At 42.6% G+C, this 55,816-nt stretch overlaps 2 protein-coding genes across 2 annotated transcripts in view; one reads left to right on the top strand and one right to left on the bottom strand.

Moving 5' to 3' along the window:
• Positions 1 to 1,099: 1,099 nt before the first annotated feature.
• Positions 1,100 to 39,943, bottom strand: LOC124274066 (ATP-binding cassette sub-family B member 6-like). Its single transcript, XM_046709394.1, is given in 21 exon segments — positions 1,100 to 1,738; positions 3,062 to 3,225; positions 4,455 to 4,567; positions 5,086 to 5,186; positions 11,690 to 11,724; positions 11,726 to 11,764; positions 13,326 to 13,430; positions 15,031 to 15,088; positions 16,136 to 16,221; positions 16,824 to 16,887; positions 18,321 to 18,535; positions 19,384 to 19,449; positions 20,655 to 20,764; positions 22,620 to 22,741; positions 23,588 to 23,677; positions 26,145 to 26,247; positions 26,559 to 26,687; positions 27,394 to 27,583; positions 28,841 to 28,967; positions 30,558 to 31,102; positions 39,804 to 39,943. Coding segments are annotated over 20 exon segments (2,583 nt in total). The 5' UTR covers positions 31,052 to 31,102; positions 39,804 to 39,943; the 3' UTR covers positions 1,100 to 1,566.
• Positions 39,944 to 53,523: 13,580 nt separating this feature from the next.
• The window catches only part of LOC124274050 (SH3 domain-binding protein 5-like), a 35,018-nt gene continuing 32,725 nt past the window's right edge, over positions 53,524 to 55,816 (top strand). Inside the window, exon 1 of the mRNA XM_046709380.1 lies at positions 53,524 to 53,908. Coding sequence (XP_046565336.1) covers positions 53,852 to 53,908 — 57 coding nt within the window. The 5' untranslated portion in view covers positions 53,524 to 53,851. The remainder of the gene's footprint in view (positions 53,909 to 55,816) is intronic.

Here is a 55,816-nt window from a genome sequence, read left to right as displayed (position 1 = left end):
GACAAAACCAGGTTGTACCTTGGTCCTATACATTTATCAAAGTTGAAACACAGATGAAAAACCTCTAATTGTATACACATTACTGTGTGATGCGTAATGAATTACCATGCTCAGTAATGTGTGATGTTGTATGGTAAATATAGCTTAGAGTTATTAAGTGTGCTCAACGATCGTTCTTGTGGAGACAGCTAAGAGTAATTCAGCCACAAATCTATTTTTTACATGAACTTGTAGATAGATATAAATGTTAGGTCGCAGTTTTCAATTACTTTTATGGTTGTAATGATGCACATTTTAGATGCATTCATCATCGAAACTTCAGGCCTGAAACAAACTATCACCTCAATGGCTATCAGATATCCTGTTATCCAAAAAACAAATTTCAGTATGGAAAATGTATGAACAAGGTATGAAAATTCTGCTTGATCAGATTTTTTTAAAACTTAAGCTTGAATAGCAGAAACACTGCACATTTTAAACATTGGCTACTAACACAGTTAGTAAACCTACGAATGTTTTCCATGAGATTATACATGTCGATTCTAACAGTACATTTATCAATGTTTCTGGTTTCACTGTATGCCGATGTCCACACCTATTTCTGTAACATTACCTGCCCTATTTATTGCTGTACAATCATCACAATTTGTTAAAAGTTGATAGTTATCACAGCTGTACCAAATGGCAAGAAGTCTTTCAACTACCCATGGTTTTAAATACAAAAAGATTATACATAATGCACATTCTGTGACACCTTGTTATTCATACAACATATCTTTGGAATGTACAATACAGGTGTGGAGCCTCAAGATGTACAACACTGTGATGAAACCTCAAGATTTTCAATACCACTGGTCATCTTCCAGATGTATAACAATGTGGATCTAAAAGATGTGTAATATTGTGGATCTTCAAGATGTACAACACTGTGGATCTTCAATATGTACAACACTGTGAATCTTCAAGATGTTCAACAATGCTGATCTTCATGATGTACAACATTGTGAATCTTCAAGATGTACAACATTGAGGATCTTCGAGATGTACAACATTGAGGATCTTCAAGATATACAACATTGTGGATCTTCAAGATGCACCAAGAGCTGAGGATCTTCGAGATGTACAACACTGAGGATCTTCAAGATATACAACGTTGCGGACTTCCAAGATTTACAACATTGTGGATCTTCGAGATGCACCTCAGAGCTGAGGATCTTCGAGATGTACAACACCACTGAGGATCTTCAAGATATACAACGTTGCGGACTTCCAAGATTTACAACATTGTGGATCTTCGAGATGCACCTCAGAGCTGAGGATCTTCGAGATGTACAACACCACTGAGGATCTTCAAGATATACAACGTTGCGGACTTCCAAGATTTACAACATTGTGGATCTTCGAGATGCACCTCAGAGCTGAGGATTTTCAAGATGTACAACACCACTGAGGATCTTCAAGATGTACAGCATTGAGGATCTTCACGATGTACAAAAGTGCTGAGGCGCTTCAAGATGCACCTAACTGCTGAGGATCTTCAAGATGTGCAGATCACTCAGTTTGTCTTCAGCTTTTGACATCACCATTGCCGTCACCACCATTGCTTGCACTGGCACCATTCTCATCGCCATTCTCATCACCATTCTCATCGCCATTCTCATCACCTTCCTCAGTCTTGGTGAGTTGTTGCTGCCACATATCGTAGTAATACCCTCCATGTTCCAGCAGTTCATCATGCCTGCAACACGTTTCACATGCAGCATGAAATATGTTGTCACATTACAAGTTATCAACAAATCACACGGGACATATTGTGTGGTACCTCGTGGTAACCACTGGATACATCATATAATGAGAAATATTCACCTTTCAAACATTCACTCATACACATCCAGAATATATATAACTTTGACTTGGCCATTTTAAATCTTGTAGATGATGCTAACAATTAGAGTTACCTCCCTTTACCCATGCTTTGGGATAAACATGAGTTCACTTCAGGCACTAATGAAAGGTAAGTGTTATATGCAAGATGTGCACTAATGAATTTCTCAGTGGGCCACGTGAAATTTTTATTCACCATATTAACAGGCTGCATATAATATAATTACATGTAAAGTAAGATAAAATATAATTTTATGTAGGATAATGTGTAACATATGTTATAAAGTCTACCATGTTTGCTGTTTAACCTCTCACTCAGCAAAACATTTCAGCAATGTGTTACTTGTAAATACTGAAATACTGTAAATACTGAAATACTGTAGGTACTGAAATACTGTAAATACTGAAATACTGTAAGTACTGAAATACTGTAAGTACTGAAATACTGTAAGTACTGAAATACTGTAAGTACTGAAATACTGTAAATACTGAAATACTGTAAATACCAGAAACCCCAGTGTTTGACACAATGAGCTCCTTCCTATACTGTTATTGCATGACTATGCCTTGCCACCCAATCTACCCCAGTACAATAAAGGGGTTGCCCGCTGCCTATTTTGATTTAAAACTTCACTGGGTGAGTTGGGCTTAAACACAATTTTGCTGCATGTCAGCTTAATACAATGGGAAAGAGCTGCAGGTCTCACACCTTTACCATGTTGGTGAAACCTAAGAGCAAAGATATAGTGCAGACAAACCTAAAACTATAATCGTAGACAACCACAATTTGAACCCACTGTCTAAGCTTTCCAGCATGCCTAATCTCTGAAAAACTAAAAGCTGTACCTTAGATAATAAAGTATAATGGATAACATATATTTTTCACAAGGTTCAGACTCTGAATCTGGAGTACTGTTCAAGCCTTGGTCCCTTTCAACAATGTGATGTGGGCCCGATCCACAAATTGTTCGTAATGTTACAACCTGTCGTAACTCTATAGCTTACTGTAGGCTTACGAATGCCTTAGCGCTACGAACATTTGGTGGATCGGGACCTTGATTGCTATCATGATTATTAATGTATTCTGCAACACACACATACAATAGTTGTAACACAAACAAGGTTCAGTGAAATGCGGACCTGCATGTTACTATAAGAATCAAAGTTTTCAACTCACGATCCACGCTCGACAATCTCCCCCTCTTCCAGTACGAGGATCTGGTTGGCGTTGATGACTGTGGAGAGTCGATGGGCTACCACCAGTGTGGTCTTGTTCTCACTCACTCGGGCCAGAGACGCCTGGATGTTCCGCTCTGTCTTAGTGTCCAGAGCTGATGTAGCCTGCAAACATGGAACGTAACATAATGAGCAGGCCTAATGTTGCACCGGAGTTGTAGCTACTCTTGCAAGTTTAAACTGTGTTGTAGCTATCGTCGAGGGGTTCACCGTTTTCTAGCTAATGTGTTGTAGCTAATATTGCTGGATTCACAGTGATGCAGGTAATGTCATGGGCATCAGTGTGTTGTATCTAATGTCATGGGGCTCAGTGTGTTGTAGCTAATGTCATGGGCCTCAGTGTGTTGTAGCTAATGTCATGGGGCTCAGTGTGGTGTAGCTAATGTCATGGGGCTCAGTGTGTTGTAGTTAATGTCATGGGGATCAGTGTGGTGTAGCTTAATGTCATGGGGCTCAGTGTGGTGTAGCTAATGTCATGGGGCTCAGTGTGGTGTAGTTAATGTCATGGGGCTCAGTGTGGTGTAGCTTATGTCATGGGGCTCAGTGTGGTGTAGTTAATGTCATGGGGCTCAGTGTGGTGTAGTTAATGTCATGGGGCTCAGTGTGGTGTAGCTTATGTCATGGGGCTCAGTGTGGTGTAGCTTATGTCATGGGGCTCAGTGTGGTGTAGCTTATGTCATGGTGATCAGTGTGGTGTAGCTTATGTCATGGGGCTCAGTGTGGTATATATAGCTAATGTCATGGGCATCAGTGTGGTGTAGCTTATGTCATGGGGCTCAGTGTGGTATAGCTAATGTCATGGGGCTCAGTGTGGTGTAGCTTATGTCATGGTGATCAGTGTGGTGTAGCTCATGTCATAGGCATCAGTGTGTTGTAGCTAATGTCATGGGGCTCAGTGTGGTGTAGCTAATGTCATGGGGCTCAGTGTGGTGTAGTTAATGTCATGGGCCTCAGTGTGTTGTAGCTAATGTCATGGGGCTCAGTGTGGTGTAGCTAATGTCATGGGGTTCAGTGTGGTGTAACTAATGTCATGGGGCTCAGTGTGTTGTAGCTAATGTCATGAGGCTCAGTGTGTTGTAGCTAATGTCATGGGGCTCAGTGTGGTGTAGCTAATGTCATGGGGTTCAGTGTGGTGTAACTAATGTCATGGGGCTCAGTGTGTTGTAGCTAATGTCATGAGGCTCAGTGTGGTGTAGCTAATTATAATGTCATGGGCATCAGTGTGTTGTAGCTAATGTCATGGGGCTCAGTGTGGTGTAGCTAATGTCAGTGTGTTTACTATGTTGTAGCTTATGTTATGGGGGAGATTATTGTGGTAGGAGCCTCGCTTGTACCTCATCCAGCAGCACGATAGCAGGAGCTTTCAGCATCGTCCTGGCAATGGCCACTCTCTGTTTCTCTCCCCCACTCAGCTTCAGACCTCGCTCTCCAACTACCGTCTCATAGGCTGCAAACATCAATAATGTCAGTGTACACACCTTAATATCAGTTCAGAAATTATCACACAACAGAATATTTTCATTTTTAACAGAAGTTCCCTTAGCTGTCAACTTTCATAACCAGTTTTGATGCCAACAGTACATCTTGTGATCACTATGTCACATGCATTTAACACCCCTAACACTGCCAGAGGTTTCTACTTCATAGCTTCAGAAACTTTCAAGAAAATGAAGACCAACAATAACTTTGACAATAGGTCTAAAACAGTGAAGCTGCTGCTGGAATGGCCATGTTGAAAATGAAATCTAAACTTTTTAAGATTTCCTCAGGCTGGATCATTGCTGCTTGTTGTGTAAAGCCGCACTCAGCAATATTCCAGCTATATGGCATCGGTCTGTAAATAATCGAATCAGGACCAGACAAGCCAGTGATCAACAAAACAAACATTGATCTATACAATGATGACAGTGTCAGTCATAACTGTTATATACGTTACAATCCTGCAATTCACCATGTCGTCCTCACCATTAGGAAAACCAAGGATTCTGTGATGGATGTCGGCAAAGGTAGCAGCTTCGTACACATCTTCGTCAGACGCTTCAACCTTGCCATACCGGATGTTGTACCTAAAAATGTAATTTTCTGACTAAAATTGATATTTTATACTTATCCTGACTCATGCTAATTATGCTTGTCTCCTTCCTCTTGCGAATGATAGTGGAACACTTGAAATCCCTTGAAGTTCCCTTTAAAAAAGCGGACATAAAATCACTCACCCAAGAGTAGCGTCCCTTTCCTCCCTTTGGCGCCCAAATGGTCACATGATCGGCCACATTTGTCACTCTCTCCGTATGTAAGCCCAACACCCGGATTTAAAGGGAAAGTCAGAGTGCCATAAGAGGGGAGGTTGGGAGGGCTGACCTCATGAGTCAGGATAAGTATATAATATCAATTTTAGTCAGACAATGACACATTTTTCCTTATCCTGACTCATGCTAATTATGGTTGCAGAATCCGTCGGAAACGGTGGTGGGTCAAGCCACGTTCTGGAAGCCACGTTCTGGATTCACTGGTTGTAGATTTACGCCCTGTATTACCCCCCATGGGAACTTATGACGGCACTGTTGAAGATTCTTTCAACTTCTCTCTGATGAGTCTGGGGGGACCACAACTTGTCAGATTTCTTCCGAAACTTCTCCAGACATTTTCATGTGGATTTTAGATGTACTAATATTCCATTAGTTATCTAATACAACTCCATCTCTTGATGCGCACATCAAGTGGAGATGCGACCCTTCTTCATGTACGAGTATGTCCTATACAAGTACAGGGTCTATCACTCAAGCTAGTCTGTCCTAGACGTGTGCATGGACTTATAGTCATTGCTCTCCAGAGCGTTGGTTTTCACAAGTCACATGATAAAAGAGGTGAGATTTACTCAGCGCCTTTGTGGGTCCGTTAGTTGTTGTGCTACAACAGGTGGCCCCAACTGGTGAATGCCTGAGACGTCTTCAGTGGCAATGTCTCTGAGGTAGTGGTTGGCAAACACTGTGTTCGATCTCCAAAAGCAGCCCTCCATTATAGTTGTAATCGAGCAGTTCCCATGCAGAGCAAGTGTTGATGCCAGGGCCCTGACTTCGTGGGGATTGGAGGCTCGTGGAGGCTCAAGTCCTACTGCTTTATAGGCCCTTAGTATAACGGCTCTCATCCAGATCGATATCGTTGTCCTAGAAACTTCCGTAGGCGTCTCAGTGGATAAGGGGATGAATAGGCGCTTGAATTTTCGTCTCCTTCTTTAGTTCTTTGTAAGTAGACTTTAGTGCTCTGACTAGGCATAAGGATAGATCCTGCATATCTTGTGTCCCAAGGACTGTAGATAGTGCTGGGATGTGGAACTGTCTGTCAGGCTGTCCAGGCAGTTGGTTCTAAGCGATAAAGTCCCATCTCAGTCCCAGATGTATGATGTCACGATGTCTTGATTCAAATCATGTTCGTTCAAAGTCCAGAGCATGTATTTCTGACATCCTTGCAGCTGTTGCTAGGGCGATGAGAAACAGCATTTTCTGAGTTAGTAGTTCAAAGGATGTCCGTTCTAGAGGCTCGTAGGAATCACTGGTGAGATGTTGTAGAACCATGTTGAGATCCCAGGCAGGAGCCTTGAATTTCTTTTGTTGGTCTTCCAACTTGAACGAGCGTAGTGGTGCCAGAATCTCTGGTACTTTGGTCAGCTTGATACCCGTTTTCATGGTGATAACTGTACTGAGGGCAGCTCAGTACGTTGAGAGTGTTGAACCTTTTAAGTATCTCGTCTGTCGTAGATGACATAAGTATTCCGCCACTTGAGGATGTGTTGCTTTCACCGCTGTAAAGCCTTTCCTCTTTGCATATTGTTCAAATCTCTGCCACTTGTCGTCGTACAAGTTGCAAGTTGATCTGCATAGAGCTAGTGTTACTTCTTTCGCTGCTCTGGCGGAGTACCCTCTAGTCTTCAGGCAGGCTTTAATACGCTCCACGCGTGTAGCTGGAACAGTGTCGGGTTCCCGTGAGCTTGCTTGGTGTGTGGATGGACGAGTAGGTTCAGGTTGGACTTCCGAGTTCTTGTATGAGGACGGGAAACCATACCCTCGCTGGCCAGTAGGGAGCGACCAAAATCAGTTGCAACGTAGTCGTCTGCTTGATTTTCTGTAGTACTTGTGGTAAAAGTGCAGGAGGCGGAAACGCGTAAGCGTTAAGTCCTTCCTATGAGATGCTTAGAGCATCTGTTGCCCATGCCTGAGGATCTGGAATCGGTGAGACGAACGTTGGTAGTTGTTTGTTGAACTTTGTTGCAAACAGGTCTATAAGTGGGGATCCTAAAGTCTGTCTGATGAACTGGAATGCTTCTGGCAACATCCATTCCGTCGGGGATGGTTGTAGTGGACGAGATAGGGCGTCTGCTATGACATTCTTTGCTCCCGGAATGTGGCATGCCTTCATGTAGATGTTCAGGTCGTCGACGATGCTGAACAGGAGAAAGCTGAGTTGTAGCAGACTTGTTGATCTTGTTGACCATTGTTTGTTGATGTAAAACGCCATGTGGAGTTGTCCGTGTGTACCATGAGTCGTGCGTTCTTTAGTACGCTGGACCAATGTTGTAAAGCGTTGATTACTGCTTTCATCTCCAACAGATTGATGTGCGACTTCTGATCCTGACTCGACCACTTCCCTGCTGCCACTTCATTGTTGAAGTGCGCACCCCATCCTTGAAGGGAGGCATCCACATAAAGATGATTGTTGCAAACCGGCTCTGACAAAAAGGTCCCTCCGCAAACGTTCGACTTCCGAGTCCACCATAGGAGATATGGTTTCAGGCTGTCCGGTAGTATTAACGGATCTAGGCTGTCTAGGTGGGCTATAATCTCCCTCTGGGAGTCATGTCTTGAGCTGAGGTGGGTAGACCGAGCATGCTTTGCCAAGCACGTAGTGTCAACGGAGAGAGCAATGCTTGAGATCTCATCTGTTGTATTTTGACCCAACGATCCTCTGGAACGACTATACGATTCACTGGTGTGATGAGTCGAATTCCTAAGAATTGTAGATCATGTTTCGGCTCCAGTTCCGACTTGGAGATTCACTAGCCATCCTAGTTGAGTGAGCCGCCTGATGGTGAAGTCTAGTTGCAGTCTGATTGACTGGGATCTTGATGAGCTTGAATCCCGTCGTCCAGGTAGAAAGCACTGCGTAGACCTCTACGATGTAGATATGTGATGATGGGCTTGGTCACTAGAGTAAACAACCAGGGGGCCGACGAATATTCCAAACGGTAGAACCTTCCACTGGAAGTGCTGTCTGTTGAAAAGGAAACGTAGGTATTTCCTTGAGTCTGGATGTATCGGGATGTGTAGGTACGCATCTTGCAGATCTATGCTGGCGAGGTAGTCTGATGGACGAACGAGATGTCGGAGCTGAGGAAGATGTATCATCTTGAATTTTGCTGGTCTGCGTAGATACTCCCGGTTGTTGAACTTCCTCATGTTGTAGATGAGCCAAAATTTCTCCTTGGAATTCTTCTTCGGTACCAGGAAAATTGGGGAGTAGAACCCGGGCGTGATGGGATCTTGATCTATCTCTTCTACTGCCTCTTTGTCGAGTAGGGTCTTGATAGCGTCATCCAGTTCCTCTATCTGGTCAGCTGCGTAGTTGAAAGCCCTCAGGTTGCTTGTGAGCGGTGGAGTGGCTTCCAACTGTGTCATGTACCCTCTGCGCAGTATCTGGGATACATAGTCGTCCTGTTGTATCCTCCAATTCTCCCAGTACCGTTGAAGACGTCAACCCACTGTCGAAGGTTGCACAGGAACGGATTGGGGTGGAAGACTCCAGTCGTTCCGGAACTTGGCCCCTTCCGGGGTTACCTCTAGGAGCTCCGGTTGGGCGACGAAAGGAGCCTCTTCCTCCTATCATACTGGAATACTTCATTTCTCTGGCTCTCTAGACTCCTGCAAACTTAGATTTGTTGGAGTAGCGTTGGGACGTCTGCCAAATCATGTTAGCCAAAGTGTCGATGGATTTAATCATCATAACTTCCCTAGAGTCGTGAGAGACTTCTCTGGTGACTTCTTTAATTCCTCCTACGAAGATGTAAAATGATGACCATGGGGCTCTGTATAAAGACTTGGTGAAGCGTTCACTCCAAGTGCATGCTGACAATAACCCTTGTCTTCTCAGGAGAGTCAAGCCCACTGAGGTGGATGCTAGGTGATCCGACATAAATTGATGGTCTCTCTTCTGCATAAGTAGAGCGGACTATATCATTCTTGAACTTTGAGATGAGTGTTTCGTTGATGTCTTTGGGCATCTTGTAGGTAAAGGGCCTCATCTGTGTCCTTAGAAGGTGATGATAAGTCCAAGCCAATGGCGATCCAGGAGTTAATTTCCCCTATCTGAGAAGACGCCTTTACCTTCATCCTCTGATTTAGAAATTTCTCGCTCTAAGGATGCACAACGACTTGAGTCTCTATAGGATGATCTATAAGATAGCTTCGCGCAGGCGATCGATCCCGATGTGATCTTGAATCTTTCCTGGAGATTTGAGATATTTCTCTTGATCTTCGCGAAGGTGGATTCCTGGACGTAGTTTCCCCTCTGTAGGAGTGTCTTCGCGCAGGCTCTTGATGGGCGTCAGAGTCCGATGGAGATGAGGACTCATATCTGCGAAGTCTGTAGGGTTCGGATGAGTGCCTTGATTCCTTCCTGCGTGGAGACTTCTTAGCAACACTCTCTGGGGCGTCTACTTCAGAAGGGGCAGATCGTCGTGTCCAAGAGCCTTTGCGCAGGCTTCTCTCTTCATCCAGATGTGGTGGGGAGACTGTAGAGCCTTCAAGCAGGCTAGGAGACGTTGTAGCGGTCTTCATAGCAGCCTTCTCTTGAGCGAAGCGACGTTCCATCATCAACATCATCTGGTCTGTAAACTGTTGCATGAACAGTCCCAGGTTGAAGTTCTGCGTTGTATGAAGAGATTGCTGCAGGGATGATGCATCTGATACTGAAGAGACGTCATCTAAGGCTCGCTGCACTCGTGAAGAGTTGACGCTGCTGCTATCTCTGGTACCCGATGTCTGCGTTGATACCAGTGCCGATGTAGCTGTAGAAGCAGGCTTCGTCTTCTTACTGACGATGGTGACTTCAGGTATGAGGATGGGTGGATCATCATAAACATCTGCTTCTTCCGGAGGAACAATCTCGGCTGAGAAAGACCTCGTCTTCTGAGTAGAGCTGATCTTAGACTTCGCTGAAGTCTTCATAGTAGTAGCCTTCTTCTTCTGCGAAGATGAAGATTTGGCCTTCTTTATCTGCGATGAGGTCAGCTCAGTAGACGATGATCTCTTATGGCCTCCGGCGTTCACCCCTGGTACATCGACCTGCTCCTGAGAAACGTTCAGCAATTCACTAGAATTATGAATATCTGCAGCAGTGGTTAACACACGGTTATCAGCGCAATCACTGGATTTAGACATGACTTGTGAATACCTACGTACCCAGTCCCTAGCACGTCTATGGATGGAAAAAAGGTAATAAGTAAATTCAACCGAATTTAAATTTACACAAAACACACAGCAAGAGCTGAAAGAACATGAAACAGTGCAATTAGGACATAATAAATGCGGGTCAGCCGCAGACACTCGGTACCTACAACGAATACAAGTTTTCATCAATTGTAAACATGAAGAAAACACATGTCAAACAACGAAAAATTTAGAACAAATTTCAAACCGTGATGTAACAATAATTTTGTAAGGTCCGAAAATATAAAAGGATATGTGCCGTAAAGGGACCCAGGTGCTCTCACAACCGTCCTCAAGGGCGAGAGTCACAAATATGGCCAATCATGTGACCATTTGGGCGCCAAAGGGAGTATAGGGACTCTTGGGTGAGTGATTTTATGTCCACTTTTTTAAAGGGAACTTCAAGGGATTTCAAGTGTTCCACTATCATTCGCAAGAGGAAGGAGACAAGCATAATTAGCATGAGTCAGGATAAGGAAAAATCAAGAAATTTTGTTAAATGCTTTGGAAATGAAGTAGATAATGAAACTAAAATATCACGAAATTAACGCCAATCAAAACAGTGTTCAAGTTAATTGCACTTACAAAGCCATTCATGTACATGTGCACACATCTGTATGTGACTGTTCCTACTAGTCTGGACAAGCTCAAGTAGTATCATGCATATATTCTGAAAGGTTTTAATTCTGTGTGTGTGTGTCCAGATACAAGTTTGCTTGGTTCTTGGTTTGTTGTTTAACGCCACACTCAGCAATATTCCAGCTATGTGGAGGGGGTCTGTAAATAATCGAGTCTGGACCAGACAATCCAGTGATCAACATCATGAGCATCAATCTACGCAATTGAGATACAATGATATGTGTCAACCAAGTCAGCGAGCCTGACCACCTGAACCCGTTAGTCTTCTCTTACAACAAACATGGGTTATTGAAGACCAGTTCTAACCCAGATCTTCACGGGCCCCAGATGCAAGTAATATAGGATTTACTGAATCAAAAGTAAAACATGTTAAATAATCATGCAACATTTTCAATAAATGTCTCCCTTTCATCCAGTTTCACCTGCAGCAGCTATGTGCAAATACGTACTTGATGTCATTGTTAAACAGCACGGTGTCCTGGGGGGACCACGCCTATTTGCTTCCTCAATGACCCCTGGGTCACCTGCAAGATGTAAACAATCTCTGTATCACTGAGGGATTCTGGTATTCATCTTCAATCCGTACCCTGTGTACCTGTGACATATTCTGGCCATCTATAAACACATGTGAGTCTACCTGTGATATATCCTGGTCATCTATAAACACGTGAGTCTACCTGTGATATATCCTGGCCATCTATAAACACATGTCAGTCTACCTGTGATATATCCTGGCCATCTATAAACACATGTCAGTCTACCTGTGATATATCCTGGCCATCTATAAACACATGTCAGTCTACCTGTGATATATCCTGGCCATCTATAAACACATGTCAGTCTACCTGTGATATATCCTGGCCATCTATAAACACATGAGTCTACCTGTGATACATCCTGGCCATCTATAAACACATGTCAATCTACCTGTGATACATCCTGGCCATCTATAAACACATGTCAATCTACCTGTGATACATCCTGGCCATCTATCAACACATGAGTCTACCTGTGATACATCCTGGCCATCTATAAACACATGTCAGTCTACCTGTGATACATCCTGGCCATCCTGGCCATCTATCAACACATGAGTCTACCTGTGATACATCCTGGCCATCTATAAACACATGTCAATCTACCTGTGATACATCCTGGCCATCTATCAACACATGTCAGTCTACCTGTGATAGTCTATCCTGGCCATCTATAAACACATGTCAATCTACCTGATGATACATCCTGGATACATCCTGGCCATCTATCAACACATGAGTCTACCTGTGATACATCCTGGCCATCTATAAACACATGTCATCTACCTGTGATACATCCTGGCCATCTATCATCTATCAACACATGAGTACCTACCTGTGATACATCCTGGCCATCTATAAACACATGTCAATCTACCTGTGATACATCCTGGCCATCTATCAACACATGAGTCTACCTGTGATACATCCTGGCCATCTATAAACACATGTCAATCTACCTGTGATACATCCTGGCCATCTATCAACACATGAGTCTACCTGTGATACATCCTGGCCATCTATAAACACATGTCAGTCTACCTGTGATACATCCTGGCCATCTATAAACACATGTCAGTCTACCTGTGATACATCCTGGCCATCTATAAACACATGTCAGTCTACCTGTGATACATCCTGGCCATCTATCAACACATGAGTCTACCTGTGATACATCCTGGCCATCTATAAACACATGTCAATCTACCTGTGATACATCCTGGCCATCTATCAACACATGAGTCTACCTGTGATACATCCTGGCCATCTATAAACACATGTCAGTCTACCTGTGATACATCCTGGCCATCTATCAACACATGAGTCTACCTGTGATACATCCTGGCCATCTATAAACACACATGAGTCTACCTGTGATACATCCTGGCCATCTATAAACACATGTCAGTCTACCTGTGATACATCCTGGCCATCATCTATCACACACATCTATAAACACATGAGTCTACCTGTGATACATCCTGGCCATCTATAAACACATGAGTCTACCTGTGATACATCCTGGCCATCTATAAACACATGAGTCTACCTGTGATACATCCTGGCCATCTATAAACACAGTTCCCTTGTTGACGTCATAGAAGCGGAACAGCAGCCGGATTACTGTGCTCTTTCCACTCCCTGTGTGGCCCACCTAAACACAGAGACACATAACGGTCAGTCAGAGGGGGAGTGGCTGAGTGGGCTGGTGGTTATATTAACAGAGAGGGAGGATGGATATGGATGGATGGCTGAGTGAGCAGAAAGGTGTACTGATCGACAGATGAGTGGGTGGGTGAGAGGTGGGTGAGTGCAGGTGGGTGACAGAGTTTGGGTTTAGCGGTCGGGTGAGCAATATTCCAGCAATATCAGAGGGGACAGGTGGGTGGGTGGTGGGCACACATGGGTACCCAGGTGGGTGAGCAGGTGGGTGAAGTAGGTGGGTCATCGGGTGGTGGTAGGTTGCGGAGCGCTTGGGTCTCTAGGTGGGTGATAGGTGGGTGGGCAGGTGGGTGGCTTCCTGATGGTGAGCAGGGTGGGTGGGTAGGTGGGTGAGTAGGTGGGTGAGCAGGTGGTGAGAAGGTGGGTGAAAGGGTGAGTGAAATGGGTGAGTGGGTGGGGCTGGATGGGAAAGTGGCTATAAAGATGGACTGATTGGTGAATGGATGGGTGATTGGTGAGTACGTAAATTACCAAGTGCGTGAATGGATGGGTGATTGGTGGGTAGGTGAATTAGCAAGTGAATGAGAGGATGGGTGATTGGTGGGTAGGTGAATTAGCAAGTGAGTGAATGGATGGGTGTTTGGTGGGTAGGTGAATTAGCAAGTGAGTGAATGGATGGGTGATTGGTGAGTAGGTGAATTAGCAAGTGAGTGAATGGATGGGTGATTGGTGAGTAGGTGAATTAGCACATGAGTGTATGGATGGGTGATTGGTTAGTAGGTGAATTAGCACATGAGTGAATGGATGGGTGATTGGTGAGTAGGTGAATTAGCACATGAGTGAATGGATGGGTGATTGGTGAGTAGGTGAATTAGCACATGAGTGAATGGATTACTGATTGGTGAGTAGGTGAATAAGCACATGAGTGAATGAATGGGTGATTGGTGAGTAGGGGAATTAGCAAGTGAGTGAATGAATGGGTGATTGGTGAGTAGGGGAATTAGCAAGTGAATGAGTGGATTGGTGAGCAGGTGAATTAGCAAGTGAGTGAATGGATGGGTGATTGGTGAGTAGGTGAATTAGCAACTCAGTGTGTGGATGGGTGATTGGTGAGCAGGTGAATTAGCAAGTGAGTCAATGAATGGGTGATTGGTGAGTAGGTGAATTAGCAAGTGAGTGAGTGGATGGGTGATTGCGTGGAAGGGTGAATGGATGCAGGGATGTAAGTGTCAATGGGTGTGGAATTGGTTGGATGTACAGCGGGGATGGATGATGGATGGATGTAGGAGTTTGTTGATGTGAGTGACTTTGTTGAGGTTGGATATTTTTTATCTTCCATGTTAGGACAAAGAGAGGGAGAGTATGGAACACAATTAATTAAACATTTTTCAACCATTAACAAGCATGCAATTCAATTATATATTTCAGGTGAGCTGAAAACACTTGTCTTAATTACCTTTCAAAAATCTTCACATTGCATAAAAATAGATGTTTTTAAACATATTGTTTACTCAAACAGTATTTCGGGAAGGATTAGAGTTTCAGACGTAATAATAGCATTCAAGAAGCTGGTATCTGCAGTGCACTCTCACCAAAGCAAACGTTTGTCCTGGTGGTACAGTGAAACTGATGTTTTTCAGTATCTGCTTCCTGAAATAGCAAACAGAAATACAGGTGAGCTTCAGGAGGAAGATGTAAAAGTTATGATTTAAATATGAGTACAGTCATAGATCACGAGTTCAATTATACTGCTGTACAACTGAAATCTTCTCCAGAGGGGAGTGGAGTCGTCCCCAAGTGGTTAAAATATTTGCTTGGCACACCAAAGATCCGCTTCAATTCCCCAAATGGGTACAATGTGTGAAGCCGATTTCTGGTGTCCCCCACCATGATATTGCTAAAATAGTGCTAAAAGCAGTGTAAAACTAAAGTCACTCACTCACTGTTCTCGAGGCAAGAGTGTCCACTAGCAAATTTATCAAAGTGTTCACTGGACTACGATAAATATGCAAGAGGACAGACTTGCCTCCTGAAGAGGAACCGAGATTCACAATATGAACAAATGACTGACTGACTGAGTTTGGTTTTACGCCGCTTTTAGCAATATTCCAGCAACATCACGTCGGGGGACACCAGAAATGGGCTTCACACATTGTGCCCATGTGGGGATTCGAACTGAGTATTATTGTTATGCTGGAAATAACAGTCAGGAAGATCAGTGGTTAATACCAAGAGCAGGATACTATCGACCAGACAACATATTATGACATTGTAGCATGCAAGAATCCCTGGTGGCTGAGTGGGTTAGATTGCTAACTATGCTGGTGATTAGGGCCTGACTCTGAGTGTGGGTTCGAATCCCGGATAGGACTCAACTTTAACATGTCCAAGAATCTGTACTTTACTGAGGAAGATTAATCCCAAATGTAACAGATGTTACATTTGACTTTCTGGAAAGGCACTATGTATTCTGGACATTTACATTCTATGTAAATATTTTGAGACAGTAAGTGACTTCTATTTCAATACAAAATAAACCTATTGCCCATATCATATAAAAAAAACATTCTTCAAGAATGCATCCCATGTCCAAATTAGCATAAATATTATGGCCCACAAATACATTTAAGAGGGAAATGCTTGAAGGCACTGCCTCAGCAGAACACTGACGATTATGATGATTTAGGGTAGACATACGCAGGGTCGTAGTGGAAGCTGACGTTGAGGAACTCAATCTGTCCTTCCTTCAACACAAGGTCTGGGGCACCGGGTTTGTCAGTCACCTGGACATGGAAACAGTAACATGGTTATAGAAATGTCCCATCAACAGATACATGAACAGTGATTTTCCATACACCTGACTGGAGCTATGCAACCTGTTTCGATACTGCGAGCCGATGGTATGTTAAATTTGCTGTTTCTACTGAAGGTTCAGATCACATTTCCCATCTTTCACCAAAACAATGGAACAATCATCTGGTTATTGTTTAACACCAAACTTATATTCCAGCTATTTAGTGGCTATGATGGGGTAGCCTTGCGGTTAAAGCTTTCACTCATCACGCCAAAGACCTGGGTTCAATCCCCCACATGGGTACAATGTGTGAAACCATTTTCTGGTTTCCCCACCATGACATTGCTGGAATATAGCTAAAGCGGCGTAAAACTAAACTCACTCACTCTAACTATATGACAGTGGTCTGGCCAGACAATCCAATTGTCTGGGCCAGACAATCTGGTGATCGATAGTCAACAATTTGTTTGGGTATGATGATGGGCCATCAGTCAAGTGACCAATGCTGACCACCTGACTCTAGTTGACTTTCATACATGTCCACAGAATTGTCGTCACTAAGCTTCAATCTTAAACTGCAGGGGTACAAACCTCACAATTTTCTTCAAGAAGTTCAAACATGTTCTCCATATCGATAAATGCCTGCTGGATCATTCTGAAACACAGAATAGACACAGGGGTGTGAGTAGGAAGGAGTGGCTACTTGTGTTGTACCTCATATGTACCGTATAATGAAAGCTGATCACATGATCACAATCATCTGCAGCTAATCACACAGACCAAACCCCATCCAGTTCATCATACAGACCTATCACAATATAGTGAAAATCAGTGTGTTTTGTGTAATTGCTTTAAATGGTTTTTCAGTCATATCATTGTGTGCAAGCTAAATGAGGAATAAAACTTGATATGATGAGGACATTTACCACTGAAATCAACAAGCAGGTATACGGTGCTGACAAACAGATCATAGGCAGGGGGTGGAGACGTGCACACCACCCCTTTTGTACTGAAAGTTTATTAAATGACCATTGAAACTCTCATGAAAACGGGTGAAAATGAACTGTGCACCTCCCTTTCTAAAAAAGCTGTATCCGCCCCTGCAGATCTACAACCAGGCTATTCTTGGATTCAATCCCATATTATATGTCAGCCACACCTAGACGCAACTCTGCCCAGCAAATCACCTCACAAAACTGGGCCCCATCTCCGGATCAAGAAAGATGATTTTAAGGGGGGTCACCCATTTTGTTCTGGGGAGACTTAGTGATAGTGTGTGTGTGTGTGTTAGTGTGTGTGTTAGTGTGTGTGTGTGTGCTGTGTGTGTGTGCTGTTAGTGTGTGTGTGTGTGTGTGTGTGTGTGTGTGTGTGTGTGTGTGTGTGTGTGTGTGTGTGTAGTGTGTGTGTGTGTGTTCACATTGTACATGTGTCTCCATAAAAGCATGATCACCCCACCCTAGACATAAATAATGAACGGTCCCTGAGCTTGGCTAAAACTTTGAACAATAAGTACACAGTGTCAGACTGATGTGGGAGGCAAGCCCTAAAGGTAGCAGCTAGTAGATGTGTACCACTTTGGTGAATCAGGGTTGGTGCTAACAAACAAAGACATTGATGGGGTCAAACTAGGTTTTTTTCGTTTATGAAAAAGGGACACAAGTCAGCCAACAGCAGTGTCTAGGATGAAAAGGATTTGGCGCTGATGAACCAACAAATATACTAGGGACAAACTAGGTTTCGAACACACATTCATAGGTTCCTGATACGCAAAAGGGACACAACTCAGCCAACAGCAGTGTCTTAGATGACAAGGATTTGCTGACAAACCAAGAAAAATAATAGGGACAAGCTAGGTTTTGAACACCATGGGTTCCTGGGCCCCGTTCCTCAAAGCGATCGTAGCGCTAAGTTGATCGTAACTCCCATACTTTAACATAGACTTACGACAGTCGTAGCGCTACGATCGCTTTGAGGAACAGGGCCCTGGCATACCCAAGGGCTACAACTCTACACAAGATAATTAAAAGACCAGGTCACCCGAGTCCTTCCCCCACCCTGAACAGACACAAGTAAATCCTTCACCAGTACCTGTAGTACGTCCCCAGCCAGTTGAGGGGAGCATACAGCTGTGCGATGTAGGTGCCAAACAGCACGTAGTCTCCCACTGTTAGCTGGAGTGAGCTGAGACCGTGCACGACAGCGTAGGCACACAGCAACGACCCTGTCAGAGTGCCGATGTTCACGATGAAGTTCTGTCCCAGGTTGAGGAGATTCAGGCTTGCTGTGGACTTCCACTCAGCGGACTAGAAATACAGAAACGAACCTATGGGTGGATACGTCAGGTGCTTATGATATGGAAGGATCATGCATATACATGAATAGTGAGTGAGTGAGTTCAGTATTACGCAGCACCCAGCAATATTCCAGCTATATGGCGGCGGTCTGTAAATAATCGAGTCTGGACCAGACAATCCAGTGATCAACAGCATGAGCATCGATCTACACAATTTGGATATCATGACATGTGTCAACCAAGTCAGCTAGCCTGATCTCCCGATCCCGTTAGTCGCCTCTTACAACAAGTATGGGTTACTGAAGACCAATTCCAACCTGAATCTTCACGAGTCTATACATGAATAAGGTTAATCTAGGAAAGGACTAGAAATATAGATATGAGTTGAACCTATGGGTTGAACCTATGGGTTGAACCTTTGGGTTGAACCTTAGGGTTGAAGCTATGGGTGGATACAACAGGTTTTTGGATCAGACATCTAAGTTTAATTAGACTTCATGAAGCTGACATTTTGGCAGCTAAATCAGTTTTATCAGGGCAGAAGTATCATTTTTCTCCAAGGTGCCACAGAGCACTTACAGAGATGATGAGGTGTGCCCTTTAGACTTAAAGCATTCCAGAATTATAACTCTCGATTCTTCAAAACCCAGTCATGTCATTTCACCATGAGTTGCATAATGTACAAAGTTTGTCCACTTCCATTACATTGACACTGCTCTAACTTGTATAATTTCTGAATAAATGCAAGTTGTTGCTTTCCCTGTGACTAATACTTGTCATGTCACAATGGTAGCGTGCCACTGGAACTGAATCCCAGGAACATCTAACCCCATTTGTTTTATGTGGACAATGACTTACCTGAAAGGCTTTGATGGCTGTATCGTATCTTTGTGTTTCAAACTCTGAAGCCCCATAGTACTTTACCTGTAACCAATCAAAAATTGTCTCAAATCTTCATCGTAATGTCATTACAACACAATGCAACAACAGAGAGAATTTGTTCGCAAGGACTCCATTAAATATAACTGTCAACCAAGTGTCTTTGACATCGGATACACAGACCTGCTGGTCATATCCTTTACTGGTGACATGTGACCACAGTGAGACCCTGTTAGTAAGGACGCCTTTCAGTGAATCTCAATCAAGCATCTTTTGATACCAAATACATAAACTCACTGGGGACATCCGTGACTGGCAACATGTGACCACAGTGAGACCCTGTTAGTAAGGACTCCTTTCAATCAGAATCTCAATCAAGCATCTTTTGATACCAAATACATAAACTCACTGGGGACATCCATGACTGGCAACATGTGACCACAGTGAGACCCCTGTTAGTAAGGAGTAATCAAGCATCTTTTGATACCAAATACATAAACTCACTGGGGACTCCTTTCAATTAGAATCTCAATCAAGCATCTTTTGATACCAAATACATAAACTCACTGGGGACATCCGTGACTGGCAACATGTGACCACAGTGAGACCCTGTTAGTAAGGACTCCTTTCAATCAGAATCTCAATCAAGCATCTTTTGATACCAAATACATAAACTCACTGGGGACATCCATGACTGGCAACATGTGACCACAGTGAGACCCTGTTAGTAAGGACTCCTTTCAATCAGAATCTCAATCAAGCATCTTTTGATACCAAATACATAAACTCACTGGGGACATCCGTGACTGGGACATCCTGTTAGTAAGGACTCCTTTCAATCAGAATCTCAATCAAGCATCTTTGATACCACATAAACTCACTGGGGACATCCGTGACTGGCAACATGTGACCACAGTGAGACCCTGTTAGTAAGGACTCCTTTCAATTGAGAATCTCAATCAAGCATCTTTTGATACCAAATACATAAACTCACTGGGGACATCCGTGACTGGCAACATGTGACCACAGTGAGACCCTGTTAGTAAGGACTCCTTTCAATCAGAATCTCAATCAAGCATCTTTTGATACCAAATACATAACACACTGGGGAGAACCATCAATGGCAAGATCCATCAATCAGAATCTCAATCAAGCATCTTTTGATACCAAATACAAAACTCAATGGCAAGATCCATCAATGGCGACGCAGAGCGCCAGCAGCAGTAAAGCCAACACGATCACCAACTTACAGTTTCAAAGTTCAACAGGGAGTCTACAGCCTTGGCATTAGCTTCATTGTCCAGTTTGTTGGTGAGGCGGAGGAACTTGGTCCTCCATTCGGTTATCAGGAAGGTGTAAGCTGGGCAAGGAGGAAAACATTTGTGGGATGCAAATATTTACAAGTTGTAGACTTTTGTAACCTTGCTTCGTGTATATTAGGGAAGTGCGGCGGAAATCATATTTTAAATGCACGATTTCATTTTGTATACTCACTTATTATTTTATCCATTGATCCATCAAATTAAAAATGCCTAATATTCCACTCATGAATGAAACGTTTGTTTACCGAAGCCACTTGCAATCATCACCCATTCGTGTGCACACACAATGTGGCGTGACCTTGGTTCGTGGATCACGTAATCCGTTACTATATATCACTATGTACGACAGCCCTTTGCAGTAAGTATTGACACTTAGGAGTGAGTGAGGGAGTTTAGTTTTACGCCGCACTCAGCAATATTCCAGTTATATGGTGGCAGTCTGTAAATAATCGAGTCTGGACCAGACAATCCAGTTATCAACATCATGAGCATCGACCTGCCCAGTTGAGAACTGATGACATGTGTCAACCAAGCCAGCGAGTCTGACCACCCCATCCCGTTAGTCGCCTCTTACGACAAGCATGGGTTACTGAAGGTTCATTTTAACCCGGACCTTCACGGGGTGAAACCTAGGAAAGCAGACGACGAGATGTGAGGAGGTTGGGGCTAATGGTAACAATTTTACTTAACATTTTATCAAAATAAAATTTGGTATTAGTGGCATTAGTGATTTGGGGCTATTTATCTCAGTGCTGAGATTTAGATTTAGTGGATTTACGTGTAATGCAGAGACATTCTTGTCAGCGAGGTGTGGCATTGTGTGCACATCAAAAGTACCGCTTCATGACGTCATACAAGACTTACCGGTAATTTAATTACCACAAGGCAATGAACAAAAACATGTCTTTAAAAAACTTTGTGGGTGGTGGGAGTTACGGGAACAGCAGGACATGCTTAGATTTCTTCAACACCTGGTGTCTTCACTCATTACTGACTTGGAGTTATCTATTCATGTGATTGTCATAACTTTTGTACCTTCTATGCTAAATGGAATCCATTTGGCAGATACTCAATCCCAAATACTCTTTGGTGAAGATGTTTCTTATTTATATTCGGATGTTACACAGAACAAATTGATGGTGTTTTAAGAAAGGGCAGCTCAGCAGTATAAGGTTTCCAAATTCCTGTGCAGAGCTGCACACCCACCCTTTAGTCCTGAAAGTTTATTAAATGACCAATGAAAGTCTCATGAAAACGGGTGAAAATGAACTGTGCACCTGAACTGTGGACCCCCAACCCCTTTCTCATAAAGCTGTATCCGCCCCTGTAGTATGTAATGTCTGGACCTCTAAAACTTGAAGTTTTCCTGTCACATTTAGCTGGAAAGCTGTGATATAACTGGAATACTGTCAAGTGCCAATAAAATCACATTCACTCTCACTCACTCATTCACTTATAGAAATATGAAACCGCCTCCGTGGTGTAGTGGTTAGAGCGTCCGCCCTGAGAGCGGAAGGTTGCGGGTTGATCCCCGACCGCGTCATACCAAAAGACGTTAAAATATGGTACTTGTTGGTCCCTGCCTGGCGCTCGGCATTAATGGGTACAACAAGGACTGGTCGGCTCGGAGTCAGTATAATGTCTGAGTGGGGTATTCATGCTTCACTGCGGCATGGTATCTCAGTGGGCTAGCACTATAAAACCAGCTTCAGTCTGGGCTAGTACAAGCAGCCGCACATACACATACACACGCATACACGTCGTCATATGAGCCAAATATTCTCAAGTACGATGTTAAACCCAATTTCACCTAACCTCACCTATAGAAATATCAGAAATGTGTTGAACTAAAGAGAATTTGTTACCACATTTGTGCATGATGTACACACTCACTCAGAAAGAGGGCCATACAGAGGAACACGATGACCCCAAAGATGTAGTTGAAAGCTGTGATGAAGTATACGATAGCAATCACGATGTCAGCGATGGTAGGGACGATGTTGAAGAGGAGGTAGCTGCAACAAGAAGAAAGATAATATGATATCTTGCACAGGGTGGTGCAAGTGGGTGTTGAGGAGCAAGGGCAGAGGGTCAATTTGTTTAGTCACAAGGTATCTGAATCAGGCAGTCTCACAGCTGGTGAGTATATATATTCAGTTTCATATCACAACTCAACTTTTCTATTTCATGCATTTTATCGATTGCTGTACAGTGTTTCATAAATACCCAATGCCACATAGAATGTGATCAAATGTTACAGATGTAATATTTCAAAACATTGAGAAAGTGTACTCCCAAATGTAACATTATAACTTGTTCACTGTCTCGAGGGGGGACATGGGCTGATGGGTGAGGGGAACATAAAGAAACATCGAGGGTACATCAACCCATGGGCCCCGAGGGACCAGTGAACAACGTATTTATCTTACCGAACACCTCAATGGTAATTTTGAACTGTTTGAAGCACGGGTATCGGATCATAGTATGGAGTACCAGATGACAAGAAAAACAATTTAGAGTTATCTCCCTTTCATCGATTTGCATTCGCAAAACAACGATAATTTCCATACATCATACGTGATTCAATGTTATTCGAGATAAAGAACTACTACTATGAAGTACCAAATGAGTTCGGCATTCCCTGCGGGGTATACGTACATAGAAAATGTTCCTCGCTTGTAAGCAGGGTACATTGAAAATAATAGAAGAGCACTCAGCCAATCAAAAAACGACATTTATGTGCGAGGCAAGATAAATGTTATAGTGTTTCGTAATGAGAACCATACTGTGACAATTTATCATTAAAGCTGATGTTTCAGGCTTCATCAAAGATGCTCTGACACAGAATGGGATCTACCTACCTGAGTAGGTTGTTGATGCTGTTGGTGCCTCTGTCCACCACTCGGAGAACCTCTCCAGTCTTCCGCTGTAGATGCCATCGCAGTGACAGTCTGCAGTACAGGGAGTGGTGTTGTAAGATACAGTCTCACCTCACAATACCACAATGAAATACCCTGCCTCAGATAATCATTTAATAACACGTTACCGTCCACTTCAGGTAATGAGAGTTTTCTCGGGTTATGCTGTAGATAGATGGATATTTTTCAGATAGATCTCGTAGTTATTGTAGGTATGGTGGGTGGACTTACAGATGGGGGTGGACTTACACATGGGGGGTGGACTTACAGATGGTGGTGGACTTACAGATGGAGGGTGGACTTACAGATGTAGGGTGGACTTACAGATGGGGGTAGGACTTACAGATGGGGGTAGGACTTACAGATGGAGAGATAGATAGATAGATGATCTTCAGATAGATCTTGTAGTTATTGTAGGTATGGTGGGAGGACTTAAAGATAGGGGTGGATTTACCGATGGTGGGTGGATTTACAGATAGGGGTGGACTTACAGATGGAGGGTGGACTTACAGATAGGGGTGAACTTACAGATAGGGGTGGACTTACAGATTGAGGGTGGACTTACAGATGGTGGGTGGATTTACAGATGGAGGGTGGACTTACAGATGGGGTGGATTTACTGATGGAGGGTGGACTTACAGTTAGGGGTGGACTTACAGATGGAGGGTGGATTTACAGATGGAGGGTGGACTTACAGATGGGGTGGATTTACAGATGGAGGGTGGACTTACAGATGGGTTGGACTTACAGATGGAGGGTGGACTTACAGATTGAGGGTGGACTTACAGATGGTGGGTGGATTTACAGATAGAGGGTGGATTTACTGATGAAGAGTGGACTTACAGATAGAGGGTGGACTTACAGATGGAGGGTGGACTTACAGATGGAGGGTGGACTTACAGATGTAGGGTGGACTTACAGATAGGGGTGGACTTACAGATGGGGGTAGGACTTACAGATGGGGGTAGGACTTACAGATGGAGAGATAGATAGATAGATGATCTTCAGATAGATATTGTAGTTATTGTAGGTATGGTGGGAGGACTTAAAGATAGGGGTGGATTTACCGATGGTGGGTGGATTTACAGATAGGGGTGGACTTACAGATGGAGGGTGGACTTACAGATAGGGGTGAACTTACAGATGGGGTGGATTTACTGATGGAGGGTGGACCTACAGATAGGGGTGGACTTACAGATTGAGGGTGGACTTACAGATGGTGGGTGATGGAGGGTGGACTTACAGATGGGGTGGATTTACAGATGGAGGGTGGACTTACAGATAGGGGTGGACTTACAGATGGAGGGTGGACTTACAGATGGTGGGTGGATTTACAGATGGAGGGTGGACTTACAGATGGGGTGGACTTACAGATGGAGGGTGGACTTACAGATGGAGGGTGGACTTACAGATGATGGGTGGATTTACAGATAAGGTGGATTTACTGATGAAGAGTGGACTTACAGATGGAGGGTAGACTTACAGATTGAGGGTGGACTTACAGATAGAGGTGGACTTACAGAAAGGGGTGGACTTACAGATGGAGATATAGACAGATAGATATTCTTCAGATAGATCTTATAGTTATTGTAGGTATGGTGTGTGAACTTAAAGATAGGGGTGGATTTACCGATAGGGGTGGACTTACAGATAGGGGGTGGACTTTCATATGGGGTGGACTTACATATGAGGGTGGACTTACAGACAGGGGTTGATTCATAGATAGGGGTGGACTTACATATGAGGGTGGACTTACTAATGGAGGTTGACTTACAGTTTGGGTGGACTTACATATGGGGGTGGACTTACAGATATTGAGTTGACTTACAGATGGGGGTGGACTTACATATGGGGGTTGACTTACTATGGGGGTGGTGGACTTACTAGTTGGAGGTGGACTTACAGTTTGGGTGGACTTGCTGATGGTGGGTGGACTTACATATGGGGGTGGACTTACAGATGGGTGTGGACTTACAGATGAGGGTGGACTTACAGATGGGTGTGGACTTACAGATGTTGAGTGGACTTACAGATGGGGGTGGACTTACTGATGGAGGTGGGTTTTCAGACAGGAGTGGACTTACTGATGTTGAGTGGACTTACAGATGGGCGTGAACTTACAGATGGGGGTGTGTTTTCAGATGGGGTTGGACTTTCTGATGGAGGTGGACTTACAGATAGGGGTGGACTTACAGATGAGGGTGGACTTACTGATGGTGGGGACTTACATATAGGGGTGGACTTACATATGGGGGTGGACTTACAGATGGGGGTGGACTTACAGATGGGGGTCGACTTACTAATGGAGGTGGATTTACAGTTTGGGTGGACTTACAGATGGGCCTGAACTTACAGATAGGGGGGTGTTTTCAGATGGGAGTGGACTTTCTGATGGAGGTGGACTAACTGATGGGGGTGGAATTACAGATTGAGGGTGGACTTACAGATGTTGAGTGGACTTACAGATGTTGAGTGGACTTACAGATGGTGGTGGACTTACTGATGCAGGTGGTTGAAGAGCTTGACCTGGACTCTCCGGGTGGTAAATTGCTGTACCTTGATCCACAAGAATGATCTAGTGTTGTTAAGTAGCCCAGAAGTTCCTACAATTTAATATCAATGTTGAAGCGAGACATATCAATAAACAGAATATTTATGTCATGTTATACTGATACCAGTACAACTAATTATGAATATTAACCAGTTTGCTCACACATACTCAAACCACACTTCATCTTTCACTCAATGAAGCATTCCTATCTCCTGTACACAAACACTAGTTCATATAATGATCACACCTTGAATCAAACCCAGGAAATCAGCAACATTAAGCAGCATCTGAACCACCAGGCCATCTCACTGTCGGTACCAGTTGCTTACTATTGTCACTAGTTGTGTACTGCTAGTACCTTACCTGCTCCTCCTCCTCTAAGGAAACTGAGTCCCACAAACGCCAAGATGTAGTCCCACCGGAAGGCCAGGGTTGGAGCAGTCAAGTTAGAGTTGTCTCCACTTGTTTCTTTACTGGGCGTCAAGCTGTTGACTGTAAGCCATACAAAGTCTTTTTCAGGACATTTAGTGGAATCAGTTATAATTCTTATTTTTCTCTTTGAACTAAGTCAAATTTCATCTTCAAACTCAGGGATATCAGCCAGGTAGAAATGATTCAAAACAATGTGTACGTCTGTTTTTCTGAAAGAATAGTCTGCCTGATTTACCATTTAGTACAGCAGGAACTTGACCATCAATGTACTATCCAAATCACACTAATAATCCATAGAAGCTCTCAATATCCACTTGGTCCTGGGATCCTGTGTTGCTACTATATATATTTTTCAAACAACAATAAAACAACAGGCTTATAAGTTATATAACAAGGATGTCTATTAATGAGTAAAAAGCTGTACAATTCACTGAAAACCTATTCTGTTTGGATTGCAACTTCATCTTTACAGATGAAGTAATGATAATGGTGTATATTATAATGGCGCAAGTGTCCCCCCCTAGCGCATGCTCACGGCCCAATACAAACATACATAAGAAAACATAACATAATTAATACACAACTGAAGGTATTATATCTTAGATTTTTCACAGAGTGTTTAATAGCTAAAGAGTTCCATGGAAGTGGAGCGACATCCTGGAAGCTCCCCCTTCCAAAAGACAAGAGACGAGTAGGTGGAACTGAAAGTAGATGATCCTGCGAACAGACAGTTCTGAAAGATGCCAGTCCAGAATGTTATACTCACTGATTAGTTTACTGTAGAGAGGGACGAAGACGTTGATGACACGACCCCCAGCCAGGATCAACAGACACATAAACACAGTCAGCTGCAGCACCAGGTTGCCCTTGGGCCAGCAGTACGGGATCATCATCCGCAGCTTCACCATGATGTTGCTCCAGGTGGACGAGGACTGACCGCCGACACCACCACCAGACTGCACACACATGGTAATGCAGAAGAAAGATTTTAAACACCACCACAACTTGGAATTTCTTACAAAATAGTTGAGTCCCAAATAGTTATCAGGGAGCTTAACTAGTTTGTGAATGAGTTGGGTTTTATGCTGTTTTTAGCAATATTCACGCAATATCATGGCGGGGCACTAGAAATAGGCTCCATACAATGTACCAAAGCCCTTCTACATCGTCAGGGACCTCTCTTGAATATTTTACAAACTTCTTAGACTGCATCTGATCATAATGAACAAGTTTGGTTTGTTTAACACAGTCCTTCAGTTATCTAACAGTATCAGCTTGATATGTGCGGAAACCTCAAAGTGATGCAGGTCTAAGCTGTTCAAATATTGAAACAGTCGTGTACACTTTTAGTGCTGACAAACCTAAAAAACACAAACGGTTGAACCCAGATTCGAAGCTATGATCCAAGGAATATGACATTACATGTCCAAGGGGTGCAACTCAGTGTGGTAAATTGCAGGGACCTAGAGAGAGTTGGGTTTTACGATGCTTCATACATTGTACCCATACTGGGGATTCGAACTCGGGTCTTTGGGTTAACGAGCTAACACTTTAACCACAAGCAGCATGCGAAATAGTTTCAAATGTTACTAGCTAGACGGGCTAGCTATGCCTAAAAGTTACTAGCCCACAAAATAATTCACTAGCCCACAAAATAATTCACTAGCCCAAATTCTAAATTTAGAAACTAAGCCAAATATTTAAAAAAATAGATGAGAAGAAGATATGAAGCTGCTAATATGATGAACATTTTTATCAGGCCATGATCTTGCATGATTTATAACTTAACAAGTCAGAGAGAGTGATATATTTACAAAATGACCCCATGAAAATTCACTAGCCAGTCGGCCAGTGTGGAGATTTACTGGCCCGACTGAAATTTTACTAGCCACGGGGTAGTGGCTATTTCACACACTGCACAAGGCTACCCAACGGCCCCTCACAGACTTAGACAACCTACCACCAGGGACCCCACCAAACTAAATGAGGGAAGGACCCATCATATGTCAACTATCTAAAACAACTCGGTGCCAAATTCATTTGAAACTTTGGTCTACAGATTCCTTTGATTGTACACATGTTTGGGTGTAGATGCAAGATGCCAAGAGCCTTCATTTTCAGCTTTTGTCATTTCCACTTGGAACCTTTGTCTCAATCATGTTAATCATTAACCAACAAAGCAGATTAAAGCTGACAGTTCCGCAATATCTCACCATATCATTGACAAGGATGTCGTACTTCATGTGGGAGAGACCTGGAGCCTTAAGTCCCATGATGAACAGAGTGAGGGTGAAGACATACCGCACCACCCAGAAACCAAACTCCAGGTAGTTCTCTGTGCTGCAACACAGAGGTCATCAGTGTGAGTACTGTTAACCCTTCTCCAGCAGTACTACTGATGGGATCAGGGAAATTGGCTTTAAACACTGTATTCATTTCGGGGATCAAACCAGGGTACCAATACCACTCACTCAGACATGTAGCACCTCTACTCACCCCATCCATGTACACCACTACCCACCCCATCAATGTACACCACTACCCACCCCATCCATGTACCACCACTATCAACCCATCCATGTACACCACTACCCACCCCATCCATGTACACCACTACCCACCCCATCCATGCACCACCACTACCCACTCCATCCATGTACACCACTACCCACCCCATCCATGCACCACCACTACCCACCCATCCATGCATCACCACTACCCACCCATCCATGCACCACTATCCATCCATCCATGTACACCACTACCACCATCCATCCATGTACACCACTACCAACCCATCCATGTACACCACTACCAACCCATCCATGTACACCACTACCCACCCCATCCATACACCACTACCCACCCCATCCATGTACACCACTACCCACCCCATCCATGTACACCACTACCCACCCATCCATGCACCACCACTACCCACCCATCCATGCACCACCTCTACTCACCCATCCATGAACCACTACTACCCACCCCATCCATGTACACCACTACCCACCCCATCCATGTACACCACTACCCACTCCATCCATGTACACCACTACCCACCCCATCCATGAACACCACTACCCACCCCATCCATGCACCACCACTACTCCACCCCATCCATGTACACCACTACCCACCCCCATCCCACCACTACCCACCCATCCATGTACCACCACTACCCACTCCATCCATGTACACCACTACCCACCCCCATCCATGTACACCACTACCCACCCATCCATGCACCACCACTACCCACACATCCATGTACCACCACTACCCACCCATCCATGCACCACCACTACCCACCCATCCATGTACCACCATTATCCACCCATCCATGTACCACCACTACTCCACCCATCCATATACCACCACTACCCACCCATCCATGTACCACCACTATCCACCCATCCATGGAATATCACTACCCACCCATCCATGTACCACCACTACCCACACATCCATGCACCACCACTACCCACACATCCATGCACCACCCACCCATCCATGTACCACCACTACCCACCCATCCATGCACCACCACTACTCACCCATCCATATACCACCACTACCCACCCATCCATGTACCACCACTATCCACCCATCCATGGAATATCACTACCCACCCACCCATGTACCACCAGCACCCTTCCATGTCCCACTACTACCCACCCATCCATGTACAACTACTACCCACCCATCCAAGGACCATCACCACCTACCCATCCATGTACCACCACCATCCACCCATCCAAGGACAATCACAACCCAACCATCTATGGACCACCCCTACTCACCCATACATGTACCACCACTACCTACCCACCACTACCCATCCATGTCCTACTACTACTCACCCATCCATGTACCACCACTACTCACCCACCACTACCCACCCATCCATGTCCCACCACTACTCACCCATCCATGTACCACCACCATTTATGACTCCACCATGAAACAAACGCCAGATTCTCCCTGACGAATGCCAGACACCAAAACAGGAGCAGCACTAGTCCATGGCCTCTCGTAGGTATGGACGGCAAGGCGTAGTTCCTCTCCAAGCTCATTAATCTAAGGGAGACAATCCATGCAAACAGCAACAGCATCGCCGTCAGAATCTCATAGCCATACAACTGCTGTCCGAGGGAGGTGTCCTGTATAATCATGTGTAGCAGGGACTCACAAGCCATGAGGGCGGTGATAAGGACCTGTACCACGTACCACCCCGACCAGGGGATGCGGCGGGGCTGTATGAGGGTGGCGTAGCGCCCGTAGAAGAGACACTGAGTCAGACCACATATCATGATGATGATGAACAGAACACCAGCGGATACCGTGTCGAAGAAACATTGGTTGATTCCCTCGTCCACCCACACGGACGTCCACAGCGTGTTGTTTTGGCAGAACAGCATCTTGACTGGCTCACTCAAGGGAGATAACACTGGTAGACAGCCGGTCTATATCTGGAAGTAAAAAGATGTCATGAATGATTATCCTTAACTGAAACTGATGAGATTTGACATCAAGTCTGAGAGTGGTGTCTTTTCATATTCGTTTCAGCAAACAAAATGTGACTTAACAGGGTTACAAAACACAAAGCACTAACTATCCACCACACGAACACACCCCAAATACCCTCCTCATAGAACCCCCGAATCCCTATACCAAAAGGGCATTGGTAGTCTCATATGTGTACCTCATCAATCAATTTTCAGACTAATCTGTAAGAATATTTAAAATCTGCCCCAAACAAACACAACTAAAACAAAATATTCAAAACAATCTGTATTTTCTTGAGTTTAATTCAGATCTCTTTCACAGAAAATAAGATAGAAGTTTGCATAAGTATATTGAACAAACATTATGGATAACAACTTCTTTTGTTTCTTGAGTGCGATATTTTGATACAGATTCTTGTACCGTTGCTGTCGCACTCATGAAATAAAAGACGTTGTTATCCATAAGGTTGTTCAATATAGTACGTCCCAACTTCTAAAAAGCCACTCAACTGACTGACTGAGTTTAGTTTTACGCCGCTTTTAGCAATATTCCAGCAATATCACGGCGGGGGACACCAGAAATGGGCTTAACACATTGTGCCCATGTGGGGAATCGAACCCGGGTCTTCGGCGTGACGAGCCAACGCTTTAACCACTAGGCTACCCCACCGCCCCCAAAAAAGCCACTCAAAGAAGTCTATATAATGAATCAATTACATTGTAGTTACTATCAACGATACTCTCATCCGAAGTTTTCAACCCTTTGTTCATTACGGCTGGGACGATACACCATGTCACGATACGATATGTATCACGATATTTTACCTGCGGTACGATACATATCACGATACATACACCTTGAAAGAATGACACGGTATCAAGATTTAAAATGAATTATTTCAAGGTATTTGTGTTTAACCATAACACTATTGTAACAAACAAACAGGTAACTCTATCATACTTGTGTATTTTTCTCTAAATAAGTACTTTAAGATATTTAAGACAATACTGTTTTGAAAAAAGTTGTGCATTGCTTTGTATCGATACACCAGCCGATGATACAATAGCTGTATCAAACTTAAATGTATCGTGATGTATCAGTGCATCGGTGAATCATCCCAGCCCTATTGTTCATTCACACTGAATCTATTGAAATGGATTCTGCATTTACCACATTAGACTTTAAATGAAATTCAACAAACTACAACATTTAAATGGTTTGTATCACATCTATAGGATCTATCATCACATCAACCCCCATAAAACCAACAACACCATAATATTAGTACCATTGAAATACACACACACACTAAAACTCACACACCAATTCACCCCACTCCCTGTGTGTGTCGAACATTTTTGTCTATTTTACTAATCCAAACGTGACTCTTAGCATAATTTCAGGTTACATTTGTGTTATGTGCGTTAACATTTTTACCCTACTGGACTCAACAGAATTAAACTTAACTTAAGCATCGGACTAATGGCAAAAGCTGACTTCATTCCACTGAAAATTTTCAGCATCCTCTTTCACAAAATCCTAAATCCACCACTGGAGGTGAGGTGAGGTGAATTGGGTTTAACGTCGTGCTTGAGAATATTTTGCTCATATGACGACGTGCATGCGTGTGTATGTGTATGTGCAGCTGCTTGTACTAGCCCAGACTGAAGCTGGTTTTATAGTGCCAGCCCACTGAGATACCATGCCGCAGTGAAGCATGAATACCCCACTCAGACACATTATACTGACTCAGAGCCGACCAGTCCTTGTTGTACCCATTAATGCCGAACGCCAGGCACAGTGACCAACAAGTACCATATTTTAACGTCTCTTGGTATGACGCGGTCGGGGATCAAACCCGCGACCTTCCGCTATCCGGGCGGATGCTCTAACCACTACACCACGGAGGCGGTCTCCACCACTGGATGTAACCATGGTAATAGTTATTGATTTTACGATTAGGGGGCAAAACCAGTTGTTTTAGTGTTTACACCAACATACTATGCATCAACAGCCATCATGGTCATTGTGATATGCATGTTGACAGGCACTCTAAAATATTTGAGAAAGGATAGTTTAAACATGTTAAATGCCATTTCCATAAATACCCTGTTAAACCGACAGTTAATATAACACACTGATAACTACCTAAAAAAAGATGTCACAAAAAGAGGTCATTCTTTCATGCCACATTCATCACACTGAGGGCAAGGTCATACTATACACCAGAAAAGAAACTGGTTATGAAAGAAATCTCATCTCATTAGTGTCAATTTCAGTTATTGTCACCTCAAGCCTTATTAGAGAAAAAGAATCAGCTTCACATGGCTGGTCCTGATGGTAACAGTCAAACCTTAAGGGTCCTCTCTAGTCCCTTTCACTCAACATATACATGTACATTGCAAAATATTATATCTGTGTTTTAGTTTTTGACAAAGCAATATTTCAGATATACGAGATAAGGTAAATCAGATAATGCTTTATTATCTATCAGGAAGTTCTTTTCACATGAATGTGACACATATAGAGAAAAATATTTGAAATATTATCAATAACATGTTATTAAGACAATGTGACAGAAAAAGTGTTAAGCATCTCATTTAATAAAAAAGAGTGTATTTTAAAAAATGATCCACAACAAAAGTTTCAGTTCTGTTTTTTCAAAGGTTCACTTGCTTTGGTTGTTGCTTAACACTGAACACTTGCTTGTTGGTTTGTTGTTTCACGCTGCACTCAGCAATATTCCAGCAACATGGCAGCGGTCTGTATATAATCAAGCCCAGACCTGACAATCGAGTGATCAACAGCATGAGCATGGATCTATGCAACTGGGACACATTGACATGCCAACCAAGTCAGCAAGTCTTACCACCCAATCCACATAGTCGACTTCATACAACAAGCATGGGTTACTGAAGACCAATTCTAACCCGGGTCTTCTCTGGTCTTTTTCAAAGGGCAATGCTAACAGAAAATAAAGACATGTTAGATCTTTTGGATTTTTAATTTCAAACAATTGAAAAAAATCCAGATGGGTAAAATGTCAAAGAAAGATCTATAACATGAGAAAGATCATCCAAAACTCTATCCGCTAAGTTAAGAAAAATACTGACACCCTTAGTTTTGCTTCCTGTAGCAATAATTTCCTGGAGTTAGGTTTTGTTCTGCAGAGAGCACTAAATACACGTGACTTAATACAACTTTGATAATACAACATCATAACAGAGCAGTCATCATTTAGTTATGGGCCTGAAAAATAATTCGCCTTTGACAACGACTGTTTCAATGGACTCACGTATTCGGTGACCTGAATCATATGCCTCCATGAATTCAGTTCATTATTCATGGTCACTAGAATGGAACATTCAGGATGTTTTTAAAAGAAAGAGTGTTTGTCACTTAAACTTGTCTGTTAGTTATCAAAGCGAGATATGAAAAATGGGAAAAAAATGCAAGCAATGCAGTTACTTAAAGGTCACATGCAACGTAAAACACAACTTTGCAGATTCTGATACCTTTCGGTATGGACTTACCGAAACAAATCATCAAAAATGCAAATTCAACTTATAAAGTTGAAAAATAACGCGATGAAAAAAACCGCGCGAAATCGGAGTTCAAACGTTTCACTAATTTTCCCCAGACTTTTCTGGGGAATACGGGTTTCAACAGCTGGGCTGCGCTCATAGCACGTGCGCAGTGAAATAGGTTCGCGCAACTTGGAAGCTAGCTGTCTGGTGAATACTCGGTGAAGGCTTTGGTGTGAGCTATTTTCATAATGTTTTGTTGATATCTTACAGGCTGAAGCTTTTATATGTTATGACAGTAAATAAACTGTTTATATAATTTCATTTGTCTATTTCACCACACGTTCTTCTTACCGAGTCACTTTCTCAGTTCGATACTTTAAAGCAATGTCATTATTTAGCGTTGACAGGATTTCTAACTGTGATATAGATATGTCGCTGTCACAGACAAAACTCAATGTCTTGTTTTATTGACACCTGTGTGTCTGCCTGCCTGTCTGCTAATGACAATATTCAATACACAACTGCGATCACTGACCACATGCAATTTGAACTTAACACCAATCAGGCTATACACCATAAACAAAATGCCCGAGTTCGGTCTCTGTCACATTATGTAATTACACAGACACGCAGGTGTGATACTTGAACACATGACATGTTATGATGTCTGTTGATTGCAAAATGTTATACACAAAAAATGAGCATGTATTTACAAAACCCAACATCTCTATATATACACACACACAATGAGCCGTGAAGACGGCATCTGCTAATGAACCAGCCGTTACACTTGAGTGCACACCCACCCGCTCTGACTGGGTTCGGTATCCCGGCTGCTTCGTTTCGAGGGAGGTAAACCCAAGTACAAAATATTGCACTTTTGATTTGCGATTATACGCTTATAATTTTGTTTATTTGTTTTTTCATAATCAGCAATGCATATTATATGTCATGAAGAAGTGATAATTGTGTCTTAATTATGTTTGATTTTTTGGTTGCATGTGACCTTTAACTTATATCACTTTAGACGCTTACAGTCATGTCAAGCAAAATATTAGGCCATGGCCACTAAGTTGTGACATCATAGGAGGATCCATAGGTGGATGGAGGGGTGCAGGAGGTGCGCATGCACGCACACACTCATGCACACACACACAAACACACACACCATCTTGAAAGTTTATTAAACGACCATTGAGACAAGTGTACTGTGAACCCCCTTTCTCAAGAGAGCGCAGCCCCCTTTCTCACGAGAGTGCACCCCCCTTTCTCAAGAGAGTGCAGCCCCCCTATCTCAAGAGAGTGCACCCCTTCTTTCAAGAGAGTGAAAAATAATTGTTGCGTACCAATTACGCCTTTAAAATGTTAGATACGCAAAAAGTTTAAAACATATGCGTACGGAACATATTTATAAAAATCATGTGCGTAATGAAAAAGACATCAATTGCTATCAAGTTGTACTGTTCGTATAGGACTAGTGTTGTACTGTCAGTATAGGATGAGTGATTTTTTATGAAATCATTTCCATTATATTTAAGTTGGTTTTGATTAGGTATGACATAAGGCAGAACATACCTGCTTAGTAAACTTACTCAATGACGTACTTAGGTGAGTAAAATGTCTGAAATATGCACGTTTGAAAGCAGTGGGTAACGGAAAATGAAATACCCACTCAACATTCATAATATCCATTCCCCAAAAATACATTGGGTACAGTACCCACATGAGCTAAATCTTATCTGGATAAACCTCTGGTTTTTTAGGTAAAAATTGTCAACACAACGTTAACATAGTTATTTTACATGGGTTCAAAGTGTCCATTTCTAGTCTCCATTATTCTGACACTGATGCCACATTGCAAAATCCAGCATACAAACCACACTCACATATAAACAAGATAATTCATTTCAAATTCCTTCATTTTGAGACTCAATAAATATGAAAATACTAATTTATTAGATTTGATGTATTAGACGATGTGCCAGATACTACTCTTTATTTAAGAATATTAATAATCCATTTGTGTGTATAGATGAGGCTGAGGCTATGAAGCTATATACAACAGATGTCACCTTTTGACAGGCGATATGACAACATAACAATAACATATACAGCTATATGGAGAGTATTGTTAAACCTTTGTCGTCATGAATGAGCTATGGTTTGTTTTTCAGAATCAATATCATGTATATAGCAGTTAGGTTGTTCTCTTACTTATGTGTCGTTTCAATCCCTTTAACCGTTGTTAACTAAGCGTGGGAATTCAAATTGGGCCATTTTTAACATTTTATTACTTTTTGTTATCAAAGATGTGTAAAATCACAGTAACTGCCATTCATTCACATAACCATGGACTGATAACCGTGGATATGATAACTGATAATATCACAGTAGGTCTACTAGACCACTGACTGTTATCTGAAAAAGTATCACTTTGAGAGCCAAAAAAACTTTGATTTAATAAGAATGGACACTGAGTGAGATGGGAGATCCTGACCTATCGTTTATGGTCTACCAGCACAATATTACTGACTGACTGACTGAGTTTGGTTTTACGCCGCTTTTAGCAATATTCCAGCAACATCACGGCGGGGGACACCGGAAATGGGCTTCACACATTGTACCCAAGTGGGTATTCGAACCTGGGTCTTCGGCGTGACGATCCAACGCTTTAACCACTAGGCTACCCCACCGCCCCAGTGCAATATTAAGTATTATGAGTATTTTTTTGGTTTTGTTTAGCGCCAAACTGATCAGTGTTCCAGGTGCCAACAAAGTCTGGACCAGACACTCCCGTGATTGGTATAATGAGCATCCTTATCATGACATGCACCAACGAATTCTGGCAGTCGAAACACCCAATCTCTCTTGTCATCCCCGTCCCAGTACAAGCAGGGGGTTATCAATGCCAATATGTCCACAGGGGAACTAGCTCAGAATTTACGTTGACGAAGACGAAGAAATATGTAGAGTCCTAACTTCTTTAGTTGATTATAGAATGAACAGATTAGATTAAGAAATATGTTAAGTAGTGATTACAACTTTATTATAATGGGACAAGTCCAGCCAGCAGGATACCCTACATATCATACAGGGGCGGTGGGGTAGCCTAGTGGTTAAGGCATTCACTTATCATGCTGAAGACCCGGGTTTGATTCCCCACATGGGCACAATGTGTGAAGCCCATTTCTGGAGTCCCCTGTCATGATATTGCTGGAATATTGCCAAAAGCGTAAAACTAAGCTCACTCACTACATAGCATACAGGTGCAGACTGCCTGACAGCATGTGATTGTGAACATATACAGTTATAGACAACAATGGACAGATAAAGAAGCAGAACTTTGCAAAGCCTTCAACAATTGATGTGATGAAAGACACGGCCAAGGGTTATGATCAGTTAAGGTTACAACGTAATACACAGTAATTAATGAAGGTGCCAGAGTGGTTCGGGTTGGCTGACAAGTCAAGGGAGTATGCAGTGGTGGAGAGGATTAAGAATGGAGATTAGTACCATATGAATAATTGCCATTAAGTCTTATATGTCTTGGCTACATAGTGCAGGAGAACGCCCTCGCTTGTTACACAGTGGATTAAAATAAGCCATCATGGTCTCACATTGATGGACGATGGCTGTCCTGAATTAGTCGCTCTGACAGGATACTGAAGACTAGTGCTGACCTAAACAGTAGTACAGTGGTTGTAAATACTGTTGTCATGCAACAGCGATATGACAGCTGCACCAGGGTTCAAATTAACCAAGAGAGTCTACCAGCCCATCACATTATCCACAGCAATACCAATGTATTGTTGTATTAGGTCTGTAGTTTCAACATCAACAAAACCAGTCTGGGCAAACAGGCAAGTGCTAATATCTATGCATGAATATTGTGAATGCTAAAAGAAAACAACTCCATTATCAGTTTCTTCCAAGGGCTCCCCCAAAACTATTCTTCATACACCCCACTGGAATTAGATAATAAACAATTGTAAATATAAATATCATACCAGACCAGACCAGACCAGACACTCCAGTGATTGATATTACGAGTATCGATGTACACAGTTGAGATATGATGACATCAAACAATTCCGCAAGCATGACCACTTGCCCACCAGTTGAAAAACATGGGTTAGTGAAGATCATTTTGAGCACAGACATTCGTGAATCAGATCATATGTCAGATTGTACACAAGTCAGTATGTTTGTATGTTCATAATTTTTATGCATTTGACATTTTTGCTTAGATATGTTGAGATTCATATATTATAAGAGTCATGAGGTATTTTTGTTATCACAATATTTAGTCAGTGAACACCGTGAACACATCACCATGATTGCCTACAGTTAAAATATAAAACCCAAAAATTATCAAATAAAAATAGTAATATTTATGATGAGTAGATCTATATGATCTTATTTACAAAAGTTAAAAATGATTTATGATAATGAACTACCAAAGTGCCTATAGGTGAATTTCAATTCAGAAGTAAAACAGGTATACACATATTACAAACAACATAGAAAACAATCTTCTTTTAAAAATGTTAAAATATCTTGGTATCAAAGCAACATGTTTACCACCAACATCCAAGATTCCAGCGCACACGTGGACTGAACTGTGCTTACAGAATGTCCAATTGTCAAGTGGAGGCTTAACCTAGTATTCTAGTAGTAGTAGAATAAGACAGTGATCTTCAAGACTTGACCTTTCTCTGAGACAAGACGTGCTGTCCAACATTTCCTCTATTAGATACTCTGTCCTTCGCCTTATCTCTGTAGTATACAAACCGTGACTGTGCATGAGTCTATTCACAGCTACAGGGTGAAAGTAGATCCTTCCAGAAAATGACCAGACTTTGAAAACCGCAACAGTGATCTAGATCTAACCCACGCGGCGAGATGATTAGATAACATCCACCAGCAGGATCAAGTTGTTCTTCCACAAAGATAAGAATGACGGGAGTTCTACCCGTGTTATATAAGTACAGGAGAACGCCCTCGTTTGGTTCACAGTGAATTAAAATTAGCGAACCCAAATTAGCACGGGTTAAAATGTAACTCATCGATCACGACCCCACATTGAAAACAAGAAGGTAAACAAAAGCCATGCTGCGAGTGAGACGAAACAACTTACATTTTCAGCGCAGCTAGAGAAACCTGTGGACCAATCCAGTCATAACAGGCGAACCATTATATACAACCACCTGTCAGTCTACAGTATAAAGAGATACATACAGCTCGCACACCGGTTTGTTTTCCCAACGGAGTGTTGACCACGATTGTCTCCCTTAGAATATACTATTAGAGTTGCGTCCCTTTGAAATCTTAGCGACAAGCTCCTACATATATAGTGTATATAATCCGTTGTTCGCTGTGAGGATCATGACTTCTCAACATACTCTTCTTTCAGCGAACGAAACAAGACTAACGTGTTTTAAAAAAAAGTTATTATTTTATTGCAAAATATGCAAAACTTAAGAATTAAAATTCAAACGATCAACACAATGCAACATAGCTAAAGCATTCTCGATTTCAGTTACATTTAAATTAATATACTTTGTAATATCTTCACGTTTAAATGCATGGTGATTTTGATCTTATATCTTATATATATATAGGTCATGCTTATAAATATATCAGAGTCGGGCGCCTATGATTTTGAGACCATTGAAATCAGTGAAGTAACAATTACCGCATTTGCTCCATTATACAAAGGGTCGCTAATTTTGTTGTTGATATTTTGGTGATTATTAATGGCCGTTTCCCATTTCTGGACACCATATTGTAGGACATTTGACATTCAGGGACACCGAACCAACGTCGAGTACAGAAAAGCCACGTATCTGCGTAAATCACGCAAATATTTTGGTGAAAAGTCAATTCCTGTTTAGTCTATTGCTTGAATTTGTGTAAATAATGCTAAATATCAATAAATTTGATCTCACATAAATACACACAAAATAGATAAAATAACTGAGGTATATTGTGGGGTTCTATGAGCTTGGCAACTTGCAGTCTTTCTTATCGTTTCTCATATTACAGATATCAAATAAAAATAACAAACACATAAACCAACATTTATACTTTGTTATATGTTTACAATTAATGGAAAATGGCAAAATACTCAAATGAGTTGGAGTGAGGTGGGTAAAATTTATTTGGTTACTCAAAGGAAAATTGGGATACCCTATTGAGATTAACACATGCGAGTACATAACTCAATGACCCAAAATGTTATCTGTAGCTCTGCCAACGTCATGCACGAAACTGATGAGACTAGTAGAGGGTGTCCATAATAGGACAGTACTATCAGAGATGCTGGCTCGCGTTAAATACTCGGTTACGTACATAACTATGCCGATGTGTACTACGTACGTACTCGACCAACAAATAATAATAATAATATATAGAGATTTATATAGCGCCAATATCCAGATGAGTCCTGCTCAAAGGCGCTTTCGTATGAGTCTGACAAGGAAAGAGTTACTCAGAACTGTAACACGATTTGAAAAAGAATGTTTTCAACATACTCTTAAATGCACAGATTTTCTCTGCACTTTTAATGCCCAATGGGATGTTGTTCCAAAGCATAGGACCTGCTTTTGAGAAACATCTGTCTCCAAATGTCTTTGTCCTCGTATACGTGGCACAACTAGTAACTGGGCACTACTAGAACGTAGGGAACGGGAGGGTTGATGGCACTGGATCAGTTCGTTGATGTATGATGGGCCAATACGGTGAAAAGCTTTGTATACAAGCACAAGAATCTTAAATTCTATCCGTTTGACTATTGGGAGCCAATGCAGATGCATCAGAACTGGAGTTATGTGCTCATATTTGCCGGTTCGAGAGATAACTCTAGCAGCTAAATTTTGTACCCGCTGTAACTTTGCAATTCGTTGTTTTGGTAACCCAACCAAGAGAGCATTGCAATAATCCAGACGGGATAACACGTATGTGGCACAACAAACGTATGCCTGGATGAGTGATGCAGCCACACGTGTGTTTATATACTTCCTTATTAGAGCAATGTTCCTGATATGGAAGTACGCCTGTTTGCAGATTTGGCTGATATGGCTATAACGTATTGTGACAAAACTTCCGACTTCCGTGTTGACAACATTACAGAAGACCCATGAACCTCCGGGTTAGAATTGCTGTTTTGCAACCCATACTTGTCGTAAGAGTGAGTGAGTGAGGTTAGTTTTACGCTGCACCATTCCAGCTATATGGCAGCAGTCTGTAAATATTCGAGTCTGGACCAGACAATCCAGGGATCAACATAATGAGCATCGATCTACACAATTGGGATACGATGACATATGTCAACCAAGTCAGTGAGCCTGACCACCCGATCCCGTCAGTCGCTCCTTACGACGAGAATAGGTTGCTGAAGATCAATTCTCACACAGATCTTCAAGGGTCAATGATGCCAATGACTGGTTTGTTTGGTCAAGACAAATCATGCTGCTGATCATTGCTGTTGCAATCAATATTGCTGGGTGCAGCTTAAAACTAAACTCACTTAGACATTATACATTACATTTAGACCGAGGTAACATAATTGGAATAGATCTGTTCTGTTCAAATAGCACTCGCAAGCACACAAAGAAGAGGTAGAAAAGCAAGAAAAACCCAAGCCAACTTGAGCCCACTGTATACCGGAGATTATTGTCTCCGTTGCTTCCACAAGTACCTAGGGCGGTGGGGTAGCCTAGTGGTTAAAGCGTTGGCTCGTCACGCCGAAGACCCGGGTTCGAATCCCCACATGGGTACAATGTGCGAAGCCCATTTCTGGTGTCCCCCGCCGTGAAGTTGCTGGAATATTGCTAAAAGCGGCGTAAAACCCAAACTCAGTCAGTCAGTCCACAAGTACCTGATCTGGACTACCAGTTGTCCGACTTCCATCTTTGTGGATAGTTGAATCTGTGTGCTGTCGATTAAGTGCCTGACTCTGAGAGTGATACTTCGAATCTCGGATGTGGCTTAAGCTTGCAAAAATACCAGAATCTGTACTTTACTGAGAAATTGCCACCCCAAATGTAGCATGTGTTACATTTGACCACTTTTACAAAGGCATCGTGTGTATTCATAGTTTTCGTCCGTGAGAGCCGTACCAAGTTACACTTGTGAGTGGGGTACGTCATCTAGACTACCAGTTGTCCGGCTCCATTTGTGGTAGCCGCGGTGGTTTAATGGGTTAGATGGCTGACTTTGTGTGCTGGCGATTAGAGTGTGGGTTCGATTCTTTGATGGGACTCAACCTAACGATAGTACTACAATCAGCAATGGCACAGGAATGAACACGATCCCTACAAGGGATACACAAAGTACGTAATCTTGACTACCAGTTGTCAGACTTCAGTTTTGTGGGAGCCATGGCGGTTTAGATCGCCGATTTCGTGTGCTGGCGATTAGGTACCTGAAAGTGTGGATTCGAATCCCGGATTGGAATGAATAACAAAAGTCCTTTAATCCGTACTTTACTGAGAAAGTGTAATCCCAAAATATAACATATGATACACTGGCTAAACACTTTTCACAACAAGCATGTAGGACTATACAGGAAAGTGTCATCAAACCAAAGTATATGGCCATTTCTCAAGCATTATCGGGACCCGGGTATCATTTTTGTAGAAACCCACCATACAATCCCTAGATCATATAGATTGGTCGCCTCCTCAGTAAAGTGAAATAGACCATTCTTTCACTTCTGCACAGCATGTTACTTTCTCATGTAACCGTGTATATGATGTCGACTTTTGTCGTGATTGCGTGAGGTGAGTTCTCGCATGAAGTCTCACGCGATCTGTGATATGCTCGTGATCGGAATGTGAGCTGTATGGTCACAATGAAACTATCGTGAAGGGATCCTTCTGAATGCATGCAAAGAACGATTCTTTATCTGTGTGGATGTAGATCAACTACGCAATAACTATAGTTAGAACTTACATTCAATTTCGTTTAAGCGACCCACACATTTTTTTAGAAAATTTGTGTAAATTTGTGACTTTTAATTTCAGGGGCGGAAATAGCTTTTGGAGAAAGAGGAGGTGAACACTATTGAGAAAGGGTGGGTGCACACTTCATTTTCACCCGTTTTCTCAAGAGTTTCAATGGTCATTTAATAAACTTTCAGGACAAAAGGGAGTGGGGAAGGGATTCACCCCTGCACCCCCAACCCCCTCTGGATCCGCTTATGCATTTGGTTGGTCAGCAATATTCCAGCTATATGGGGGCGGTCCGTAAATAATCGAGTCTGGACCAGACAATCCAGTGATCAACATCAAAAGCATCGATCTATGTAATCGGGATACGATGACATGTGTCAGCCAATTCAGCGAGTCTGATCCCCCCTATCCCGTTAGTCGCCCATACCACAAACTTGGGTTGCTGAAGATTAATTCTAACCCGGACTTCTCGGGTCCTTGAATTAGTTATGCATACTTGAAAACTTAGACATGTATAACTCATAATTCAAGGAATTTAATTTTTCGACCAGTAAGACTAGACCATTTGTAAGTCTCCTACTGTTCAATCGCAAAGCTCCTTAAAAGCGTTGAAAGTAATTTATTCCACTCTACGCCCTAAATCGTTCAATTATATAAATCCTCTAAACCCCCGCTATTAAATCTTTTGTTAATGACGTCACTAGAATTAAGTGCGAAAATGGGACATTCATTCACTTTGAATTAAATTGAAACCCACCACCCACAGCGTCACGATAGTTTTTAAGGCAATATGTAATTCGTGTTAGCTTTGTGTGGTGTATAACATTTGCGTGACCAATGCTAAGGTTCGGCACGGAGGCCTAATATCAGGTTATGTTTGTTTAAGATCACCAGCTGTAGTGGTATCAGATTTACCGTTAGTCAGAATATCGCCTCACTACCCAATCTTTCATGGAGGAGCGAAAGTGTACGTTTCTCCTTGGATACGGAAGAAGCATTCAATTATCAAAAGTGTTACTAATAACGCAAAGTATATAAATTAAGTGAATAAAAACTATATTGTCATTGCATTTCTGACTACCGTTTCGCCAAGAAAAACTATAGCATTCGCAATGTGTAAGTAATGATATATTCTTAGTGTATTGACATACATGTTAAATCTCTCTTTTAATTAATTTTCTTTTCAACAGACATTTTTCGGTGTTTGAGATGAAACATAAAAGTTAAACAGCAATTATATATTTAATGGTGAGATCAATCAACAATTGTAAAATGATCTGTCAGTTTAACGCATCAGTCATGCAAGATTGGTTGGTCTATTGTTTAACGCCGCACTCAGCAATATTCCAGCCATATGGCGGCGGTCTGTAAATAATCAAGTCTGGATCAGACAATCCAGTGATCAACATCATGAGCATCGAGCGAGCCTGACCACCCGATCCCGTTAGTCGCCTCTTGCGACAAGCATGGGTTGCTGAAGACAAATAGTAACCCGGATTTTCACGGGCAAGTCAAATAATGAGAAGAAAGCGCCGAAGCTACCAATATATATGACTAAGTAAGAATTGTTTATCTGATTTGTTGCACTCTTTTCGGTCATAACATTAAACCGGATTTTAGTGATCCAAAGCGACGGAATTTATCTATCACCTGATCGTTAGGCCTAATCCATTTTCGCCCCTAGTCCCTTGTTATATGTTGCTTGTTTGCGTGTTGGTTTAGTCCGGAGAATGTACAAAATGATGTGAAGATGAAAGATTCGGCAGGGAAATGATATTTTTGTCTCTGTGTTTACATGAATATTGCATGCACGTGTTTGTTTAACTGACGAAAGATTTTATATTCATCACCAAAATTGCATGCATCGTATTGTGCATGGCACATTGACACTATAAATTTGGGATGTGAGAATTTTTTGTATCGTGTATCGCTGCACAATAATTGGTGTATTGGACTGGGAGTGAGATACTGGTGTCTGGAATTTCTATTACAGACTGTACGTTTTATTTCACTCGAAGCAAACTTGTTCTTATGCCATATATTTAAGAGGCGGTAATCTAATGGTTAAAGCGTTCGCTCGTCACGCCAAAGACCCGGGTTCGATTCCCCACATAGGTACAATGTGTGAAGCCCATTTCTGGTTTCCCTCGCCGTGGTATTGCTGGAAAAGCGGCGTAAAACCAATGTCACTCATATATTTAAGATTCAAAGTTTTCACTGCTTGTCTGAATGATTGGTTGCAGTCGGCTCTTTCTACCTGATAATTCCGTGCATCGTAGTCGTAATGTCGTCGACATGGAGTCATGCCGTCAACGAGTGTCAACCATGCCGTCCTCGCCCCCGAGCCGTCAACAGACTCAGCCTGTCCGGACACATGACAAACTTCCTGCGCTCACTGGCGAACACACAGGGACTCTTAAACGTCACGCTCCGGGAATTAGTATGTCTTTAGAAAGAAAACAAATAGCACATTAGAGCAGATTATTTGTATTTTTCATTTTCTATAGATCTGTCACGCTCTCTCCCTCTCTGTCTCTCTCTCTGTGTCTCTCTCTCTCACTGTCTCTCTCTCTCTCTCTCTCTCTCTCTCTCTCTCTCTCTCTCTCTCTCTCTCTCTCTTTTGCCGTGATATTGCCTGAGTAATGCTAAAAGCGGCGTAAAACTAAACTCACTCACTCATTTCCCGTTGCCCAACACGGGTTGATATTCCGCCTCTAATAGAAAATGAATGCAATATTCCAGGTGTCCTATCATGGTCGAGAGGACAGCCAGGAGCAGTTCCTGTCGTATCCCAGACTCGCCGTCAACCCCTTCCAACACGGCAACAAGCTGGTAAACGTGGCTTCTCCTGTACCCCTTGAATGTCATGTTTTTGTTTGTTTCTTCTTGTACGCCGCACTCAGCAATATTCCAGCTATATGGCGGCAGTCTGTAAATATTCGAGTCTGGACCAGACAATCCAGCGATCAACAGCATAAGCATCGAGCTACGCAATTGGGATACGATGACATGTGTCAACCATCAACCAAGTCAGCGAGTTGACCACCCGATCCCGTTAGTCGCCTCTTACTACAAGCATGGGTTGCTGAAGACCAATTCTAACCCGGTTCTTCACGGGTTATCATATAGATAACAACATAAGGTCGAGTCAGAGTGGGGCGGTGGGGTAGCCTAGTGGTTAAAGCGTTGGCTCGTAACGCCGAAGAGCCGGGTTCGATTCCACATCTGGATACAATGTGTGAAGCCCATTTCTGGTGTCCCCTGCCGTGATATTGCTGGGATATTGCTAAAAGTGGTGTAGAACCAAACTCACTCACCCTGAAAGAGGTATTATGACCGTATCAAATACATCACCATCCAATAACTTTCTTGTTCACTTTCATCTACAATCAGACATGGGTCTAAACTTTCTTTTGCCCCCCCCATTTTTTTTATAAGACTATTAGATAATCAGATATTAACTCCTATGGATTAGAAAGTTTGCCTTTTTCTTATTCATTTTAGGTTTAATATCATTAAGACCTTTTTACCCTTCGGATCGGCCTGAAATGTGCGTGCTCAAACCACTGTTATAGTTCGCGGGCTTGCCGAAACATTCCTGCTATTTTTACATTCGTAACTACTCGTGTGATTCCGGCAAGCCGGATGATCTTCTTGTAGGTCACCACGGAAAGAGGCGAGTAATTACGAATGCTATTTTTAGTGATCTGCAAGATGATCGTCCCGGTAAAATACGAGTTTGTCATGCATGTCTCCTTTCATTAACCGCGATTCGGCATGTCCTGGAATAACACGTTTGTATCCCGATGGGATATCTTGTCAGGTAAAACAATGACATACCGTACGACATTGTGAGGCGACTGGAATTAGAAATGCCCTTATCCCGATGTTTCATACCTTAATTGGTAAGTGGATAAGAGAGTCTGGCCAGAGAGCGGAAGGCCCGTCATTATGATTTCCATAATTCTATTATAAGATTAGAATTGGTCTTCAGCAACCCATGCTTGTCGTAAAAGGCGACTGTGTCATCGCATCCCAGTTGCGTATATCGATGCTTTTGATGTTGATCACTGGATTGTCGGTCAAGACTCGATAATTTACAGGCGGCCGCCTTATAGCTTGAATATTGAACGTCTTTGGGTGAACTCTCTAATCAACAAGCTATCATCAATGATATTGTATTCTTTGTCTCTGCATCATACAACCCCCATCTCTGCTCATTGCTCAATACTTGTACAGGTGGAGGACCTTGAGTCGTCGTACAGAGTTCTGACCGGCGTCATCGCCAACCTCACCCTCGTCAACTACGTCAGCGTCAGTAGGGGTTTCCCCCCTTCCTTCAACCACGCCCACTTCCGTGTTCCCCTGTGCCAGCTTTGGAAATCTCTGGCGAGTCTAGGGCACGACCCTCCTGCCTCCGCCTGTTTATCAACCATACCCGACGGAGTGGACACAGACATCAACACCGCCGTCGACTTCATCTACATCACCTACAAGCGAGCAATCCACACCGTGCAGGTCATCAGGAATTATTTCCCAGCCCCAAGACGACGTTGTTGAATTAGCACTGACCAGTTACATCACCGGCTATCTCCCTTCTAGAACCCCGACCGCGTCATACTAAAAGACGTTAAAATATGGTACTTGTTGGTCCCTGCCTGGCGCTCGGCATTAATGGGTACATTAAGGACTGGTCGGCTCGGAGTCAGTATAATGTGTCTGGGTGGGGTATTCATGCTTCACTGCGGTATGGTATCACAGTGGGCTAGCACTATAAAACCAGCTTCAGTCTGGGCTAGTACAAGCAGCCGCACATACACATATGAGCGAAATATTCTCAAGCACTACGTAAAACCCGATTTCACCTCACCTCACCTCTAGTCTGTTACTTTTCTCCGTGTATATTGGGGCGGTGGGGTAGCCTAGTGGTTAAAGCGTTCGCTAGCCACGCCGAAGACCCCGGGTTCCATTCCCCACATGGGTACAATGTGTGAAGACCATTTCTGGTGTTCCCCGCCGTGACATTGCTGGAATATTGCTAAAAGCGGCGTAAAACTAAACTCATTCACCAATGTAATTTATTGTTATATATATTTATCCCATCACGTGGTAAACATTAACTGACCTGCACTGTGACACTCAACACCCGGAATGACAAAAGAAGTAATATTTTAGATTTATGTTTTAAAAATTGTGTACTGTGAAACCATACCAAATTACGGCACCACGGTGTATTCCTGGTAGTTTTAACTTTTCCAAACCAATCAAAACCAAACACCGGGATGAACCAAACCACTCAACATGCGTTTTCATCACACTGATATGGACATGCACTACTAATTCATTCATGGGGGTGCTTCTTTTATTTTATTATCATTTCTATACTTCCGTTCTGCAGTTTGTTCCAAATTAACCCCAATCGTTTCAGAGCAAAGAGGTCCTTATTCATTGGATTACACGGCCAGCTACATTTCACATTTGTGAGATATTGAATATATCAGGGATTTTCCAAATAAAACCATGAATGTATCATACTGACTTATGTTTTGGTTTACCGGGACTTTCTGCGAATAGCTAAAGCAGCTCGACAAGGCGTTTGGGGGGAATCAAAGTCATACGTATAAAGGGCCCGATAGAGTTGCGTCCCTTCATCAAACCTGGATCCTCTGGTCATTTGGTCTGAATGGACAAGACTGGTCAAGTTGTTCATGAACCTCTTAGATTGCGGCACATTGGCACGGTGGATATTATTTTCAAAGAATACAGAGATTTGCTCTCTTGGATGAGTGGGTATGGTTTTACGCCGCTTTTAGCAATATTCCAGCAATTTTGGGGGCACCAGAAATGGGCTTCATACATTGTATCGAACCCAAGTCTTCTGTGACGAGCAAACGCTGTAACCACTAGGCGGGTCGCTCTGACTCTCTGGTGGAGAATACAACCAAAGCTGTCCATGAGGGACTAGAAAGCTAACGGTCTCATCCTACCGGGTACCCATTAGAGTAATCATGATCAATGAGATGCATTGTGAATTTTCACCTCAAAGTGGTCTTGTTAATACTGTATTTAGTACAGATAAAGCCCCTTTAAATATTCTCGGCGAGGGCACAGTGAGACCACGGGTACGCGTAATATTTTACGAGCGCTTCCGTTGCTAAGTTGTCATATCCCGAAGCTCGAACGCTATCACCATTTTTCGTGGTACAAACCTCCAAAAATGACATCTCTTGTTTTGAGACTATCGTTGTTCAGGAACTCAGGAGAGGATAAATTTAAATTTTAAATAACAGCTTTGTACTGAATTACCGATGGGGCCGGAGGTCAAGAGCTGGAGCTGTTGTCGTCTTCATTTTTTTTAAAAGTGCGCTTCACCATCAGTTCTCGACATTGAAACTCGACATACTCGCCCGAAACGTGACTTGCCTTCTCCCCATTGTGAACCAGAGTCGTTAGATTGGGAGATTAACATGTACAGCGAGCGTGCCACTGCATTTCTAAAGCTGTGGTCGTAAAGTAGACTAAAGAGGTATGCAAATACATTTCTCCAATCTGCATATGTACACTGCAGGATGTAATTAGAGTTGGATCGACTTGCGTAACGTCACACAACCTAACAGCCACGTCGGCGTTGCGTCATGTGATGCAACTGGCGCCATCACCATCCTCCGCAGCAGTGGTGGTGTTTGACGGATGGGGGACGAGGATCGGAGTGGTGGGGACTCGTGGCGTGGGGTGGGGATATGGAGGGGTGGTTCAAAGTGGATGAAATGACAATACTTAGCGATATTTCGTCACAATGTGAACGGTTTTGAACCCATTTGCTCTTAAAGCTTTTTTAAAATTCCATTAAAATAGACTTATGGACTGCAAACTGACAACGACCCCAAAATATGATCCCAAAATACAATTTCCGACAGTTTGAGAATTTAGAGCCCTGATTTTCGTGAATTTGTCCACGTAAATATAGATTTCCGTCAAAATTGATCAAATGCCTAGCCATCTCGAGAAGATAATATATGCGCTGCTCGTAGCTTAAAGTGGCCGTTATCTGTTTACTGTGCAACACTACAATGACATTTTATCTTTTCATACTTTTCTTCTTCACACTCGGGGCAGGTCAAATACTGGTGCACATGAACTCGTTTGAAAAATAGTCTCGTAGTCTAAATGTGGCAATACATTTTGGACATAAACTCAGAGCAACCGCCACAAAGTAGAGTTTCTTTATCAAACTCGAAAGAGCTATGTTCACGTACAACAAATTATTCTTCGACTGTAATTTTCTCAGTTAACAAGTTTTGTGTTAGTGAGTGAGTGAGTTTAGTTTTACGCTGATTTAGCAATATTCCAGCAATATCACGGCGGGGACACCAGCAATGGGCTTCGCACATTGTAACCATGTGGGGAATCGAACCAGAGTCTTCGGCGTGACGGGCGATCGCTTTAACCACTAGGCTACCCCACCGCCCCGGCTTTGTGTTAGATTTGGTATAACGTATACGATGTGCGAGGTAGAGGATTCACACAAAATGTGCTCGATGCTCATGCTGTTGACCACTGGATTGTCTGGTCCAGACTCGATTATTTACAGACCGCCGCCATACAGCTGGAATATTGCTGAGCGCGGTGTTAAACAACAAATAAACAAAACATAAATGTGCAAACCAGTTTCTACGCTTATACCACCATGAAACGAATATTACAGCCAATTCTCTGACAAGAAAGTCAACAATAATAACTTCACCGGCTTCTTATGTAATTTTCAACTTTAATAACTGTAAACAGCCACACGAATTAAATGGCATTGATCAGTGCATTATATCGACCACAAGCCACGCATCATGTATTATTGAAACGTCAGTCCAATAGGCGTGGCCTGATCTGTTGTATAATTAGCTTTATGGGAACATAATCTATTGATAACAGTACGTGATACAAACGGATTATATTAGACTAATGCTTAGTCTCTGAATATATATAGATTTGATAGTAACAAACAAGCCCATTTAAACTGAAAAGGAGCCCCAGGGAGACCAGAGATTAAGAACCTGAGGAAATCTAGACTTGCTTCATTTAGGGCTTAAGCACTGCAGACAGGGAAACGCCCTACACTATTTCCTCACTTGCCGTAACTATACTTGGACAAGACTAACTATGTATTTTTTACACTACCGGTTATAACCTGGATACCATTCTTAAGGGAAACAAAGAACCAGAAAATAGTTGAATCCGTCCACGATTATATAACCAAGACACAACGCTTCAAATATTCTCAGGAAAATAATTAAATTTACTCAACAACCTTCTCATGATTGATTTATATTTCTACAATGGCTTTTTAGACACACACAACTGTAACTCTCTAGAGAATAGTTGTATTTCATGTAATCTGTATATATTTATATATATTTAAAAATATTATATTTAGGCAATGGTCAGTGTCGATGACGTCAAATCCTCCATTTCATGTTGTATTATACGTTGCATGGGAGCGGGGTTAACATAAGCAGTAATGCTTGTTCACCAATCCCAATTCATCTTCATGAATAAAAATATGTTTAAATCAAATCCCATTTTTATATGTTAATTGCTACCCTTTTTCATCAGTTTTTATTAATATCATGTTTTCATGACAGAAGCCAGGGAGATAAGTCGATGTATTGATCAATTGTATAAATGTTTCTGTGATGTTGACAATTTTTATCAGTGTTCCAAAATGGAAGTACTGAAGAGCAATAAGGGACGAGTTAAAGTAGCATTAGGTGGATTTTTGTACACTGAGAAGGTTACAAATAAGCGAAGTATTAGGTGGGAATATTCAAGAAACATTGCATACTTGTAGAATGTTGTGGGTCCATGAAGACATCGTTGACAATGGAGAATCCGGTTCTTGTTACGAGCGTACATATCACAGTCATCCAGCCATTCATCTAAAAGATGTGACCGCCTCCGTGGTGTAGTGGTTAGAGCGTCCGCCCGGAGAGCGGAAGTCACGGGTTCGATACCCAACCGCGTCATACCAAAAGACGTTAAAATATGGTACTTGTTGGTCCCTGTCTGGTGCTCGGCATTAATGGGTACAACAAGGACTGGTCGGCTGGGAGTCAGTATAATGTGTCTGAGTGGGGTGTTCATGCTTCACTGCGGCATGGTGTCTCAGTGGGCTAGCACTATAAAACCAGCTTAAGTCTGGGCTAGTACAAGCAGCTAGTACATGCACGTCGTCATATGAGCGAAATATTCTCAAGCACGACCTTGTCATTTTTCACACTTTTGGGATTTTGTCCGCAGTGTGCAGATATGTTCTACTATGGGATTTTGTCCTACCTTCAAATAAAGTGGTTCAGGGACTGTGAGACAGACTAGTACAAAATGTACATATATTGCTGTTGTTTTAGCGCGGAATGATAGATAATAGATCGTCAAGCACACTCAGTGTAGACTAACGCTTCGTCTCTGAATATATATAATTCTGATAGTAACAAATAAACCCATTTAAATTGACAAAAGGAGCCTCGGTGAGTTGGGAAATTCAGGATCTTGGGAAATCTAGACTTGTTTCATTTAGGGCTTCAGCAGTGCAGGGAGGGCTAGGCAGTAGGGAAAATAATGTGGTTCCGGGACTGTGACACAGACTACCAGTGTTGCTGACAAGTAATTCAGTACTATTTTTCCGTTTGTTTATCATCCAGTCCACGAATTCGCCCAGCTCACGTGTCCCCATCATGACCCCATAACCTGTAGTTAACCTTCACAATATACCTATGTCAGTGTTTACCATGTCGTAGTACAATGCGTCTGTCAATCAAGATCGGGCATTGATGTGACGCGCCCAGTCATCAGCACTTCCAGTGTAGGTACATGTATATCACAATCGATATGGTTGTCACAGCAGTCGCCGGGCTAGCCTGGCATTTCAAAACACGTCGCTCTGACTGTAATTACAATAATCTACAAATTCCTGTCGTATCTCGGCTGCTGTAGTGTAGCGCATTCCACGATCGGTCGGCCACACGGGCTATTGTTTTAGTTTAACCAGGGCGGGAAACCATGCCGTGCCATGTAGGTCAAAGGTGAAGTTATGTCACAGGTCAGAGTTGAAAGCTGATCGTGACGGGTCGCGCTGTGAGTGACTGTCTCAAAGAACAGCGAGGAGGAGGGAGTTGAGTGAACGCGGACCCATGTGTGGTCAGACTGTGGACAGCGGCTAGTTTCTTGTCTGGACAGCAGAATGGACGACATGGGCGACGACGTGGACGTCAATGACGACCTGGATCCAAGAATTCAGGTAAGAAATTCATTGTCAGCGGGTATGTTATGTTGTTGCCGTGACACTTCTCGCCTCATTCGCGGTGTTTGTTTACAGGTTTTGAATTCCTCACGATACGCCCCCAACTCCATAACGCCTTTCATAAGCTGGTCATATATTAATCAGATTAAATTCTGGATTTCAAACCCACTTCTAAAACTGTCACATGTAAGTAAACACTTATTTAATGATTGACATATTTATAAATATTGACGTTGATTTGTCACAATGCTTAACATGCAATACACACGTGGGGCCCCGATGACGTGGGCAGGTTCACTGTAGGAGACCTCAATTCGAGCAAACATTCTTTCAATATCACTTCTGCATCCTGTTGCATATATGTGGGTTTTTTAAGTGTCGTGGTATAAGCAAGCAGGTCACACATACAATCATTTAGCATTTCCTTTATTATCGCCCCAGGCAGTACATATACACATTTGAAAGCAATTGAAACATCTGACAAGCAATAGAAATAATGATTATGGTAATACGTGGTTAACACTTGCGAAGGTGAACGGTATTGCATAAACAGAATACTTAGAAACATCTTGTTGGGACAATCTGTGTTTTTATCATGTTAAAGGAGCTAGCTGTCACTTAAGTCTCTTGCTGTGTAAACAGTGTCGTCCAGGAATGTCACCGTCGATGTGGAGGCAGGGTAGACGAGTGAAATATGTTATCATGGACATATATTAACCGAGTATAGTAATGCGGTGTATGTTCTGTCCTGGGCTGTCGCCTTTCTCAGGTGTGCTTCGATCGATACACCACAAAGGTGGTGTGAGCTTTCAAAGGATGTACTTTAAGATCTACAGCTTGCCAGATGTGGCGAGTAGGAAGTGGGTGGGAGATGGAGGAGGGTGGTTCGAGGGGCTGTGTGGGGTGGTGGTGTGGAGTTTGAATTTGTTATGGGTTATATACTGTACATTACACATGACACGTGAAATAGGATATCTGACCTTGAGAGAGCAGTTCACAATGTAACAGGACAGATGGCCCGTGTGTTCGACTATCGCCCGTCCATTCATTCCAGTGTGGATGAAATGGGATAGCTATACGAACAGTACTCAACCAATACAATGTACCAATCCAATTGTATAATCTCCCTCGCTTCAGACATTCGCTGTGCAGAGTTCCCTCCCTTAGACGTACCAGAATACTATGATGATGGGTTCGAATTCCAGGTTCGCACTTATTGTGCCATGCATCACTTTGGGATTTCTTGCGACACCAAGCTGACGTCGTGATATAACCGAAAGTTGTTGTCAAGATAGCGACAGAATTCACTCAGCAGCTGTTTAATTTTCAGCTACCTCCTTTCTTGACGACATGAGGTGATTATGGTCTGTAGGGGCGGAAGGGTAGCTCACAACGCTGAAGTTTGGGTTCCTAACTGTGATACTGACGAAATATTTCTACAAAACGGCGTAAAAACATACTCGAGTATTGCACTGTACTGAACATAAAATTCCTTAGATTGTGATTAAAAAGGGGTATGTTTTTGTGGCGAAAACTGAGCGTACAATGTGAATAATTATCCAAAAAATATTCATGTTCCTAAATTTATTTTGTTGAGTATATAACTCACAACACAAGCAGTCTATGGCAACCAGAGCGTGGGAGAAGTAGAACCATCGCACTTAAATATATGTTCGGAAGAATAGATTGTATGTAAGTGGTCTTTGGTCTTTGTGACTAATGTTATGATCAAAGGGGTGCTTGCACGATGTATGCCACGCATGGCTACGTCCTCAAAGGACATCCGTATTTGTACCAGAGGAAACAATCTCCTATATAATTTAATGTTACCGTAGACTTCGATATACATTTACGTCAATGTATGTACGTGTCGACATAAACTTATGTGAAAATGTCATGTTTACA

The sequence above is a fragment of the Haliotis rubra genome, unplaced genomic scaffold, assembly GCF_003918875.1.
Source record: "Haliotis rubra isolate DU_JTF1 unplaced genomic scaffold, ASM391887v1 Scf104, whole genome shotgun sequence".
Classification (NCBI taxonomy): Eukaryota; Metazoa; Mollusca; class Gastropoda; order Lepetellida; family Haliotidae; genus Haliotis; species Haliotis rubra.
The sequence above is the reverse complement of the archived record's forward strand: the minus strand, read 5'-3'. Positions and strand labels throughout refer to the sequence as shown.